At 45.2% G+C, this 72,089-nt stretch overlaps 2 protein-coding genes across 2 annotated transcripts; one reads left to right on the forward strand and one right to left on the reverse strand.

Annotated features, from left to right (window-relative positions):
* Positions 1-22,587: 22,587 nt before the first annotated feature.
* Positions 22,588-24,739, forward strand: LOC123429567 (transcriptional regulatory protein AlgP-like). Its single transcript, XM_045113593.1, has one exon. The coding sequence runs from the start codon at positions 23,157-23,159 to the stop codon at positions 24,078-24,080; it is 924 nt and encodes a 307-aa protein (XP_044969528.1). The 5' UTR covers positions 22,588-23,156; the 3' UTR covers positions 24,081-24,739.
* A 12,539-nt stretch (positions 24,740-37,278) lies between these two features.
* Positions 37,279-45,096, reverse strand: LOC123429568 (ankyrin repeat and protein kinase domain-containing protein 1-like). The gene is made up of 9 exons (XM_045113595.1): positions 45,022-45,096; positions 44,855-44,929; positions 44,587-44,760; positions 44,079-44,210; positions 43,465-43,607; positions 39,932-40,033; positions 38,475-38,645; positions 38,295-38,377; positions 37,279-37,708 (listed from the first exon to the last, which is right to left on the reverse strand). The coding sequence occupies exons 1-9, from the start codon at positions 45,065-45,067 to the stop codon at positions 37,657-37,659; spliced, it is 978 nt and encodes a 325-aa protein (XP_044969530.1). The 5' UTR covers positions 45,068-45,096; the 3' UTR covers positions 37,279-37,656.
* Positions 45,097-72,089: the final 26,993 nt, after the last annotated feature.

Consider the following 72,089-nt stretch of genomic DNA (forward strand, 5'->3'; position numbering starts at 1 on the left):
GGTTGCAAGGTTCACTGGATATCTCCATTCCCTATTTTTACTGTCAGTGTATGTCACCTCAGCCTCGTATGTCAATGGTCGAATGCATTTCATTCTTAGTCATCTTGCCTTGGCATGCAATGCCTTAATCAGAGATGGGAGCATAAGATGGCCAACATATTGTGTTTCTGCAATTCTTTTACGAAGAGCCATCTTTACCATGATCATCTGCCTGATCTTATCAAATGCTTGCCACAACAAAAGCCCTTTCACTGACATGAACTTTGCATTGAAACACTCAGCGAGGTTATTGGTCACATAGTCTACTTTGCAGATTTCATTGAATTTTCTTCTTGACCACAACTTTCCTTGATGTTCATCCATGTACTCCTTCACCAAAGGATTATGAGCATACAACACTATCAAATGGTGCTCATGCTTCCTCAAGCTGCATGTGTATGATGCTGGCCATAGATTCTCATCATAAACTTTGCCTTTGAATTTCTTTTTAAAATTATGCACTAGGTGTCGCATACTGATGACCCACAAGTATAGGGGATCAATTGTAGTCCTTTCGACAAGTAAGAGTGTCGAACCCAATGAGGAGCAGAAGGATTTGACAAGTGGTTTTCAGCAAGGTAAAATCTGCACGCACTGAAATTGTCGGTAACAAGTGATTGTGTGGTGAAATGATTCGTAGCAAGCAACAAGTAACAAAAGTAGCAACAGTGCAGTAAAGTGGCCCAATCCCTTTTGTAGCAAGGGACAAGCCTGGACAAAGTCTTATAGGAGGAAAAACGCTCCCGAGGACACACGGGAATTTCTGCCATGCTAGTTTTCATCATGTTCATATGATTCGCGTACGTTACTTTGATAGTTTGATATGTGGGTGGACCGGCGCTTGGGTACTGCCCTTACTTGGACAAGCATCCCACTTATGATTAAACCCTCTCGCAAGCATCCGCAACTACGAAAGAAGAATTAAGACAAAGTCTAACCATAGCATTAAAATAGTGGATCCAAATCAGCCCCTTACGAAGCAACGCATAAAGTAGGGTTTAAGCTTCTGTCACTCTAGCAACCCATCATCTACTTACTACTTCCCAATGCCTTCCTCTAGGCCCAAATAATGGTGAAGTATTATGTAGTCGATGTTCACATAACACCACTAGAGGAAAAACAACATACAACATATCAAATTACCGAACGAATACCAAATTCACATGACTACAATTTGTTGGAATTATGCCCTAGAGGCAATAATAAATATAGTTATTATTATAATTCCTGTATCAAGATAATCGTTCATTATCCATGCTATAATTGTATTGAATGAAGACTCATTTACATGTGTGGATACATAGACAAAACACTGTCCCTAGCAAGCCTCTAGTTGGCTAGCCAGTTGATCAACGATAGTCAGTGTCTTCTGATTATGAACAAGGTGTTGTTGTTTGATAATTGGATCACGTCATTAGGAGAATCACGTGATGGACTAGACCCAAACTAATAGACGTAGCATGTTGATCGTGTCATTTTATTGCTACTGTTTTCTGCGTGTCAAGTATTTATTCCTATGACCATGAGATCATATAACTTACTAACACCGGAGGAATACTTTGTGTGTATCAAACGTCGCAACGTAACTGGGTGACTATAAAGATGCTCTACAGGTATCTCCGAAGGTGTTCGTTAAGTTAGTATGGATCAAGACTGGGATTTGTCACTCCGTGTGACGGAGAGGTATCTCGGGGCCCACTCGGTAATACAACATCACACACAAGCCTTGTGTCACATCCCTAAACCTTAAGCTAGATAGCATTGTGCTCATGTCTTCTTTGCATTTGCATCCAAGAAGTTCCAACAAAAACAACAAAGTGGCAAAGGAAAAACTCTAAACCCTAGCCACCATTTCAATTAAAGGAAAATTCAACTAGTTCAAAATCAATGAACCCAAAATGGCCTCAAGAAATGTTCAAACTTTCTGATAAATCATGAAAGCAAATGAGCATTGGAGAAAACTATTTTCTTGACACTTTAAGCATTTTAAATAAATGCAAAAGCCACTGGTTTCAAATTTAAAAATTTGAAATCAGAAACTATAATTTTCCAAAAATATTGAAAGTCTTGGAAATGAGTGGGGATATTATAACAAATATTTCAGGAGGTCAAAATTAGTTTTTACTTTTTGTTTTGGAGCTAAAATAAATAGCAAAGCAATAAATAGCAAAACAGAAAAACAGAAAAGGAGAAAATAGAGAAAATCTTACCTGACGCCCAAGCCAGGCCCAGCCCATCTCGCCGCTCGTCCCCTTCCCCGCGCCAGTAGGCAGCAGGAGGTGGCCGCCGCCTCCTCCGGCGCGGCCACGCACCTGCGTGCCTGCCTGGCCGCCGGTTCGCGCTGGCGACGATGGGGATAAGCTCCCCAGAGCCTCCCCTATCCATTCCCCGCCTCGGTTCTTCCCCTCCGCCCGGATTCCCTCCTTCTCCCTGCTGCCGCCATTAGAGCCGAGCTCGAGCTCGAGCTGGCCGTGGCCCTGGCCATAGGAACCCCTCCCCGAGCACGCCATTAGCTCCGCCTCGTCGCCCTGGTCATCTCTGCAGAAGCCGAAGTCCCCTCGAGCCCTGCAACGCCCGCAACGCCGTCGTCTTCTTCCTCCGGCCGCCGGACATCTCCCGTCGATTCGTCGCCCCCAGGCCTTCCCTGAGCCGTCTGAGCTCTTCTCTGCACTCCCTGTGAGCATGCGGTGGTTTCCCCTAAGCTTTCCCCGTCGATCCCCTCCTCTAGCCCTAGTTTCACCGGAGCCCGACGAGCACCGCCGCTGCCGCTCGTTGCCGGTAGCCCTCCGATGTCGAGCTCGTCCTCCCGTGAGCACCAGAAGCTCCAGGACGACGCGTAGATGCCGTAGCAGCTAAGAACTAAGCGTGGATCCCCCTGATTCGAAGCCCCCGACGACGCCCGAGCTTCGGCCGCCGCTCCGGCTCGTCGCCGACGCCTCTTCCGGCGACCCTAGCCTCCCCAGTTGGTCCTGCCAGATCGGCCACTTCGCGAGCTTGCTATAGCTGCCAACCGCGTGCGATTTGGTGCTGTGCAGCGCCGTCTAGGTCGCCTCCGGCGAGCCCTCCGCCGCGGGTTTGGTCGCCGGCGACCACCCTCCGATGGCCGTCGACGTGGCCGGCCATTAGGGCCTAATCGCCCTCCTCTGAGTCGCTGACAAAGGGCCCCATGCCTGGTCAAACCCCAATTAGGGGCTGGTCAGCGCGGGATTAGTCCCAGAGAGGCTGACCAGTGGGGCCCCCCTGTCAGGTTTGACCTGCACAGGTCGGCTGACCTGCTGACGTCAGCCTGATGCAATAAATGGAATTTCCAGTATAAAAATAATTCAGGAAATTGCTAAAAAATGCAAAAATCATAGAAATTAATCTGTAACTCCAATGGAAATAATTTATATATGAAAAAGTATCAGAAAAATTCAAGGATTCTGATTATGCTATTTTCAACTATGTTTGAAAAAGTTACAGAACCCTAAATTGTGAAATAAGGAATAATTCAATTCTTTTAATCACTTTATAAATGGAATTTGCAAAAATATCCAAATCTCATTATAAATGCAATGATCACACACTGCCCTAGATGTAAATCAGTACCATAACATGACATTTCATGCATGTTAACATTAGGTTGATCTGAGCATCAGGTCGAATCAATTAAACCGGTATCCGGGAATACCCGTTTGAATTGCTATTTGAATGTGATTCAAATCAACTCTAAACCTAAAACATCTTGATTATAATAACTTATCACTTTGCATTCTCATGCCATGCTCATGCATCATTTTGATTGCATATGATTGTTATTGAATGTTGCCGTTCATTTCGGTAGGCTCCGCACCCCCGGATTCCACCGAATATCCGTCCGACGGATATCGTTCCTCCTCTGAGCAACAAGGAAAGCACCCCTTTTGATCATCCCGATAACACCTATGTTCTTGCTCCTGCACCTATTTAATGCATTAGGATCAAATGCTTCAACTGCTTTTGCCACGATAGTTGGACCCACTTCCTTTGCATGACTTAACCTTGTCACAGTAAATAGCCGAACCTTGCAACCTAGCATACCTGGTAGTTGCTTGAGCTATGATGTGCCTTATCCTGCTATGCATGCTATGCTTAGAGTTGTGTAGGGTCTGTCATCTGGGAGATGAACGGAAATGTGGAATGTGTTCGGTAAGCAAAGGTCGTGTGTTAAACTTGATTTGGTAAAGGTACCGGTGAAAGGCTGTGTAGGAGTACATGGCGGGTTGTTTCATTGGAACCGTCCTTAGGACCTGAGTTCCGTGTATGTAATCCAAGACTAGATACTACCACATGCTGGGCCCTGAAATATGACCCCGCTCGGCCTATTAATCGCGTAATACTCGGTCCAGGAGTTGCAAGTAGTTTCTGGTGTTTATAGTAATGCTGGAGGCCGTGCATGGTGCTGACCTGAGAGGTGGACCGTGATGTGGTAGGCAGTGGCACGGTGTACCAAGTGGCACCCGTATGGTGGGCTTGGGAACCCTGCGCACATCGTTTGAGGCCGTGGCGAAAACCTCGGCCGGACTTCCGTACGGGTTACTCTCAGATAGGCGATAAACCTGGACTAGGTACTAGCGTGGTTAACGGTCGTGGCCGACTCCCTCGCTGGGCTTCCGCTTGAAGGTTGCCGAGGTGCATGACGTGCACATGGCGATAAGTGGCGGGAGCGTGTGTGACGAAGTACACCCCTGCAGGGTTATGATCTATTCGAATAGCCGCGTCCGCGGATATGGACTACTTGGAGACATATGTTGTTCATAGATAACTTCAATGGCTACTCCTAAAATTGTCAAGATAAGCGTGAGTGTCGTGGACGGCATTTCCGTATGGAGACGGAATGATTCCACGATGGTGTATTGTTGTGGTGTTAGTGGACTCGTGTGCGAGAAATCAAGTTGTCAAAACTAATTTCAGAAGCAAGTTGTCTAGCCACGAGTCAAATGCTGGCTTTCCGCTTGAAACCCCACGATACCCTCTTGATACCTTGCATGAGTAGTTAGCCATCCTAAAGTCTTGCTGAGTACCTTCGTACTCATGTTTGCTTAATAATGTTGCAGAGGTTGCTAATGACCCTAATGGAGGGTTCTTCGTAGACATCGACGACGACGAGTAGCTGGTGTCCCAGCTACAATCTGGCCCTACGTCGGCTCTGTAGTATAGCCAGGCCATGTGCCTTCTAGTTGCTCTGTCTGTACCCAGACAGTTTATAACTCTTCCGCTGGCTTGTATTGTGTGACTGATATTATGGGTCGTGAGACCCTTAATGTGTAATAATATGTGTGTGGCTCTTCCGAGCCTCTTAAATAAAGCTTGTATGTTTATGGTCATGTTGTGATGCCATCGATGTATCTATACATATCGGTATGCCATGCGTACGTGTGTCTTACTTGATATGTATGGGGTTCGAATACCTAGTCGTGAACTTTAGTAGCACTCCTTACAAGGAAATACCCCTTTGTGATCCAACGAGCCTTGGTAGTTCGCTACTGCTCCGGACACATTGGTTGACCGGCATGTGTCCTTCTTAGCTGATGTGTCTGTCCCCTTTGGGGAAATGTCACGTGACGTAATGGAGTCCTTGTAGCTTGCTACGACTCGTCTACGTTCGTTGATGACCGGCACCTGCTTTGTTGGGTCATGTATGCCTGTCCTTGTGCGGAACTGCCACTTTGGTTTATGACTAGACATGTCGATCCGGGTTCTTTGACATTGGAATGCTAGCGACACTATCGCATACGTGAGTCAAAAGACGCAAACGGTCCCGGCTAAGGTAAGGCTGCAGCCGTGGAGTTAACCGTGCGTGAGACCACAAAGGGATGCAATGTGTTACAGGCTGGATTCCTATGGCTTAGGATCGGGGTCCCGACAGCGTTGGTATCAGAGCCTGACTGACTCTAGGATTACTAAGCCAAACTGGTCGAAGTTGAGTCTAGAATTTCTTAGTTATATATAAGGGAATTGTTTGTGGAAGGGAACGTAACACTCTTGTTCTCTTCTCAAGATATTCTATTCTGGTCATCCTCGTCTTTTCCGCGGGAATTAAGGACTAGGTTGCTCATCTTCTCCTAGGCTCGTGTTTCCGATCGGTAGCTTATAGGACTACGGGTCGAGAGATATTGGGTTTCTTTTATTCCTAGGAAGCAGGAAGTAAGTTTTGATGATCAGAGTGTTGAACTTGATAGTTGAGTGGTTACGCTATTCCATTTTTGGGTTATCTCAAAAATTTGTTTTTGAGCATTTACAGCTGTTATGCTGCCCAATTTTTCATTCAGAGCTCTAATGCTTTTTGCATTACTCTCTATTTACAGATGCCTGGTCGTCCTTCTCGTCAGGTGGTACGTCTGACCAGGTGCATTGATGTACCGGGTCATATGGCCATGCTGGTCAGGATGATGTCGGTGTGCGGTTACCGCTGGTACCCCGAGTACACAGTGGAGGAACAGTACCGAGACTTCAACCAGAGCCAGTACATCTGCACTGTTAGGGTATTTCCAGACTACCCTGGAGCGGAGAAGCCAATCCATTGGTCCTATGGGTTGGGAGTCACTGTTGACATGGCAGTACAAGATGCTGCCTATTCAATGCTGACTAATATGAGAGCGAGACATGCACTGCTGCAGAATTCAGAGTTCTGCTATGTTCCGGCCTCTCAGTCTGGTGAAGAGGGATACCTCAGTGGAGTCTATTTTGATTCTTCTATGGAGGATACACTTCTGCAGTCCACTGTTGAGATGCTAGAGAACAGAGATAGGGACGCTCGTGCTCTCCGCATGGAGCTTTACGCTACCCGTGCCCGCCTGTGGACAGCTTTGACGCAGCTGGCACCGGTAGTCCAGACAGGGTATGGAGAGATGGAGATGATGAACCCTGTTAGGAACCATCTTCCGGCCCACGTTGACTGGCCAGCTATAGGAGGAGTCACACCTCTTCGGGGACCCCTCTTACCACCAGTCAGGGGACCAAGGCCACATCCGTGTCCCTATGGATCCCAGGGATCTCAGGCTAGAGTGTTTCCTGATCCGCAGGTTGAGCTTCCAGGTCATGGAGGTAATCTCTATGAGATGTTCTATGCGGATGCCTGAGCTGTGAGCGGAAGGATAGTATGGTAGTAGCCGTACGTTCACAGTCCTGTGTGACTTGTGGAGTATGGTAGTAATGTGAAACGAATTCCGGAGGCCTAGATAAATAATGTATAGGAAGCTTGTAAGCCTCTGATGAGTAGTTCCACCATTTCAGTAGTTTGCTCTTCGAGTAAGTTTGTACTGAACTATGTAAGGGTGTGTATGAACCATGGTGTATATATAGCAGTTGCTTGTTACCATGTTGTTCGGATATTCATTTCCGCATTCCGTGTGTTCAGTACATTCTTAATCCATAGCTAGTAATGATATGATATTGGTCTAAGCTATGAGTTTGTTTGTTAGGATGGTGTTCACCAGGTTGAACCGTGCCCCAGCTCATGAGCAAGGTGAGGGTAGTCAAGCGTCGCAGGAAGACCTGCCTCACCCACCTTCTCTGGTAGAAGTGATGCTTGAGGCAGAAAGAAACAAAAGGGAGACCAACCGACTGCTAGAGCGTATTGAGCAGAATACGGCTCGACAGCCTAGGAATGCTGCAGTATCCCTCAATGACTTTGTGAAGCTGAATCCTCCAAAGTTTCATCATTCCGTCGATCCCCTCGACGCTGATGACTGGCTATGCAGCATTTCACACAAGATTCGCTCTGCGAATGTATCTGAAGCCGACAAGGCGACCTTCGCGACGTATTTCCTGGAGGGACCCGCCAATCTGTGGTGGGAGAATTTTGAAGCTATGCGTCCCGCTGAACCAGTGGCCACATGGGCAGACTTCAGTGCAGCTTTTCGTCTGCACCACATCCCAGTGGGTCTGATGGACAGAAAGAGAGAGGAGTTATGTGCCTTCACTCAGGGCAAGTTGTCTGTGGATGCCTATAGCCGCGAGTTCGGTAACCTCGCCCGCTATGCAACAGAGGAGGTGTCTACTGACGCCAAGAAGCAAGCAAGATTCCGTAAGGGTCTGAGCCCTGAGCTCCGTCGAGATCTGCGCCTCCATGAGTGTGCAAGCTTTCAAGCCCTGGTCAACAAAGCGATCAGTGCGGAGACTGGTCATACTGACTTCGAAGCCACAAGGAAGCACTCCCGTGACTTTGGCTCGTCTTCTGGTTCCGCGTTTCCAAAACGCAGGCTGTGGGTTCCAAACAGTTCTCTGCCGCCAAGATACACTCCGAGGCCATCCTACGTGGCGCCTCAGACAAATCAGGCCAACCCTCCAGCAAAAGCTTATGGTGGTCCAGCTGGCAATGCTGCACCACGTGCCAACCAGGTGATATGCTACAAGTGTGGAGAACCAGGGAATTATTCCCGTGAGTGTCCTCAGAATGTGGGTGCCAAGCAACCCGGAAAGTCTGTCGGGCAGGCCAAGTCGGGCAAAGCGTTTTATGTGAAGCCAACTCCTGCACGTGGCCGTGTGAACTATGTGTCAGCAGAAGAAGCTGCAGAGGATCCCGACGTCATGCTGGGTACGCTTCTTGTTAATCATCACCCAGCGTCCGTTCTCTTTGACACTGGGTCTTGTCATTCCTTCATTTCAGAAAGTTATGCACAGTTGCATAACATGTCATTTTGTGATATGCCAATCCCATTGGTTGTCCAAACCCCTGGTAGTAAATGGCAAACCTCTAGGATAACCTATGACAATGAAATTCTAGTAGACAGGCTAGTTTTTCTAGCCTCATTGATAGCATTGAAATCTTCGGATATTAATATCATCTTGGGCATGGACTGGATGTCAGCTCTCTATGCCAAGATTGATACCCACTCTAGAAATGTCCAGCTTACCCATCCCTCGGGTGAGATAGTAAATGTCTCTACTCGAGTTGCCAAATGCCAGCTCTATTCCCTAAATGCCAACCCTCTTCCGGAACTTGAAGACATTCCGGTAGTCCGTGACTTCCCGGATGTTTTTCCACAGGAACTGCCAGGAATTCCACCTGACAGAGATGTAGAGTTTGTGATAGATCTTGTTCCGGGAACTGTCCCAATAGCCAGAAGACCTTATAAGATGGCACCCCTGGAGCTAGCCGAACTTAAGAAGCAATTAGATGAGGCCTTGAGCAAAGGTTTCATTCGTCCTAGCTCTTCTCCTTGGGCTTGTCCCGTCCTCTTCGTCAAGAAGAAAGACGGAACGGATCGGATGGTTGTAGATTACCGACCAGTTAACCTGGTCACCATAAAGAACAAGTATCCGCTCCCCAGGATCAATGACCTGTACGATCAGCTCGCTGGATCCTCAGTCTTCTCCAAAATGGATTTGAGGTTGGGATACCATCAAATCAAGATTAAGAACGGGGACATTCCAAAAACAGCCTTTGTTACTCGTTATGGCCAATATGAGTACACCGTTATGTCCTTCGGTTTAACCAATGCCCCAGCCACCTTCTCTCGGCTGATGAATTCAATCTTCATGGAGTATTTGGATAAATTCGTCGTAGTATACCTCGATGATATTCTCATCTACTCCAAGAATGAACAAGAACATGCCGAGCATCTAAGGCTGGTATTGATGAAACTTCGAGAGCATCGCCTTTATGCCAAATTTTCAAAATGTGAATTCTGGTTACCAGAAGTGACCTATCTAGGCCACGTAATCTCTGGTAAGGGTATTGCTGTCAATCCCGAGAGAGTTCAAGCTTTCCTTGATTGGACTCAACCTGAATCGGTTAAGCAAGTTAGGAGTTTTCTTGGTCTAGCGAGCTATTGTCGCCGCTTCGTCGAGAATTTCTCCAAGGTTGCAAAGCCTCTGACTGAACTCCTCAAGATAGATAAAAAGTTCGAGTGGACACCAAAGTGTGAGCATAGTTTTCAGGAACTGAAAAGACGCCTGACTTCCGCACCTGTGTTGCTACCACCAGATTTCTCTAAGGACTTTGTTATCTATTGCGACGCCTCGCGACAGGGATTAGGTTGCATTCTCATGCAAGATCGTCATGTGATTGCATACGCATCTCGACAGTTGCGTCCGCATGAGGATAATTATCCCACACATGACCTTGAGCTTGCAGCTGTGGTCCATGCACTAAAAACCTGGCGACATTACCTTTTGGGTAATCGTTGTGAAATATTCACTGATCACCAAAGTCTGAAGTATATCTTCACCCAGCCGGATTTGAATCTCAGGCAAAGACGGTGGGTTGAGTTGATCTCGGATTACGACTTAGGGATAACTTACACCCCGAGGAAGGCCAATGTTATGGCCGATGCACTAAGTCGTAAATCTTATTGTAACAATTTGATGCTACAACAAGGTCAACCACTTCTCCATGAGGACTTTCGGAAGTTGAATCTTCATATCGTTCCTCAAGGATTCCTTTCTACCCTGGTGGCGAAGCCTACTCTTAAGGATCAAATTATAGCTGGCCAAAAGCGTGACAAGGGTATATCACGGATCAAGGAGAATATTTTTAGCGGAAACGCTAAAGAATTTTCCATAAATTATCAAGGTGTGGTATTCTTCCAGAATCGTTTAGTGGTTCCTAAGAACCCACATCTAAGGCAGTTAATCCTTAAGGAGGCTCATGATTCCCCTCTCACCATTCATCCCGGTAGTACTAAGATGTATCAGGACCTACGCCAGAGGTTCTGGTGGACTAGGATGAAGAGAGAAATTGCTGAGTTCGTTGCTAACTGCGACGTTTGTCGTCGAGTTAAGGCAGAACATCAAAGGCCTGCTGGCACCCTTCAACCTTTAGCTATTCCTGAATGGAAATGGGATAAAGTTAGCATGGATTTCATTACCGGATTTCCCAAGACCAAGAAAGGAAACAATGCTATCTTTGTGGTCATTGACCGTCTTTCCAAAGTGGCTCATTTTCTTCCTGTTCGTGAGAGTATAACAGCTAGCCAGCTAGCAGAGTTATATATCTCTCGAATAGTGTCTCTTCATGGCGTTCCCCTGGAAATTAACTCGGACCGTGGAAGTATCTTTACTTCTCGCTTCTGGGAAAGTTTTCAGAATGCCATGGGGACTCACTTATCTTTTAGCACTGCTTTCCATCCCCAGTCAAGTGGTCAAGTAGAAAGAGTGAATCAAATCCTAGAAGATATGCTCCGAGCTTGTGTTATTTCGTTCGGTATGAATTGGGAGAAGTGCCTTCCATTCGCCGAATTCTCTTATAACAATAGTTATCAATCAAGCTTGGGCAAAGCCCCTTTTGAAGTTCTCTATGGACGAAGATGTCGAACACCTCTTAATTGGTCAGAAACCGGAGAGAGGCAACTCTTTGGCCCGGACATGATCCAGGATGCAGAAGAGCAGGTTCGCATTATTCGTGAAAAGTTGAAAACAGCCCAGTCTCGTCAAAAGAGCCAATATGATCGTCATCATAAGGCTGTGACCTTTGAAGTTGACGAGAAGGCTTATCTTCGGGTTACACCTTTGAAGGGTACCCATCGTTCATTATCCATGCTATAATTGTATTGAATGAAGACTCATTTACATGTGTGGATACATAGACAAAACACTGTCCCTAGCAAGCCTCTAGTTGGCTAGCCAGTTGATCAACGATAGTCAGTGTCTTCTGATTATGAACAAGGTGTTGTTGTTTGATAATTGGATCACGTCATTAGGAGAATCACGTGATGGACTAGACCCAAACTAATAGACGTAGCATGTTGATCGTGTCATTTTATTGCTACTGTTTTCTGCGTGTCAAGTATTTATTCCTATGACCATGAGATCATATAACTTACTAACACCGGAGGAATACTTTGTGTGTATCAAACGTCGCAATGTAACTGGGTGACTATAAAGATGCTCTACAGGTATCTCCGAAGGTGTTCGTTAAGTTAGTATGGATCAAGACTGGGATTTGTCACTCCGTGTGACGGAGAGGTATCTCGGGGCCCACTCGGTAATACAACATCACACACAAGCCTTGTGTCACATCCCTAAACCTTAAGCTAGATAGCATTGTGCTCATGTCTTCTTTGCATTTGCATCCAAGAAGTTCCAACAAAAACAACAAAGTGGCAAAGGAAAAACTCTAAACCCTAGCCACCATTTCAATTAAAGGAAAATTCAACTAGTTCAAAATCAATGAACCCAAAATGGCCTCAAGAAATGTTCAAACTTTCTGATAAATCATGAAAGCAAATGAGCATTGGAGAAAACTATTTTCTTGACACTTTAAGCATTTTAAATAAATGCAAAAGCCACTGGTTTCAAATTTAAAAATTTGAAATCAGAAACTATAATTTTCCAAAAATATTGAAAGTCTTGGAAATGAGTGGGGATATTATAACAAATATTTCAGGAGGTCAAAATTAGTTTTTACTTTTTGTTTTGGAGCTGAAATAAATAGCAAAGCAATAAATAGCAAAACAGAAAAACAGAAAAGGAGAAAATAGAGAAAATCTTACCTGACGCCCAAGCCAGGCCCAGCCCATCTCGCCGCTCGTCCCCTTCCCCGCGCCAGTAGGCAGCAGGAGGTGGCCGCCGCCTCCTCCGGCGCGGCCACGCACCTGCGTGCCTGCCTGGCCGCCAGTTCGCGCTGGCGACGACGGGGATAAGCTCCCCAGAGCCTCCCCTATCCATTACCCGCCTCGGTTCTTCCCCTCCGCCCGGATTCCCTCCTTCTCCCTGCTGCCGCCATTAGAGCCGAGCTCGAGCTCGAGCTGGCCGTGGCCCTGGCCATAGGAACCCCTCCCCGAGCACGCCATTAGCTCCGCCTCGTCGCCCTGGTCATCTCTGCAGAAGCCGAAGTCCCCTCGAGCCCTGCAACGCCCGCAACACCGTCGTCTTCTTCCTCCGGCCGCCGGACATCTCCCGTCAATTCGTCGCCCCCAGGCCTTCCCCGAGCCGTCTGAGCTCTTCTCTGCACTCCCTGTGAGCATGCGGTGGTTTCCCCTAAGCTTTCCCCGTCGATCCCCTCCTCTAGCCCTAGTTTCACCGGAGCCCGACGAGCACCGCCGCTGCCGCTCGTTGCCGGTAGCCCTCCGATGTCGAGCTCGTCCTCCCGTGAGCACCAGAAGCTCCAGGACGACGCGTAGATGCCGTAGAAGCTAAGAACTAAGCGTGGATCCCCCTGATTCGAAGCCCCCGACGACGCCCGAGCTTCGGCCGCCGCTCCGGCTCGTCGCCGACGCCTCTTCCGGCGACCCTAGCCTCCCCAGTTGGTCCTGCCAGATCGGCCACTTCGCGAGCTTGCTATAGCTGCCAACCGCGTGCGATTTGGTGCTGTCAGCGCCGTCTAGGTCGCCTCCGGCGAGCCCTCCGCCGCGGGTTTGGTCGCCGGCGACCACCCTCCGATGGCCGTCGACGTGGCCGGCCATTAGGGCCTAATCGCCCTCCTCTGAGTCGCTGACAAAGGGCCCCATGCCTGGTCAAACCCCAATTAGGGGCTGGTCAGCGCGGGATTAGTCCCAGAGAGGCTGACCAGTGGGGCCCCCCTGTCAGGTTTGACCTGCACAGGTCGGCTGACCTGCTGACGTCAGCCTGATGCAATAAATGGAATTTCCAGTATAAAAATAATTCAGGAAATTGCTAAAAATTGCAAAAATCATAGAAATTAATCTGTAACTCCAATGAAAATAATTTATATATGAAAAAGTATCAGAAAAATTCAAGGATTCTGATTATGCTATTTTCAACTATGTTTGAAAAAGTTACAGAACCCTAAATTGTGAAATAAGGAATAATTCAATTCTTTTAATCACTTTATAAATGGAATTTGCAAAAATATCCAAATCTCATTATAAATGCAATGACCACACACTGCCCTAGATGTAAATCAGTACCATAACATGACATTTCATGCATGTTAACATTAGGTTGATCTGAGCATCAGGTCGAATCAATTAAACCGGTATCCGGGAATACCCGTTTGAATTGCTATTCGAATGTGATTCAAATCAACTCTAAACCTAAAACATCTTGATTATAATAACTTATCACTTTTCATTCTCATGCCATGCTCATGCATCATTTTGATTGCATATGCTTGTTATTGAATGTTGCCGTTCATTTCGGTAGGCTCCGCACCCCCGGATTCCACCGAATATCCGTCCGACGGATATCGTTCCTCCTCTGAGCAACAAGGCAAGCACCCCTTTTGATCATCCCGATAACACCTATGTTCTTGCTCCTGCACCTATTTAATGCATTAGGATCAAATGCTTCAACTGCTTTTGCCACGATAGTTGGACCCACTTCCTTTGCATGACTTAACCTTGTCACAGTAAATAGCCGAACCTTGCAACCTAGCATACCTGGTAGTTGCTTGAGCTATGATGTGCCTTATCCTGCCATGCATGCTATGCTTAGAGTTGTGTAGGGTCTGTCATCTGGGAGATGAACAGAAATGAGGAATGTGTTCGGTAAGCAAAGGTCGTGTGTTAAACTTGATTTGGTAAAGGTACCGGTGAAAGGCTGTGTAGGAGTACATGGCGGGTTGTTTCATTGGAACCGTCCTTAGGACCTGAGTTCCGTGTATGTAATACAAGACTAGATACTACCACATGCTGGGCCCTGAAATATGACCCCGCTCGGCCTATTAATCGCGTAGTACTCGGTCCAGGAGTTGCAAGTAGTTTCTGGTGTTTATAGTAATGCTGGAGGCCGTGCGTGGTGCTGACCTGAGAGGTGGACCGTGATGTGGTAGGCAGTGGCACGGTGTACCAAGTGGCACCCGGATGGTGGGCTTGGGAACCCTGCGCACATCGTTTGAGGCCGTGGAGAAAACCTCGGCCGGACTTCCGTACGGGTTACTCTCAGATAGGCGATAAACCTGGACTAGGTACTAGCGTGGTTAACGGTCGTGGCCGACTCCCTCGCTGGGATTCCGCTTGAAGGTTGCCGAGGTGCATGATGTGCACATGGCGATAAGTGGCGGGAGCGTGTGTGACGAAGTACACCCCTGCAGGGTTATGATCTATTCGAATAGCCGCGTCCGCGGATATGGACTACTTGGAGACATATGTTGTTCATAGATAACTTCAATGGCTACTCCTAAAATTATCAAGATAAGCGTGAGTGTCGTGGACGGCATTTTCGTATGGAGACGGAATGATTCCACAATGGTGTATTGTTGTGGTGTTAGTGGACTCGTGTGCGAGAAATCAAGTTGTCAAAACTAATTTCAAAAGCAAGTTGTCTAGCCACGAGTCAAATGCTGGCTTTCCGCTTGAAACCCCACGATACCTTCTTGATACCTTGCATGAGTAGTTAGCCATCCTAAAGTCTTGCTGAGTACCTTCGTACTCATGTTTGCTTAATACTGTTGCAGAGGTTGCTAATGACCCTAATGGAGGGTTCTTCGTAGACATCGACGACGACGAGTAGCTGGTGTCCCAGCTACGATCTGGCCCTACGTCGGCTCTGTAGTATAGCGAGGCCATGTGCCTTCTAGTTGCTCTGTCTGTACCCAGACAGTTTATAACTCTTCCGCTGGCTTGTATTGTGTGACTGATATTATGGGTCGTGAGACCCTTAATGTGTAATAATATGTGTGTGGCTCTTCCGAGCCTCTTAAATAAAGCTTGTATGTTTATGGTCATGTTGTGATGCCATTGATGTATCTATACATATCGGTATGCCATGCGTACGTGTGTCTTACTTGATATGTATGGGGTTCGAATACCTAGTCGTGAACTTTAGTAGCACTCCTTACAAGGAAATGCCCCTTTGTGATCCAACGAGCCTTGGTAGTTCGCTACTGCTCCGGACACATTGGTTGACCGGCATGTGTCCTTCTTAGCTGCTGTGTCTGTCCCCTTTGGGGAAATGTCACGCGACGTAATGGAGTCCTTGTAGCTTGCTACGACTCGTCTACGTTCGTTGATGACCGGCACCTGCTTTGTTGGGTCATGTATGCCTGTCCTTGTGCGGAACTGCCACTTTGGTTTATGACTAGACATGTCGATCCGGGTTCTTTGACATTGGAATGCTAGCGACACTATCGCATACGTGAGTCAAAAGACGCAAACGGTCCCGGCTAAGGTAAGGCTGCAGCCATGGAGTTAACCGTGCGTGAGACCACAAAGGGATGCAATGTGTTACAGGCTGGATTCCTATGGCTTAGGATCGGGGTCCCGACACCTTGCAAGCAATGTGACTTAATGTAAGTTGCGGGATCTTGTATTACGGAACGAGTAAAGAGACTTGCCGGTAAACGAGATTGAAATAGGTATACGGATACTGACGATCGAATCTCGGGCAAGTAACATACCGAAGGACAAAGGGAATGACATACGGGATTATATGAATCCTTGGCACTGAGGTTCAAACGATAAGATCTTCGTAGAATATGTAGGATCCAATATGGGCATCCAGGTCCCGCTATTGGATGACCGAGGAGTCTCTCGGGTCATGTCTACATAGTTCTCGAACCCGCAGGGTCTGCACACTTAAGATTCGACATTGTTTTATGCGTATTTGAGTTATATGGTTGGTTACCGAATGTTGTTCGGAGTCCCGGATGAGATCACGGACGTCGCGAGGGTTTCCGGAATGGTCCGGAAACGAAGATTGATATATAGGATGACCTCATTTGATTACCGGAAGGTTTTCGGAGTTACCGGGAATGTACCGGGAATGACGAATGGGTTCCGAGAGTTCACCGGGGGGGCCCACCCACCCCGGGGAAGCCCATGGGTGTTTGGGGTGCCGCACCAGCCCTTAGTGGGCTGGTGAGACAGCCCAATAGTGGCCTATGCGCATAGGAAAGAAAATCAAAGAGGAAAGGAAAAAAAAAGAAGGAGGTGGGAAAGGGAAGAAGGACTCCACCTTCCAAACCAAATAGATTTCGGTTTGGGAGGGGGAGGCCTTCCCCCTTGGCTCGGCCGACTCCCTTGGGAGTCCTTGGACCCCAAGGCAAGTCTCCCCCCTCCTCCTCCTATATATAGTGGGGTTTTAGGGCTGATTTGAGACAACTTTGCCACGGCAGCCCGACCACATATCTCCACGGTTTCACCTCTAGATCGCGTTTCTGCGGAGCTCGGGCGGAGCCCTGCTGAGACAAGATCATCACCAACCTCCGGAGCGCTGTCACGCTGCCGGAGAACTCTTCTACCTCTCCGTCTCTCTTGCTGGATCAAGAAGACCGAGATCATCGTCGAGCTGTACGTGTGCTGAACGCGGAGGTGCCGTCCGTTCGGCACTAGATCGTGGGACTGTTCGCGGGGCGGATCGAGGGACGTGAAGACGTTCCACTAATCAACCGCGTTCACTAACGATTCTGCTGTATGGTCTACAAGGGTACGTAGATCACACATCCCCTCTCGTAGATGGACATCACCATGATAGGTCTTCGTGCGCGTAGTGCGACGTTCGCCAACACTATTAGCGTGACTTATCCCATGTCCTCAGGAACAAAAGTAACTACTCACAAAGCATAATCATAATCATGATCAGAGAGGCAATGAGTAGCATCTAGGATCTGAACATAAACTCTTCCACCAAATAATCCAACTAGCATCAACTACAAAGAGTAATCAACACTACTAGCAACCTTACAAGTACCAATCGGAGTCGCGAGATGGAGATTGGTTACAAGAGATGAACTAGGGTTTGGATATGAGATGGTGCTGATGAAGATGTTGATGGTGACAAGTCCCCTCCGGTGAGAGGAGTGTTGGTGATAATGATGGCGATGGTTTCCCCCTCCGGGAGGGAAGTTTCCCCGGCAGGATAGTCCTGCCGGAGCTCTAGATTGGTTCTGCTCAAGTTCCGCCTCGTGGCGGCGGCGAAACCACGAAAAAGCTCATCCTTGATTTTTTTTCCTGGACGAAACCCTCCATATAGCAAAAGAGGGGAGAAAGTGGGCCAGTGGGCTGCCCACAAGCCCTCACGGCGCGGCCTGGGGGGTGGCCGCGCCGTGCAGGCTTGTGGGCACCCCCTGGTGCCCCTCCGACACTTCTTCGGCCCATTATTTTTGATAAATCGGAAAAAAATCCTCGTTGATTTTTACGGCGTTTGGAGTTGCGCAGAATAGGTATCTCAACTTTGCTCCACTTTTAGGCTAGAATTCTAGTTGCCGGCATTCTCCCTCTTCATGTAAACCTTGCAAAATAAGAGAGAAAAGGCATAAGAATTGTATCGTGAAGTGAAATAACAGCCCAAGAAGCGATAAATATCAACATGAAAACATGATGCAAAATGGACGTATCAACTCCCCCAAGCTTAGACCTCGCTTGTCCTTAAGCGAAAGCCTAGCTCAATAAATATGTCCACGTGTTTAAGGAGAGAGTGTTGGGGAACGTCGCATGGGAAACAAAAAAAAATCTACGCGCACGAAGACCTATCATGGTGATGTCCATCTACGAGAGGGGATGTGTGATCTACGTACCCTTGTAGACCGTACAGTAGAAGCTTTAGTGAATGCGGTTGATGTAGTGGAACGTCCTCACGTCCCTCGATCCGCCCCGCGAACCGTCCCGCGATCAGTCCCCACGATCTAGTGCCGAACGGACGGCACCTCCGCGTTCAGCACACGTACAGCTCGACGATGATCTCGGCCTTCTTGATCCAGCAAGAGAGAAGGAGAGGTAGAAGAGTTCTCCGGCAGCGTGACAGCACTCCGGAGGTTGGTGATGATCTTGTCTCAGAAGGGCTCCGCCCGAGCTCCGCAGAAACGCGATCTAGAGGTAAAACCGTGGAGATATGTGGTCGGGCTGCCGTGGCAAAGTTGTCTCAAATCATCCCTAATACCTCAGTATATATAGGAGGGAGGGAGGGGAGGAGGCAGCCTCAAACCCTCAAGGTTTGGCCGAAATTTGAGGTGGAGGAGTCCTACTCCAATCCTACTTGGAGTAGGATTCTACCTTCCCACTTGGAAACTCTTTCCACCTTGTGTTTTTCCTTCTCAAACCTTATGGGCCTTAGTGGTAACTTATTCCAGCCCACTAGGGGCTGGTTTATCTCTTCCCATAGCCCATGAGACCCCTTGGGGCGTGACACCCCTCCTGGTGGTCCCCGTCACCCCTCCCGGCACTCCCGGTACACTACCGATGTGCCCGAAACTTTTCCGGTAATGCCCGAAAACTTTCCGGTAACCAAATGAGGTCATCCTATATATCAATCTTCGTTTCCGGACCATTCCAGAAACCCTCGTGACGTCCGTGATCTCATCCAGGACTCCGAACAACATTCGTTAACCAACCATATAACTCAAATACGCATAAAACAACGTCGAACCTTAAGTGTGCAGACCCTGCGGGTTCGAGAACTATGTAGACATGACCCGAGAGACTCCTCAGTCAATATCCAATAGCGGGACCTGGATGCCCATATTGGATCCTACATATTCTACGAAGATCTTATCGTTTGAACCTTAGTGCCAAGGATTCAGATAATCCCGTATGTCATTCCCTTTGTCCTTCCGTATGTTACTTGCCCGAGATTCGATCGTCAGTATCCGCATACCTATTTCAATCTCGTTTACCGGCAAGTCTATTTACTCGTTCCGTAATACAAGATCCCACAACTTACACTAAGTCACATTGCTTGCAAGGCTTGTGTGTGATGTTGTATTACCGAGTGGGCCCCGAGATACCTCTCCGTCACACGGAGTGACAAATCCCAGTCTCGATCCATACTAACTCAACGAACACCTTCGGAGATACCTGTAGAGCATCTTTATAGTCACCCAGTTACGTTGCGATGTTTGATACACACAAAGCATTCCTCCGGTGTCCGTGAGTTATATGATCTCATGGTCATAGGAACAAATACTTGACACGCAGAAAACAGTAGCAACAAAATGACACGATCAACATGCTACGTCTATTAGTTTGGGTCTAGTCCATCACATGATTCTCCTAATGATGTGATCCCGTTATCAAGTGAAAACACTTGCCTATGGCCAGGAAACCTTGACCATCTTTGATCAACGAGCTAGTCAACTAGAGGCTTACTAGGGACAGTGTTTTGTCTATATATCCACACAAGTATTGTGTTTCCAATCAATACAATTATAGCATGGATAATAAACGATTATCATGAACTAAGAAATATAATAATAACTAATTTATTATTGCCTCTAGGGCATATTTCCAACAAAGAGGTGTCGACAAAACAAGATACGAACATGCATGCATCATGATCAAGCTCAGAACAGCAATACCAACATATAATCTCTCATGCTAAAGTGATAATTCCTTCACAAAGTAAAGCATGGATCAAGAACCTTACCGAGAAGTAACAACCGATAGCCTTTAGTCATTGAAGCAATTGCAATTTATCACAACATCAGAAAGAGTCAAGTAAGAGCTTGTAAAGCAAATCCACATACTCAATCATTCTTTCGTTCTCTACAATTGCTACAACTCACATGGTACTCATGAGATCAAAGTTTCAGCTGGACACAGAGAAAGATAGGGGCTTATAGTTTTGCCTCCCAACTGCTTACCTCAAGGGTAATGTCAACAATAATAAATCATGAATGCCTACATCCAAGTTGACATATGAATATAGATCTTTCCCAAGCATATAACGTTAGCCAAGATAAAGGCGAGAGAAGGAATTGGTGAAGATCACCATGACTCTTTCAAGGGCAAAAAGTAAAGGTACAAGATAGGCCCTTTGCAGAGGGAAGCAGAGGTTGTCATGCGCTTTTGAGGTTTGGATGCGTGTCCTCTTAGTGCGGAGGAACGTCACTTTATATTGCCCCCTGTGATAAAGGACTTTATTATGCAGTCTGTCGCTTTTATGTCTTCCTCATCGCAGGTTCGTAGAAAGCTTATTTTCCACACACTAATAGATCATACATATTAGAGAGAAATTTTTATTGCTTGCACCGATGACAACTTACTTGAGGGATCTTATTCAATCCATAGGTAGGTATGGTGGAAACTCATGGCAAAACTGGTTTGACGGTTTATGGATGCACAAGTAGTATCTCTACTTAGTGCGGGAGGTTTGGCTATTGTGAGGTGGAAGCAATCGTCACATGCTAAGGGATCTCTAATCATATAAAATTGTTCGGAGCCAAGCAAACACAATTCATTATGATGTCTTCCTTGTCCAACATCTACTTCTAGGCATGCAATAGTTTAGTGAGTGTTCACAATCATAGATGGTGTCAGAGATGATATATTTATATGTGAACCTCTCCTTCTTTATCACTTCCTGTTAATTGCAACCATGACCAAGGTCTACGTTTGTCTACCCTCAACAAGTTTCAATCCTCATTCTTTTTATATGTGAAGTCATCACTTCCCATAAGATCATTACATGATCTTTCATGCTTTTGTTCTATTCTCACTCTTTTGATCATGGCAAGAGGCAAAGCCCTTCAACTAAGACACTCTTTATTATATGGCTCACGAGCTTGAATACATCAGGGGTGACACAAAGCAAAACTCAAGACTAAAACACTAAGAATTTTACTCTACTAGAAAAAGAGAAAACTGAAAAGGAAAAGTAAAACAAAAGGTAAAGGCAAAAGATGTGATGGTGATACGATACCGGTGCAACTCCTCCAAGCTTGGCACAAGCCGATTGCCCATACCCATGTTTAGTTGTCTTCCTTTGGCGGTGATGGTGGAGGAGTTGTTGAAGCAGTCTTGAGCTTGTTTAATTTCCACTTGAGCATAAAATTATGCTCCCTCAGATCATCATTTTTCTCTTCAAGCTTCAACACCCTTTGGCATAATTCCTGCTTACTCTCCTACAAGAAACGTGAAGGGATAAACAAGGTCTTAGGCTTCTTCCTTGAGTCAGGGAGGCTCGACTTCTTGAACTCCACATGCATGCGTCCAGGTTGAGGTAGAGGAGCCTCCTGTTCATCGGAACTCGTTTGTTCATTCCCCTTGGGATCATAATCTTCTTCCTCATCAGTGGTCCAGCCATATGGATCAAAGTCCCCATAGACCTTGGGGTTAGCAAGGTAATCAGCCACATAGCTCTCCCCCTCTGAATCCCGAGAAGACATCTTGACCTAGATCTGCGGCAGAAAACAAGCTCGAAACGAAAAACAGAAGAAATCTGTGTGATGCAGGGGTCAGACCAAACGGGAGTATATATAATGATTTTTTCCAGACCAGAAGGAGTACCCTGCATGAAAACGGAGTCCGGGAGGCGCATGAGGTGGCCACAAGCCCTCACGGCGTGGCCAGGGGGTGGTCTCACGCCATGCATGCTTATCGCCTCCTCGCGCACTTTCCGGACTACTTCCAATTTTTTTATTTTTTCAAATATTCTAAAACGGAGAAAATTTCCTACTGGAAAAGTTTTGGACTCTGTTTTCTTACCGAATCACATACCTCTTCGTTTTCGGAGTCTAAAACAGGCTGATAAACATCCCTTAGGTATTCCTCCGGAGTTATGGTATTGATGATATCGCTTTCAACATTTATGGGAGTACCTGAGATATAATGCTTGATTCTCTGTCCATTTACAACTCTCGGACAATTACCTTCCGTGTTGTTGATCTTGATAGCACCGGAATGATATACTTCCCCCACAACATATGGACCTTCCCATTTAGAGAGAAGATTGCGTGCAAAGAATCTTAAACGAGAGTTATATAGCAAGACATAATCACCTACATTGAACTCAAGCTTTTGTATCATCTTATCATGCCACCTCTGTGTACCAGCGAATTTCGCTAAATTCAAACTGGGAATGACTCTTCCATCTGTCTTTGGACATCCATAGGATGCACAGGCGTCTAGGTTTTTAACTGAAGAAATCCTATTTTGTGGACTGACAAACTGAAGACGTTCTACTTCTTTTCTTCTTCAGTTAAAAATGCCTCCCAACTAAAACAGCTGGATTTACGATTAGGAGCGCGTGAGATCGCCGCAGCCGAGCTCAAATCCGTTTCCAGCTCCAATCCGAGTTCGGCAAGAATTAGGAGCTCTCCCTGAAGAATAAGCAGCTGGATCAAGGAATGAGCGCGTGAGATTGCCGCTGGCGAGCTTGAGTTCGATCCCATTTCCAGTTCAGCCGGCGGAAGTTCCAATCCGAGCTCCGCAAGAATTAGGAGCTCTCCCCTGAATAAATGGGCGGCGCCGGTGGGAGCAGCAGCTCCAATTCGATCTGTTCGCCCACCTTCCCGATCTCCAGACCTAGACACACCATCGATGGCGGCGAAGATGCTCCAGCTCCGCAGCGCCGACGGCAAGGTGCTTGTCGCCCCGGCGTGGGACTATCGCCCGGCCGCCTCCCAAGCCCTCCCGCTGCAGATGCGGGTCCCGTCGCGCGCCCTGGAGAGGGTGCTCCAGTACTGGACCAAGCACAGCCTGGCCAAGGCCACCGGTGAGTCCCGGGAGTCCCTCGCCCGCTGGGACGCCGACTTCCAGCGCCGTCTCGAGGAAGACGGCCTCGCCAAGGAAGCCGCCGAAGCAGCCCAAGAACTCCGCCGCCACGGCGTCCACCGTGGAGGGCGTCCACGTCGCCACGCCGCCACGGCCGCATCTGATGTCGCGGCTCCTGCTAAGGCCGCCCGTGCTGATCCCGTCCGCGCCTGGTGTGGACTCGTTCAGCACCTCAGGGGTGTCAACCCCGGAGAACGCAGCCCCGCCCCGACGGCGTCCAGCGCCTTCGGTGCCTCCGATATCGCCGCCGCCGCGCGCCCTGCGCCTGTCACCACCTTGCCAGCCGCTGCTGGTACTGAAGCTGAACCTGTTGGTGTCCGTTGCGCAACTGCATCTCGTGCCCGTGGACGCCAGATGGCTGAAGACGAGGACTCTGCTTGCCACCACCGCAAGCGCCCGGCTTCCAAGAACTGCTCTTCGATGCCTGCCAATGCCAATGCTGCTGCACCCGGTGTGAAGAAGGTCTCTCGTCCCGTCGCTTCCAAGGCTTGCTCCTTCCTCGGCTCTACACCACTTCCTGCCCCTGCCACTACTGTGAAGATGATGACTCCAGCAGCTTCAACTCTGCGCGCTAGAAGGGGCATGGGGGAGCTCAGCTGCAAGATTCCACAGCAACACCGTGTCACTGCTGCAGCACCAAGGAAGCAACCAATTCCTTGCTTGAGTCCAGTGGTATTACGCCCTCGCTAGTCTTTTAGATACCCAAATCATTCATACATGAGTTTCATTTAATCTTTGCATCTCTAGGTTCTGCACTTACTTACCAAGATTCCTAGTGTCCTTTGAATCCCGTTCAGTCATTAGTAATTTTACAAGAGTGTCAGTAGAGTCTCCATCTAGCTAGGCAGCAAAAACCATGTTCAGATGCCTACGACATAGTTACACTACATCCACACCTGGTCCTAAGTTAAGGGTTTAAGTGAATAAAGGGCATTTTCAGTAAATCAAAGTTAAGCAGATGAGCCAAAAATGGAAACTCATGTACTGCAATTCCGCACGAGACAGCGTAAAACGCACTCGCTGCAAAATGAAAAACGCCCGTTTGCTACCCGGCTTGTAGCAGGAAAAAGGAGTAGAATTGAACTTGTCGATGCACACATAATCATGTGAGCTGCCTAGTGTCTGGAGACTATGTTGACTCTCCTGTAAGATTAATGTTGGCTGACTTGGATTCTTAGGCATTGGCGTCTTGGTGAGTTAAAGTTGCAGTTTCCGACGAGTAACATTGGTTATTGAGCTCTTGTGTGTCTGTGTGGGTGAAGCTTTGAGCTAGGCAAGTCATCAGTGTATCGACTATCAAGTCGTATTGTAATGAATATCAGATATTAATGAAATGTTGTTGGCCTGAATTTGTGCAAATCATTTGAATAACTTTCTGTATATATATTTGTTGTATGCATCTATGCCTTCTTAAAACATTCTGCTGCTGTTCTAGTCGGAAACGTGTACTGAGTTTGAGCGGTGAACTTACCTCTGATTTCACAATGCTTCGTTTGAGTGGTGAACCACATAACCATGTTTGGGATAGTTATTGGTTAGAAGATTTTTTTGGTTTAAGATACTTATATTATGGGATGGAGGGAGCAGTTGTCCAGAATGTGAAAAAGGTTGCATCATATTGCAGCTATTTGACAAATATGTTTGGCTTTTCTCAGATCATGTGAGCTTTCCATTCAAATTATGTTCAATAGCCGTCTTGCATATCCAGAACCCCTAAGAAATTTTCATGTCCATTTGAATATTACAAATTCCACTATGTTAAAGTTACCCAGTAGGCAGTAACCCAAGGGACCTGGAGTGGATTTTTTATGTGGATCTAAGAACTAAGATCTCAAGCGACTACAACTTCTGTTTTTATCTGTCAAACTCTAAGTATGCAGTTTTCATCAACTTTTGTGGATATTGTTTTCATTAAAGTTTGTCGTATGTAAACTCTGAATCTCTAGTGGTCACTACGCGTCTACGCCCATGGGAGACTGCAAAATAACTCGTCTCTTATTTCTTTTCTAGCTGGTTACAGTTTGATGATTTTGTTGTGCTCAAATGGCAAATCATACCTTGTTAGATATGTTTCTCTCTACAAGCAAGGATGATGCAAAGAACTGTGCATCCTGAACTATTTCTCTGAATCCATGTGCAATCCCTTATTTTCCACCACGAATACATTTTCTCCTCAGTTATTTCGGTGATTGCAGTGTCTTCAGAAACTTCTAAAACAGAGTAACGTTCTTGTTATTTTATTTCAGAGAAATTAGCAGGAATGCTGCCAATTCGTTAGGCTGAAAATAAATTATATGTACAAAGATAATGTTGCACCATGCCTGCGTGGGGAATGCATGCATTGAAGCTTCTCCATCGCTAGCTCCACTGCATTTTTCTGCCTTGGTGTTTTATGATGAAACAGTATCCAGAATTTTCTGAACTTCTTTTTCCTAAATCTGAACACCAGCCTAGCCTTGTTTGTCCGAATAACAAGATGAAAATGTTACTCGTAGAATAATAACACCAGCCTAGCCTAGGTTTGGCTTCTCTCAGAGACTCAGATCATGCTAGCTTTTCAATCGAACTATGTGCAACAGCAGTCTTAAATATTCAGACTAATCTTGGCATTGCTTGGAATCGTTGGATCTGATTGGTCATTTTTATGGTTGCTCAAAATTCTCCCTTTACTTGTGAAAATATGACGAGGGAGACCTGTTGCAAAAACCCATTGGGTAATCATCGCGTGCCTTAGTTAGCATGGAACATACACGTTGAATCAGCAACATGGCAAACCAATTTAAACTGTCAATTCCCCCCCCCCCCCCCCCCCCAGTGTATCCTATAATCAGCAAGATCCTCTGTAAAGTTTGTCCAGTAGTCCATTGTTTATCTACATTTCAGAGAACAAGGTGGTTTATTATGTTGTTGATCTCATTGTAAAATGCAACCTGCTACTGTTGCATGGGTAATGTATATGGTGAAGCTGCATTTTTTGGCACCCTGGAGTATAGCCACACCTTTCCGATGATGAAACATAACATCGTGATCTCCAACATCTTTCTGATGACTACACCCGCTTTGTGTTGCATTTTCACTAAGTCGAGAGAAACTTTCATAAAGCACGCTAATTTAAATGTAGGGTCGCTGAAACTACTACATACTCCCTCCGTTCCAAAATATAAGACCTTTAGGGATTTCATAAGGAGACTACATACGGAACAGAATGAGTGAATCTATACTCTAAAATATGTCTATGTATATCCGTATGTAGTTTATAGTACAATATCTAAAAGGTCTTATATTTAGGAACGGAGGGAGTATATATCATAGTCCTAAACTCCTAATACAGTGTAAAACACTCGAAGAAACAAGTACAAAATTAAGATACTGTTGTGCGAAATGGTGGTCTAGACATCATCAAATCCAGAACGCACCGGGCAAAGACGGAGAACAGTTAGGCACGAGGTAGGAGCGGCCAGGTCAGCACGGCGTGACGACGAGGTCGCCGTTTTCGCAATGCTTAGCGTGGAACATGGTCACATGGAGCAGGCACTTTCCACGCCTAGCTTGTGCTCCCTTGGCGACCGTCGCCGGCACGACCTCGACGAGGCAGAACCGCCCATGCCCGACGTGGACGGGTGTGCGGCACCCGAGGCTCACCGGTGTCTTGAGGAACGTGAGCTCCTGATCGCAGATCTTCCACGCCGGCGCCGGCACCGGCCCCTCGACGTCAGCGTCAGTGATGCCCGGGACGTCGCAGGAGCAAAGGTAGGGTTTTCCTCGATCCCGTCATCGGTGCCGTCGGCCTCTCGGATCCCGATCCACTTGCCCAACCCGCCGTCGTAGTACCCCCGGCCATGGAACGGCAGGCACCAGTCGCCGCGGCGCGCCAACCGGCAGCCCGTCACGCCCGTGGTGTCGAGCGAGAAGGTGAAGGAGGAGGACGAGGCGAAGACGGTGAGGCCATCCGGGTGCACCGCGTGCGACTTGACACGGGCGTGGTCGCCGGTGGCGTCGAGCGCGAGCGACCTCCGAAACATCTTCCAGACCCATTCCTCGTCCTGCTCCTCGTATACCAGGTAGCCCGGCGTGTCCTCGGCATGTAGCACCCACATCTTGTCGCCGACGGCCGCGGATTGGTGGTGACGAGAGGGAAACCATTCCCTGGCCTCTATCACGTCGCCATCGGGCTCGTCGTCGAAGGGGCCGGGGGGGAATTCATGCGGAGGCCGCCCGCCGTCCAGCATCCCCGTCTTGGTGTCGTAGAGCAAGGTGAGGAAGTAGTCACTGCGGCAGAAGAGTACAGAGAGGGTGCCAGAGTGAGCCGTCATGACGATGCTGCTGCCGACGGCGTCGAAGTGCGTGTCGTATGTGCCCGTCAATGAGACGCCGAAGCGGAGGACTCGTCCGGGGAGGCGGCGCGGCGCCGCGTCTGCGACGCTCGCGTGCTCGTCGAGGAGGTCATCAACGTCGAGCTTGTAGATACTGTGGCTCGCCGGGCGGCTCTCCTTGAGCACCACGTACAGATGGCGGTGGTGTAGATTGGACTCCGCCGCTGCCGCCGTCTTCCTGCCGTCAGCTCCGTTGGGCCGGGCCGTGTCGTCGGCGGTGGCGTGTCAGGGTCGAGCTTCCCTGTTTCCCTGTGCCGGATGTACCGTTGGTGGCCGATGGAGCATCTAACGGTGGAGAAGCAAGGATACCGTTTCGGATTATGAAGACTGCGAGCCGTTGATCTGAAATCAAACGCCAACGCGAGCTGCCCGCGTCGTTGTTACCTTTCTGACAACACCACTACGTCAGTTTCTTTTACTTTACTCCCTTTTAGGCTCGAGGGCTTATTTAAGCCCCGATCTCCAGCCCTATGAGGCATGTAATAGATTACTATCTTCGAACCCTAGCCGCCGGTGGCGTGCTGAACCCATTTTTCCCGAAACCCAAGCAATACATCCACCCTTCGGCCTACGATTTGCTTGTGAATTCGCTTGTTGATGCATGTTCGGCTGTTCGTCAGTAACCAGTTCCTGACAATTGGTATCAAAGACCAGTCGACTCTCAGCTGGTGTGGTTGAGGGAAGAAGAGGAGGAGAAAGAGACGAGATCCAGATCGGGAAGAGCTTGGATCCGAGGTTGAAGGTACGGAAATCGACACCCACCACCCTCCTTTGTTTCTGTAGCGCCATGACAGAGCAAGTAGCTTCTCTGGTAACGGCTGATCTGCAGCTAGCCTTTTTAGAATTAAATATTAAGGCCATCCAGATCAATAGAGAGGAAGATAGGAAGGAGTTTCAGGATTTCCGCACCATGGTGAACAAGAACTTTGCTACTATGCAAAATAATTTTGATAAGATACAGGAAAACTTCAGAAGGCTGTTGGTAGAGCCTGGATCTGATGAGGGCCAAGTGGAGCGCTCTGAGCAGGGCAGTGCTCAGATGAAGGGTCATGAGGCACTACATCCTGTGATCCCAGCAAGTATGCCCAAGCAGTTGGTTCATAGTACTCCACCATCTGTGCAGGGACAGGACAAAGAGGCACATGTGGTTGTAGGCTCAGCTGTGTTAAGAGATCACACTTGAAAAGAGGCCAATTTAGATGGTACAAGCAAGCTGCCTTACAGACACCCCAATTTCACAAGTAACAGGCGGGAAGGGACTAATCCAATGGGTCATCAGCAACAAGTGAACATTCCTACAATGGAGATGGGAACCATGGAAGAGTGGCCTGATGGTCAAAGGCAGAGACTTTATTCTCCTATGGAGGGTAGAAGGCCTGTGCTTACAGTGAAGCCTGCTAAGTTAAATATTTCTGAATTTGATGGACAGGATCCCGAGGCTTGGATTCAAAACCTAGATCAGTATTTTGCTGCTTCTAGAACTCCTATTGAGCACAAAACTGAATTGGCACTATCTTATTTGCATGGACCAGCTGTTCAATGGTGGAGGGGTACTGGGTATGCTCCTGCTAATGTGCCTTGGCACAAATTCTGTTCTTATCTATCAGAAAGATTTGCTATGGATTCTTCTTGTGATATTGTGAGCTCCTTTCATGTTGTCCATCAGACTACTACATTATCAGCTTATGTGGAACACTTTGAGTAGTTAATGAATGTTACGAGGAGAGAAAATCCTGGTATTCCTAACAGTTACTATGTAACTAGTTTTGTTGCTGGACTCAACACTTATATCAAGAGCCATGTGGAATGCTTTAAGCCTAAAGATATGCAAACTGCAATATGGTATGCAAGAAGAATGGAGAAAGCACAACCACCAGTAGTTGTGGGACACTCTAAGAATTATGTGCCACAACCTAGGAGGCAGGTGACTTTTGATCAACCTAAGCTGGAGGGCAACAGTTTAGTGCAGAACAGAAATACTGTAATTCAGCAAGCCAAGCAAAACCAAGTTTGCTATAAATGCAGAGAACCTTGGGTTCCTGGTCATAGACAGGTTTGTAAAATGAGTCAAAAAGCTCAGATTCAGGCCTTGCAAGCAGTTGAAGAAGGACTGACTAAAACCATTTTTGTTACTGATTTTGCTGACCCTGATCTGGAAAACAAAGAACAGCTCCCTGAGGATGCCATTCTCCAAGTTTCTATGCATGTTGCTATGGGAATTGGAGCAGTGAAGAACACCTTTATCTTGACAGTGAAGGTGGGCGACATTTCTGCAACAGCTTTGGTGGATAGTGGCAGTACCTCTACCTTTGTGTCCCTTGAGATGGCAGCCAAAATGAAAGTTCAACTCAGACCAACTACCAGAGTAAGAGTGGCTGTAGCAAGTGGAGAAGTGTTGTGGAGTGAGTTCATAGTGCCAAACTGTCCTTATGAGATACAGAACCAGAAATTCAGTGATAGTTTCAGAGTTCTCCATCTCAAGGGATATGACATGATACTAGGGGTGGACTGGCTCAAGAAATACAGCCCTATACACATGGATTTCATCAAAATGGAAATGAAGGTGTCAGTGGGACAGGATCAAATAATCACCTTTCAAGATGAAACAGTCCCAAGGGCTCAGCCTGAAGAAACTAAGGATAAAGCTAATACATTGATGGAACAAGCAGTGTGTGGATTTGTTTTATTTACCACTTGTGTTGTGGACACAACAGCTGTTGCTAAGGAATTACCAGTGGAATTACAGGATTTTCTGCAAGACTATGAACTACTGTTTCAAGAACCTACTGATCTGCCTCCTAGTAGGCCTTGTGATCATAGGATTCCACTTGTGGATGGAGCTAAAGTAGTAAACCACAGGCCTTACAGAATGCCCCATCACCAGAAGGACACATTGGAAAAAATCATTAAGGAACTTTTGAAGTCTGGGGTGATCAGGCCTAGCACTAGCCCGTTTTCATCCCCTGTGTTACTCGTGAAAAAGAAAGATGGCTCTTGGAGGCTATGTACTGACTACGGGAAATTGAATGCAATCACTATTAAGAACAAATACCCCATCCCAATAATTGAGGATTCGTTGGATCAGTTAAAAGGAGCTAAGTTCTTTTCCAAGATAGATCTCAGAAATGGATATCACCAGATAAGAATAGCAGAGGAGGACATCCACAAAACTGCTTTTGTTACTCACATGGGCTTATTTGAATATCTAGTGATGTCATTTGGTTTAACTAATGGACCTCCCAGTTTTCAAGCATTGATGAACTTACCTTTTGGAACGTTGAAGTTTGTAGTGAAATTCTTTGATGACATTTTGATGTTTAGCTCCTCATTGAAAGAACACAGAGAGCATCTCAGGCAAGTGTTCAACATTTTGCAAGAAAACAAGTTATATGCTAGACTGGAGAAGTGCGCTTTTGGAAAAACTGAAGTGGAATACTTGGGCCACATAATTAACCAGGAAGGAGTAGCTACTGACCGAGCTAAAATCAAGGCCATAAGGGATTGGCCAGCACCTAGCAACATCACTGAATTAAGAAGCTTTCTGGGCCTGAGTGGATACTACCGAAGATTCATCCAAGGTTATGGGATTATTTGTAGACCATTGTTTGACTGCTTGAAGAAAGATGCTTTTCAGTGGGGTCCTGCTCAACATGAAGCTTTTGTTGTGGTCAAGGACAAGCTTACTCACTCTCCAGTCTTAATATTGCCTGATTTTTCCAAACCATTTATTCTGGAAGTTGATGCTTCTGGGTATGGATTGGGAGCTGTCCTGATGCAAGAGGGCAGGCCCATCTCTTATTTTAGTAAGACCATTGGTCCTAGAGCAGCTGCACTATCTACATATGACAAGGAGGCCATGGCAATTATTGAAGCTGTTAAGAAATGGAAACCTTACTTTTTGGCTACTGCTCTTGTTATCAGAACTGATCAAGAGAGTTTGAAGTACATCCAAGATCAGAAGCTCACTCAGGGAGTGCAACACAAGCTGCCTCTTAAGCTGCTGGGGTACAATTTTACTATAGAATAAGAATACAAGAAGGGAAAAGAAAACAGAGCAACTGATGCACTGTCCAGGGTTAAACATTTGGTATCTATGTTAGTCGCCAGCAGTACTACTCCTACTTGGGTAGCAGAAGTGATCAAGAGTTACAGTCAGGATCCCAGTGATCTGTTACTAAAGATTCAGCAAGTTCTTATTATTTTAAGAATGGAATTCTCAGGTTCAAAAACAAAGTAGTGGTGGGCAAAGCAAATGTGCTGAGACAAGAATTATTACAAACATTTCATAGCTCTGGACTAGGTGGTCACTCTGGAGAAAGAGCTACATACCAGAGAATAAAGCTGGTGTTTCATTGGCCAGGGCTTAAGCAGGATGTAATTGCATTTGTCAAAGCTTGCCCAGTGTGCCAAATTAACAAGGCTGAGCATTGTCCTTATCCTGGTCTGTTGGAGCCACTCCCTGTTCCAGATTTTTCTTGGGCTCATGTGAGCATGGATTTTGTGGAAGGTTTACCTGCGTCAGAGGACAAGGACCTCATCCTGGTAGTTGTGGACAGGTTCACCAAGTATTCTCATTTCATTGGGATGAAGCACCATATTACAGTGGAATCTGTGGCTAGAGCTTTTTCTGAAAATGTGTTCAAATTACATGGAATGCCAGTGGTGATTGTGACTGATAGAGACAGGATCTTTACTAGCAATCTGTGGCAGCAACTCTTTAAGACTTTGAAGATCAAGTTACATATGAGCACTAGCTACCATCCTTAGTCTGATGGCCAAACTGAGAGGGTCAATCAGTGCTTAGAGAATTATTTAAGATGCATGTGCTTTCAGCAACCCAAGAAGTGGCATGGCTGGTTGGCCTTAGCTGAATGGTGGTATAATACCAGTTTCCACACTGCATTACACATGACTCCCTTCCAAGCATTGTATGGTTTCCCTCCCCCTCTCGTAGCTGAATCAACCCTACCTGATTCCATCTCTGTGGATTCAAATGACTTATTGCAGAACAGAGAGTTAGCCTTGGAAGTGATCAAGCAGAACTTACTTAAGGCACAAGCTAGAATGAAGTGGTTTGCTGACAAGAAGAGAAAAGAAAGGGAGTTTGCTGCAGGAGACATGGTGTACTTAAAGCTACAGCCCTAGAGACACACATCACTAAGCCTCCACAGGCATCTCAAACTCCATTCCAAGTTTTATGGGCCTTTCAGAATTCTGCAGAAGATTGGTGCTCATGCTTACAAGCTGTTATTGCCTGAGGGATGCAAATTGCATCCTACCTTTCATGTGAGCCAGTTGAAGAAACACATTGGGCCTACTGTTGTTCCCTCCAAAGATTTGCCCTTAGTGGGTCCAGATGTAGTAATTAAGATGGAACCAGAAGCTGTGTTGGAGAGGAAGTTGGTTCCCAGGGTTCAGGGTGATATAAGCATCCCTGTGGTGAGGTGGCTTATCAAGTGAGTGAACATGCCGGTAGAACAAGCAACATGGGAGGACTCGGCATTTATCTAGAAGATTTTTCCTTCTTTTACAGCTTGAGGACAAGCTGCAGCTCAACAGGGGGGAATTGTCAAGGTCGAGCTCCCCTGTTTCCCTGTGCCGGATGTATTGTTGGTGGCCGATGGAGCATCTAACGGTGGAGAAGCAAGGATACCGTTTCGGGTTATGAAGACTGGCGAGTCGTCAATCTGGAATCCAACGCCAACGCGAGCTGTCCGCGTCGCTGTTACCTTTCCGACAACTCCACTACGCTAGTTCTTTTACTTTACTCCCTTTTAGGCTCGAGGGCTTATTTAAGCCCCGATCTCCAGCCCTATGAGGCATGTAATAGATGACTATGTTCGAACCCTAGCCGCCGGTGGCGTGCTGAACCCATTTTTCCTGAAACCCAAGCAATACATCCACCCTTCGGCCTACGATTTGCTTGTGAATTCGCTTGCTGATGCATGTTCGGCTGTTCGTCCGTAACTAGTTCCTGGCATGGCGTACGCGCGCGATGGAAGGATCATCCTTGACTTGGCAGCGCCCGAAGTGGCAGCTGCTCGCCACCGGAGGTGGGAGAGAAGGGGCTGAGATCGGGCCATGAACGATCGCAACATCGTGGGAGGAAACTCAAATTGTGATAGTCCGCCAGAAAGGAAAACAAATGATGCGATCGTGATTCGTCTTGGGTTATCGCATGCTTTAAGGGCAGTACTGGTCGTCGGCGCGCCGGAGAACACTCGCGCCGGTCGCAGCGCGGCGGTCAGATCTGCGGGGCACACCGTTAGATATATCCATACAGTGCATTTTTTTCTCGATGCAGCAAATTTCGGTCACGACGCAGCAACTTTTGTCAACGGTTGCAACAAAAATATAGTTATAGCAAAAAATATCTACGTGACCGTAGCGAAAAACGAAGCTGATGATGCGTGCTAGCAAAACAAAATAAGGGTTGTAGCAAAACAATACGGTGAACTTGGGTTGCAACTCTGACGAACGTGTATGCAACTTTTTTAGTGAACGGTTGCAGCAAAAATGGATACCAGTTGTAGAAAAAAATAACACAATTTTAGCAAAAATTAAACGTCGGTTGTAACAAAAAATCCAACAAACTCAAGTTGCAACTAACCATGGATGCAGCTTTTTTAATCGACAAAATATAGCAAAATGGAAAACATTTGAAGCAAATTTAGACGTGGTTGCAGCAAATCTGAATAAAAAAATGTTGCATGCCTAGCCAGTCTGCGCGCGACCGGCCGAACGATTCGACCAGCGCACCACGTGGAAGCGTTTCCCGTGCTTTAATTGGTTGGGATTGTACAAGTCTTCCTATATACAGTACGTAGTAGGCACTAGAGCCGGCTGATTTCGTTACTTTCCCTATTATTATTATCACATATTAGGAAAGGCAATATTGTAAGTTTGCAACGGGTTTGCTAAAGCTCAATCGACTCCGACTTAACCATTGGATCTTGAAAAACGTTCTAAATCAACCTATTGATTTCTCTCACCCATAAACCGCCTCCTCTTCGCGCCACGTGTCCTAGTAAAGCCCACACACCGCACCCTCTTCAAGTTTATCTCCTACGCAATCTCCCTCCTCCACCTGTTTCTCCCCTTTTCCCCTTCTTCTCGACGCAAGCACAGCAGCGCTGCGATCCAGGATCTCGCCGCCGACGAGAGAAAGTTGCAATGTGAGTCCGGCATGGCGACAGATCTGCAGTGTAGCAAGCTGCACGCGACCCGTGGAGCCGAAGCCCATCGATGTTGTGTTGGAGCTCCCCAGGGCTGCGATGGAACTCGGTTGGAGTTGCCATGGAGCTTCGTCGGAGCCGTTGGTGTTGCGTTGGAGCTCCGTCTGGGCTGCAATGGAGCTCGGTCGGAGTTTCCATGGAGATTCGTCGGAGCCATCAATGTTGCGTTGGAGCTCCGTCGGGTCTTCAATGAAACTCAGTCGGAGTTGCGATGGAGCTTCGTAGGACATGTCGGTGCTGCATTGGAGCTCCGTCGAGGCTGCAATGGAGCTTGGCTGGAGAGTCGATGTTGCGTTGGAGCTCCATCGGAGCTGAAATGGAGCTCGTCGGACGCCCTCGGTGCTGCGTCGGAACTCCGCCAAGGCTTCAATGGAGCTATGTTGGAGCTGACTTGCTCGCTGCTGTAGTGGAGCTGTTGTGATCCAACGGCCACCAGCACGCTAATCCAAAGACTGAACAGGCGAATGATTTCTTAGAGAAATGCTGATTCATAGCAGCCCCCTTGGATCTTTACGCGGAGATTGATGCCGGACTGAGCAATGTCCAATGGCCCTCGCCACACTCCTTCCCACCGCTTGCAGCACTTTGTCTCATCGGTTGCAGCATCCTTAGTTTGGTACCGGTTGCAGCATATCATCTCACCGGTTGCTATGTTTGCCCTCATCGCCTGAAGCACATAAACCCATCACTCACAAGTTTTGCCATCGTTGTATGGAGCTTTAAGTCTCATCCAGCTTTAAGTCTCATCAACGGTAGCATCCTTCGTCGCTGCTCAACATCTATCATGATGTCTAGCATTCTTGTTTGCAGCATGTTGCACCACCAGTTGCAACATCTAGTTAAATCGTTCATGGCATCACAACTACGTTGATATCACTTAACTAAGACTTAGTCAAGTCTTAGACGACTGAGCTCTAGTCAGACCGACTGGAGATAAAATCCATGTAAACGGAATGTCATAGGAAAGAGAAAATTGAAAGAAACAAAAAAGGAAAGACAAAATTGTAATTTCTATTTCTTTCTAGGTCATTTATTCAGTGTTGTAATAATTTTGATACTCCCTTCGTCATAGTTTAAAAGACGCGGTTCCATTTACATGCATTTTCAAAATAAAAAAGGGTTAAGGCACGTGACATTTACTACTTAGTTAATTAAGAGTGCTAATAGCCTACATGCATAGTGAGAATGCGAAACGAAAATGCTCCATGCATGAGGACTTCTCATTTAGTGGTTGTGTGAGTTACTGTATACTTCACCATTCGTAAATACATAAGACATTTTAGAGATTGCACTATAAACTACATACTCAGGCTGTAAGTGGGACCGTCTGCGGGAGGCCCGCACCCGCCCCACTTTTGCCGCATAATCTATGTGGGATGTCCGCATATGCCCACATAATATTCCGCGGTACAAATGGGTTTAGTGGACATCCCACATAGCATTACACGTAAATGTTAGACTCAGTCATGTTATGATAGAATACCGGTGTTGTGCATGTAGAGTCTAAGCGTGCAAGCTAGAGGAGAGTGCAGCCGGCGAGGTCGAGGTTTGAAGGGACATGCATCAGATGGTCTTTATTCTGTCCATAGACTAAACGAAGTCAAAATCAAGGTATGTGTTCGAGTCAGCGTTGTCTGAACGGAGGCCTCGTTGCTCCGATCATCATCCGCATATCCTCCTGTGTCATGCCGTTGGCATGAACGGCGTTGGAGGATGAGCAGGGGTAGAGGATGGCCTGGAGCACGTTGGCGAGCTGCTCATGGTGTCGCACGTCGGCCAAGGAGCCGAGGCGTCGGTGTTCAGATGAGTGTTGCGGCGAGTGCATGCAGCGTTCGAGGTCATCAGCCGCACTCTGAACGGTGCAGCAGCTCCTCCAGCCAGAGCTGAACAGTGGCAAGGGCTAGCATCTTGCCGGGGCAAACACTAGCATCTTGCATCTGTTGCGATTGTTGCTTACCTCGGTTGCTGATGTGGGCATAAGTGGGGTTTTGTGGAATGACCCGCAAGTCCCGCATAATTTTGATGCTTGCCCACGGTTGTCCACGAATGCGACTTTTGCGGGCTTGGCCGCGGGCGCCGCAGGTAACCCTTGTCCACCTGCAGCCTGACTACATACGGATGTACATAGACATATTTTATAATATAGATTCACTCATTTTGCTTCGTATATAGTCTTGTAGTGTAATCTCTAAAAGGTCTTATATTTAGGTACGGAGGGAGTATTATCTTTTCAAATAATTAGACGTCGTGCGGTTATTATATGAGCACTTGCAAAGAAAATTAAAACCAATCATGATTCACCTTGGTCCTAGAGATTGATTGTTCATACACACCTTCTAAACTGTGATGAAGGGAGTATAAAATGTCAGCTTCTAATACCGTCACCGGGATCCATACCTCCGTATATACATGCATAGATGATAGCGTATAAGAGCAAGCCAAAATTCAAGTCATTTGCTACCAACATGACCTGTCTCGGTAAAGATAACAAACTGCACTTCCATCTAAGGGTGTTATTACTCAAACATCTCGAGGGCGCGGCTCCACACTAGTGCACGAAAGAAACTTTGCGGGCGGGGAAGGACTTGAAAAGAGGATGGCTTTTTTCACGAGAGGTGTTTTCATGCATCTATCTCCAGCACAAGTGCAAGCTCAAGCTCATGTTGCCTTGGTGTCGCCTTTCGATATCTTCAAAGATTCCATAGCTTCCCTGCATATCACAGCCACAATCAGTGTTTGATACTAGCATTAGTAAAGTTTTTAGTAATAAGCGACCATGAAGTAAGCACATAAGAGCAGTCAAAATAGTTCCAGTATATAAGAGAAAGGTGTAACAGCACCCGGGTGCCTAGGCACCCCCTATAAACAGTAAAATAAAAAAATAGAAAAAAAGTTCAAAAAAATCTAAAACTTTGTAACATATAAGATGGTCAAACTTTGTAGGTTCTTACAAGTTTTCATGCCAAAATATCATGTAGAGAAAGGTGTACGAACAAGTTTCAGATTTCAGTGCTAAAAGAGCTCAAAATTTGAAGTACTAAAAAGTTTTTCCTCCATAGAGCTCCTCAAATCTTTTTTTGGCACGAAAACTTGCAAGCACCTAGAAAGTTTGATCATCTTTGATCTTGCAAAGTTTCAGATTTTTTTGATTTTTTTGATTTTTTTTCTATTTGTTTTGATGTTACTGTTTATAGAGGGTGCCTAGGCACCCGGGTGCTGAAAATCCACTCTCAGTGTATAACTAAAAGGTGCTGAACACAAACATGCATGCGGCAACAAAAGGGGTATATGGATACCGTAATGCACATCCCATCTCCTCGGCATTCTCCGGGTCCAACTTGAGTCCATCAAGAAGGGCCTGGCACGCGTTCTTGTAGTCCTGGTGATGAATGATGGCCTTGTGAACGAATTATTCAAATACAAAAACAATCTGCATTGGTAAAATATGAAGTTGCCAGCAGGGTCTTCAACCCCACCTTCAGTGACATCAAAGCTGCACCCTGCCGGTAGCAGGCCTTTGGCCAGTCAGGCCGCATTCCTCTGCAGTCAAGAGCGTCCAGCAAGGCCCTCTGTCCGTCACCCATGCGGAGCAAGCAGAGGCTCCTGTTTGAGAACAAGGTTGCATCATTAGGGTCATGCTCTATGACCTGCATCCAACAAGTTAAAGACGATTTTCTGAGTATCGAAACAGATACGAACTTGTGAATAGGAAATCTGCAAATGGTGCTCATTGACTAGTATTAGTGCAAGATATTAATGAACCATGCAAATACCCTGATGTTCTTGAAAAGAAGCCAATCTCAGAAGCTTTTTCATATATAATTCATTAAATATAGGACAATACTGAAGTAAAAGTCAATTGTGGACCAGTTTTAGGTCCACACAAGACCAGTTGTCTTGTACTGGTGGCTTGCTTACCAGTATTCGAGTTGGCAGGGATGGAGGAATGGGAGATAAGTTACTTTTGGAGTACAAGATTCACCTTTTTAGCATCATTCTATGGAAGCAGGATGGCACAACAGAATAGATAAGAAATGACCAAGGCAGCAAAAAGAAAGACACAGCACAGCTAGTATTTGGATCCTTTGCAGCTGCAAGACACAGTAAGACAGCCCGACCCCCCTAAGTTGTTGACAGTGGCCTTGACGCACAGTTACCGAGAACAGAGCAGTGAGCCAACCAATCGAGCAGTAGGTTCACTGATTTCTCCATCAGTCCAACTGGTAGTTCTAACAATTGGCGAGCTTTTAGAAAATTGTACTTGGTGGTAAATGTATCTGCAGTAATGTTAAGATCCAAAATAGCTTATTGGCCCTGAAAAACAAGATTATCTAAAAATAGGTTCATTTGCACCTCCCACATGCAATGCAGCATGTAAGGATAAGGCAGCAGGTCAGAAAATTCAATTATGTCCTCTCCAAAGAACAATCAGGAAAGAATGCGTTCTAGTTTTTCGCAGCTGAACTGTTGAGGCTGGGAAATGACAAATTCCTGCCAGAATACCAGGAGCCAAATCGGACAAGGAGCCAAGGCATGAATGCATGATGGGGCTGGCACACAAGGACCATCAGCTGGCCAGGAGGATAGGTCACTTACCATGAGTTAAGAAAGTTGATGGGGCTAGCGCACAAGCACCTGGGGGGGGGGGGGGGGGGGGGGGGGGGGGGAAGATAAATGATTGTGTTCGTTTGGAACAGGCAGAGACAAAGAAAGAGTTCTAGTTTTAGGTTTCAAGTCTTGATACAACTATACAAGAGAAGACTATTGAAATCTGCAAGCAATGACCAAGTTTCCTTTTCAATAAGTAGGCCTTCCCATTTGGCGACTGAAACATAGCTAGAAGCCTGTTTAAAAATCTCCAGGTTCACGTGTTTTTTTTTCTGCCAAAGAATTAGAAGCATGAAAGAATATAAAATATAACATTGTAACATACCTTGGTGTACCACATTGTCGCAGAAAAATAATCTTTATTCTCAATTGCTTTAATCGGAGATGACTTTAGCTTTGCTATTTTCCCCATAGTCGCATCTTCATCCTGAAATATCAAATAAGATGGAGACATGAGTAATGAATAGAAAAATGCTTTAATAGTAAAGAAAATACATAGGGCTGTTCTGTAAATATTTGGGAAAACATGGTTTTGATTTGGCAAAAATATAACTATCGACATTCCATATTGTATAAGCATAATGTTTAGACTTCCAATCATACAACATCCTCATCCATGCTCAGTTCTGTAATGAATATTATCGGGTCATTAGGCTCCTATACCAATCAAAACTTTAAGAGCATCTCCAACAGCCGCACTATGCACCACGCCCAAAAAAGGCGTTTGCCGCGCGCGCTTCGGCAGGTTTAGCGCGGGGATAGGCGCTGGCTCCAACAGCCGCGCTATAATGCAGCGCGCGCGCGCCGCTCCAGCAGTGCCCAAATATGCAGCGCGCGCACAACATTTTTTTACAGTAGATTGCATAAAATAAAAACGATATAAAGTTATTTTACATATATTGCAACTAGATAGGTAGTTCGAAAACATAGATAGATAGTTCGGTGCTAGATAGTTCCAAAACAAAAAACTAATCCTAGTCGCTCCAGTCATCTGCACCATCATCATCGGTCGTTGGTGTCGTCAGATGTTGACAGCCAGATGTCAAACCAACGCTCATCTTCTTCAGTGAAGAAGGACCTCCCGCCTGCATTGACGAGGTCGGCCTGCGCACACGCCAAAGCCTTCCGACGACGCCTGTCCAACCGCTCCTCGCGGCGCCGGCGCGTGTCCTCCTCGCGGCGCCGTTCCCAATATTCCTGCTCGTAGGCGACGTCCTCCGGGTGGTGCCGGCGCCACTCCGCCATGACCCGCTCGTCCTCCTGGGCGACGAGGAGGCGGCGCTGCAGTGCAGTGTGCTCCGCACGGTCTTGTGCGGAATTTAGACGAGGCGGCGGGGCGAGGTCTAACGCCTGCTGGAGCGTGTGGACGTCCGGGAAATTCATTTGGAGGTGCGGCCTGCCTAGGCGCCACGCCGCCGCGTCGAACGCGCGGGCGGCCTCGTGGCCGTGTCGTAGGTTCCGAGGCTCAGCCGGAGATCGCCGGAGCATATCTCGGCGTAGAACCGGCCGTTCAGGCACTGGCGGACGCCGCGGTAACTCGACGCAGAACGGCGGCGCGGCGGCATGGTGGCGCGTCGGCGGCAGCGTCGGCGCGAGAGGCAGAGGAAGAGAGAGAGCGATGGGGCGGCGGCGCGAGAGGCAGAGGGAGAGAGAACGCGCGCGACGATGGCGCGAGGAAGCGGCAGCGCGCTGGGCGCGCGGGACGCGGCGCCGCAAAAATGGGGCGCAAGCTGCCACCTTTTCGCGCGCGCGCGCAAGCGGTTCCCGCGCGCGCGGTTTTCCCGCCGCCGCTGGAGCGCGCCAATCTGTCCCGCGCGCGGTAAAATGCAGGTTTAGCGCGCGCGCGCCTTTTTGCGCCGCCGTTGGAGATGCTCTAACAAGCAGTAATATACTATACTACCTCCGTCACGGTTTAGAGGGCACAGTTAAATTTACGTGTATTTCCATAATAGACAAGGTTTAAGGCGCATTGCATTTACTCCTAGCAACTAATTAGTACTCCGTTGTACTACTTCTATATGCATGCGTAGTGTGAATGCTATTTTTTAACCCATCTTAAAGCCAATCAATAACCACCTAGGTTCCAGAGAATTTCCAATCACGCCTTCTAAACCGTGACGGAGGGAGTAACAAATATTATTGGGTAATAGGCCCTAATACCAATTGAAACTTTAACAACCAGAAATGTAGTCTCTCATAAATTTGAAAAGTTCCCCTTACACATATTTTTCTAGTGTAAGTGTGCAACCCCTTTCATCTCCTATTTTCTATATAATTTTAAGATTTAAGATAATGTCACAATTAATAACTCCCTCTTGTGCACATTGATAGTAGATGATAGTTTCGAGCAAGATAAAAAAAAATTGCCATCATTTCCCTTAGTATGCCTAGTATGGAATGCTGGAATCTCATGACTTGATTTTCACATGAATAGGTGTAATTCCTGCAAAAAAAATACCATATGTATCCATTTCAAACAGGACCTAAATATGTGAAATCAAATTGGTCAGCATAAGAAAAATATAGCTAAATTTGAACTGTTTCAGTTTGACATGTTTTTTTTTTCAAGAAAGCGCAAAGGACCTTTGCGTTTCATTATATTGGAAAGATAGAGTTTGTTACAGTCCTCCTAGGAGGCAGGATACAAGCATTCTAATGCTACTTAGTGTACATCCCATGTCTGCGGTAGGATAACCCGAAGCCCTTTGGCTCCAGCCCTTGCCCATAAGGTAGCCTCCTCCTTGATTTTTGACATTAGTGCAGCAATGGAGGGTTGTGCCCTGTCAAAAACGCAATCGTTGCGGTGCTTCCATACCATCCAGGGTAGGAGCAGGGTGATGGATGCCAGCCCTTTTCTCTGTGGCTGGGGGGTGTTGTGTTGCGCGCGGTTCCACCAGTCCAGCAGCGAGTTCTCCTGGTTGGGGCATTCTACTGGCAATCGAAACCATGCGAGGACCTCGTGCCAAATCTGTTGGGTGAATGGGCATTCGATGATGATGTGGTGGATAGTCTCAAAGGCCTGGTCGCATAGAAGGCATCGTGGATGGTGCTGCAGGCCGCGACGGGCGAGTCGGTCTGCAGTCCAGCATCTGTCCTGCTGCGCAAGCCAGAGGAAGAACCTAACCTTTGGCGGCGTCCATGCCTTCCATATCATCTTCCAAGCAGGCAGGTTACTGATCCATGGAACGTGGCGAGGTAGGCAGACCGTGCTGAGTATGTGCCCGTGGTAGTCCATTTCCATATCAGGCGGTCGGGCTCCTCGGTGAGGATGGTGTCCGCGATCATCTGCCAGAGCTGGAGAAACTGCCCCATCTCGTGTATGCCAATGCACCCAGAAGAAATTGATCAACACATGCAATTCACACTTTGAAAACTATAGATGCATGAAAGCACGTATAGTAGCTTCCACAGAAAACAATAGTGGAGATTCCAAACGAACATTAAACATTACTCTTGCATAAAAATGGAGATTATAAGCTACGGTCCAGACTATAGGTTTGAGAACACAATGTCACGGACTTCAATAAAAGTAAAATGAAGCATTAGTGATTCTTGTAACAGTTGCTCCCTAGGAGATCTTGAACAATAACAAATAACTAGAAAATTAGACAACTAGAAGCAGCGAGGAAGAAAGAAGTAACAAGCATTTGAAGATTTAATTGTGCTGCAAAGAACAATGATCACGCATACTAGCAAAAGAACAAAACAGCTTCGAGAGTACCAAACAATAACTAGAATGGAGCATGAGAACAATACAGTTAACAAACAAATTGAGAAAAGGCAAACAATTCAAACTCTATTTTTTGTTTACATTTGAACATGTAACTTAAGGAAGAAGTAGCATGAAGTTAAGCTTACATATGCATTATGCTTCAATAAAGTCTTCATAGCACCGACTTGTTGTTCCTTAGTAGCAAGATGCAGCGGTGTCCCAATCTCCTCAGCTATTGGGTCAACATAAGCTCCCTTTGCAAGCAAAAGTTCTATAATTTCACAATCTCCTGCATAAAAGAAGCAATATGAAGGAACTTATTACATAATAAGATGACAAGTTTTTCTCTGACAATCTTCTTTATTTATTTAGCTGGCTCCTGGCAGACCTCAGTTTCCCCTGCATATAGCCATATAGGCTACCAAGATCATGCTAAAGGGGTAATGTTCCACAGGAACAAGAACTAAACCTACTCGTCTAGCCAGATAAGTCGACTAGACCAATTACTGTTGAAATCAAGCAAAGGGAACTAACTATTTCACTTTTAAGGGTGTTGTAACTGTCAGCTGAATAGAATTTAACCATCGAATTTGGAGATAACCTCCTTGCATACTAACCTAAGGGAAAGAAAACATAAGTTGCCCTGGAAGTTTGGTCGAACAAACCATAGTAAGAACATAATACAGCCACAAAATATATAAGAAACAAAAAGAAATAAACTGTGGTGCACGAAACATAGATGCATATGAATAGAGAGGACCTATTCCAGCAGCAGAATGTAGAGGGGTTAGCCCGGCCTCATCAGCTTTGTCGGGATCAGCACCATGATCAAGAAGACACTTGACAATAGCAATCTTTTCACTCATCACAGCATAAACAAGAGGTGTTCTACCTGTCAAGCACACAGAGGCCGAGGCTTATTTGACGCAAGTCAATTCAGGATCAGCAAAGAAATGTACATCTGAAAATTTCTCACCAAACATGACATCTAGAAATATGACAGCAAGATTACAAAGTAGGGAACGAAAGATGCATGAAATTCAGGTATCACAGAAGCTAGAATGTGGAGGTCGCTGAGGCACTGTTTGGAAAACAGGACTAACTATACTTCACTTTTAAAAGTTTTAAGAGACCCATAAATATGCAGAATCAACTGTGGAGCTTTAGTTTCGGTCTCTGTGAGATCAAATTGAAGTTCTAATGGCACCAGTAATTCCTTCGGGGCATTTTCATAAGTGCAACTAAGCAACGTTTGGAAAGGAACAGACCCTTGTCATCGGCAGCATCGACATCGACCCGCAGCACCCCGGCCAGGTACCTGCAGACCTCGAGCTGCTCGTTGGCCGCGGCGAGCTGCAGCGCCGAAAAGCCGCCGTCGGTCCTCGCCGCCTCCACCGCCTCCCTGGGGCAGCCCATGCCGTTATCCAGCACCCACACCACCCCTGCAACCGCCCCCCAAAACAAAAAAATCAGAGCTCGGAGGAACGCCAAACAGCCGGGGGCCGAAATCGGGAGGCGGGTGAGGGAGAAACTCACTCTTGAGGAGGGGGAGGTCGCCTTTGAAGGCCGCGTCGAGGAGCGTGTCCTGCATCGAAGAGATGGCTCTCGCGACTGCGGAGACGGGGAGGGGAAGTGAGTGAGCGGATTTAGCTAGGGCTCCGTGCACGGTCGAGGCGCGGGTTCGTACTCGGGGAGGCGCTTACCACCGGCAGCGGAGGGGAAGGTAGGTGGCTGCGGCGGCGCCGCCATGGCGGATCGGTCGGGGAGCGAGAGGAGGGGAGCGGTAGGGTTTTGGGGATTAGGGAAGAGGGAAGAGGGGTGAGAGCGAGCGAGGAGGGGGAGGGTGTGAAATTTCGATTTGAAATCCCGACCCAGGGACAAGTCTCCCCAGGGCAATCCAAAGGATTTACGTGGTTTGCCACTGTGAACTATAAAAACAGAATAATTTGTGAAGATCTCAATGAACAGCATAACTCTTCGACTCTAAAAAATCTGAAAAATTAGAAAAACATAGATAATTTGCATGAAAATGCTTTGGAAAAAATTTAGATTTTTTTAACTCTCGAGTAAAATCACATAATTCAAAATTGAACGCAAATTTTTTGTTTTTGCACAGAATCAAACAAACAAGTATACATACTATCCCGAAGGCTTTACTTGGTACATTATTAAAATAAAACACAAAACATAATTACTACAGTATCTTAATCATGTGAACACAAAAAACATAAAGAATAAGTATTGGGTAGTCTTTCAACAAGTGTTTTTCTTTAATGCCTTTAGCTAGGTATGATGATTTCAATGATGTTCATATAAGAATAATAATTAAAACATGCAAGAGAGCATCATGAATCACATGGCAAGCACATTTAAGTCTAACCCACCTCATATGCACAGGGATTTTGCAAGCAAATAATTTATTGTAGCAAGAATCAACTTGCATAGGAAGACAAAGCAAGCATAACTTTAACACTTAGAACACATAGAGAGGAAAATTGATATTGTTGCAATGCTTACAAGCATATGTTCCTCCCTCATAATAATTTCCAGTAACATCATAAATAAATTCCACAATATAAATATCACATAAAGCATTCTTTTCATGATGCACAAGCATAGAATTTTTATTAATACCCACACAAGGAAAATTCTTCTCATTCAAAGTAGTGGTAGCAAACTCAACAAAATAATTATCATGAGATACTTGATTGATATAATCCAAATGAAAATTAAAATCATGATGACAAGTTTCATGATTATCATTATTGTTTATAGCATACATGCCATCGCAATAATCATCATAGATAACAACTTTATTGTCATAGTCAATTGAAACCTCTTCCAAAATAGTGGATTCATCACTAAATAAAGTCATGACATCTACAAATCCACTTTTATCATTACGAAAAGATTCAGCGCCCTCCAAAATGGTGGGATCATTAGCACCTAGAGTTAACACTCTTCCAAACCTACATTCATCAATATAATCATCATAAATAGGAGGCATGCTATCATCATAATAAATTTTCTCATCAAAACTTGGGGAACTAAAAATATCATCTTCATCAAGTATAGCATCACCAAGCTTGTGGCTTTGCATATCATTAGCATCACGGATATTCATAGAATTCACAATAACAATATTCTATCATGATCATCATTCAAGAAATTCACATTAAGCATTTTTATAAATTATTCCTCTAACAATTGAGCACAATTTTTTGAACCATCGTTTTCACGAAACACATTATAAAGGCGAAGGAAATGAGGAAACCTAAATTCTATTTTTTATAGTTTTATTTTATAAACCCAAACTAGTGAAAAACAAGAAACTAAAATATCTAATTAAAATATCTAAAGATATACCTTCAAGAACTCACCTCCCCGGCAACGGCGCGAGAAAAGAGCTTGATGTCTACTATGCAACTTTATTGTTGACGTTGTTGGGCCTCCAAGTGTAGAGTTTTGTAGTACAATGGCAAATTTCTCTCAAGTAAATGACCTAAGCTTTATCAATCTATGGGAGGTGTAGGATGAAGATGATCTATCTCAAACAACCCTACAATCAAATACAAGAAATCTCTTGTGTCCCCAACACACCCAATACAATGGCAAATTGTATAGGTGCACTTGTTCGGCGAAGAGATGGTGATAAAAGTGTAGTATGTATAGTAGATATAGTAGATATATGTTTTTGTAATATAAAAACATCAAGGTAGAAAATGGAAAACAACGAGCAAAACGTTATATAAAGGCTTGGAAATAAGGCATATGGTTCATACTTTCACTAGTGCAATCTTTCAACAATGCTAACTTAGTAGAATCATATGATCATCCCTCAACATGCAACAAAGAATCACTCCAAAGTTCATAAGTAGAGGAGAACATAAGATAAAATTGGTGTAGGTAGTAGAAGTACCTCAAAGTTATTCTTTCCTATCAATCTTTTGAGTTATTCCTATAATTGTAACAAATAGCCCTAGAGTTCGTACTAGAATAACACCCATGATACATATCAATCAACCCTAATGTCACTTAGATACTCCAATGTCACCTCAAGTATCCGTGGGTAAATTACGTGACATGCACCAAAAAGTTTCAGATCTATCATATTCAATCCAACACAAATAACTCCAAGGATCACCCCAAGATTTCTATCGGAGAAAGTAGGATGAAAACGTGCAATCAACCCATATGCATAGATCCCCAAGGTCACCGGAATCCGCAAGTTGATGCCATAACATATATCAAGTGAATCAGTAGAATACCTGATGTCAATTGTGCTTCCCCGGCAACGGCGACAGGAATAGTCGTGTCGACGGCACCAGGAATCCTTCTGCTACGACTATGGAGCCTTGCGTTGGTGTTCCCTCAAAGCGGAAAGGGTGATGTAGCACAGCGGTGGTAAGTATTTCCCTCAGTTTGAGAACCAAGGTATCAATTCAGTGGAGGAGTATCACAAGATCCTGCACAAACACAAAAGCTTGCTCCCAACGCTATGAAGGGGTTGTCAATCCCTTATAGATTGTTCGCCAAGTGAGAACTGAAAGCAACAAAGTAACAAAGCAAAGTAAAAGCGGAGGCGTAAACGATGGATGTGAATAGACCCGGGGGCCGTAGTGTTTACTAGTGGCTTCTCTCATGAAAGCAAGTAGACGGTGGGTGAACAAATTACTGCCGAGCAATTGATAGAACCACGCAAAGTCGTGACGATATCTATGGCAATGAATATATCTATAGGCATCACGTCCAAAACAAGTAGACCGATACTTTCTGCATCTACTACTATTACTCCACACGTCGACCGCTATCCACCATGCATCTAGTGTATTAAGTCCAAAAGAACAGAGTAATGCCTTAAGCAAGATGACATGATGTAGATGGACAATCTCATATCAACGACAGAGCCCATCTTGTTACCCTTGATGGCAACTACTTAATGTGTGCCTTGCTGCCCCTACTGTCACTGGGAAAGGTCACCACATGGTAGAACCCAAAACCAAGCACTTCTCCCATTGCAAGAATCATAGATCTAGTTGGCCAAACAAAACCCAAGACTCGGAGAGACTTACAAGGATATCAAATCATGCATATAAGAAATCAGCAAAGACTCAAATATATATCATAGATAATGTGATCACAATCCACAATTCATCGGATCTCGACAAACACACCGCCAAAGAAGATTACATCGGATAGATCTCCATGAAGATAATGGAGAACTTTGTATTGAAGATCCAAGAGAGAGAAGAAGCCATCTAGCTACTAACTACGGACCCGTAGGTCTGAAGTGAACTACTCACGAGTCATTGGAGGGGCGATGATGATGATGAAGAAGCCCTCCAACTCCAAAGTCCCCTCCGGCAGGGTGCCGGGAAGGGTCTCCAGATGAGATCTCGCGGAAATGGAAGCTTGCGGCGGCGGAAAAGTATTTTCGAGGCTCCCCTAATTTTTGGGTGTATTTTAGGGAATATATAGGCCAAAGATCTAGGTCAGGAGGCGCCCAGGGAGGCCACAAGCCCTGCCACCACCGCCTCCCCCTGGTGGCGGAGTGGGGGCTTGTGGGCTCCCAGGAGCCCTCCTGGCTTGGCCCACAGGCCCCCTGATCTTCTTCCATTCGGGAAAAAATCATTTCAGGGATTTTATTCCGTTTGGACTCCGTTCCAAAATGAGATCTGAAAAGAGCCAAAAACACAGAAAAAACAGGAATTGACACTTGTTACTGAATTAATAAGTTAGTCCCAAAAAAGATATAAAAGGTACATAAAACATCCAAAGATGACAAGATAACAGCGTGAAACCATCAAAAATTATAGATACATTTGAGACGTATCAATACCCCATTGTCACCACGAGTATCCACATGCAAGACATACATCAAGTGTTATCAAACCCCAAATATTCAATCCAACATAACGAGGTCTCAAAGGGAAAGATTCAACTCATCACAACAAGATAGCAAGGGAAGAACACAATATGATCCAACTATATTAACAAAGCCCGTGATACATCAAGATTGGAACATCTCAAGAACACGAGAGAGAGGGAGATAGAGAGAGAGATTGAACATATAGCTACTGGTACATGCCCTCAGCCCCGAGGGTGAACTACTCCCTCCTCATCATGGCCTCCGCTGGGATGATGAAGTTGGCCACCACATATGATTTCCCCCTCCGACATGGTATCGGAAAGGCTCCAGATGGGGTTTTCATCGATACAGAGAGTTGTTGCAGTGGAGCAGAGGTTCTTTGTTTATTTCTGATAGTTTCTATATATATATATATATATATATATATATATATATATAGGATTTTTTGGCATTGGAATCATGCTAAACGGAGCCACGTTGGCCCCACTAGCGATCAGGGCGTGCCCATGGGGGTGGGTGCATCCTTTTGGCCTGTGGCCCACAGGTAGCTCCCCTCATGTGGTTCTTCACTTCGGTATTTCTTATTTCCTCCAGAAAATATAACAAAAAAGTTTTGGCCGATTCCAAGAACTTTTATTTTCTACACAAAAACAACACCACGGTAATCCTGATGAAAACATCATCAGTCCGGGTTAGTTCTAAGTAAATCATATAAAGTGCATCAAAACCATATAAAGGTATTGTAAACATAGGCAAATATGGCATGAATACTTCATAAATTTGTTGGGCAACGTCGCATGGGAAACAAAAAATTTCCTGCGCGCACGAAGACCTATCATGGTGATGTCCATCTACGAGAGGAGATTTGGATCTACGTACCCTTGTAGATCGCACAGCAGGAAGCATTAAGAAACGCGGTTGATGTAGTTGAATGTACTCACGTCCCTCAATCCTCCCCGCGAACCGTCCCACCAACCGTCCCGCGATCCGTCCCACGATCCGCTCCGATCTAGTGCCGAACGGACGGCACCTCCGCGTTCAGCACACGTACAACTCGACGATGATCTCAACCTTCTTGATCCAGCAAGCAAGACGGAGAAGTAGATGAGTTCTCCGGCAGCATGACAGTGCTCCGGTAGTGGTGAAGGATCTACTCCTGCATGGCTCCGCCCGAGCTCCGCAGAAATACGATCTAGGGGAAAAACCGTGGTGTTTGTGGTCGGGCTGCCGTGGCAAAAGTTGTCTCAAATCAGCCCTAGAACCCCACTATATATAGGAGAAGGGGAGGGGAGGCTTGCCTTGGGGTCGAAGACCCCAAGGGTCCGCCGTCAAAGGAGGTGGAGGAGTCCACCTCCAATCCTAGTCCAACTAGGATTGGAAGGTGGAGTCCTTCCCTTCCTTCCCACCTTTTTTTCTTTTCTCTTTGATTTTCTATATCCTACGCATAGGGCCCTTTTCGGCTGTCCCAACAACCCACTAAGGGCTGGTGCGGCACCCCTAAGGCCTATGGGCTTCCCCGGGTGGGCTGGCCCTTCACGGTGAACATCCGGAACCCATTCGTCACTCCCGGTACATTCCCGGTAATGCCTGAAAACTTTCCGGTAACCAAATGAGGTCATCATATATATCAATCTTCGTCTCCGGACCATTCCGGAAACCCTCGTGATGTTCGTGATCTCATCCGGGACTCCAAACAACATTCGGTAACCACACATATAACTCAACTATACTAAAACATCGCCGAACCTTAAGTGTGCAGACCCTGCGGGTTCGAGAACTATGCAGACATGCCCCGAGGTACTCCTCGGTCAATATCCAATAGCGGGACCTGGATGCCCATATTGGATCCTACATATTCTTCGAATAACTTATCGGTTGAACCTCAGTGTCAAGGATTCATATAATCCTGTATGTCATTCCCTTTGTCCTTCGGTATGTTACTTGCCTGAGATTCGATCGTTGGTATCCGCATACCGATTTTAATCTCGTTACCGGCAAGTCTCTTTACTCGTTCCGTAATATAAGATCCCGTGACTTACACTTAGTCACATTGCTTGCACGGCTTGTGTGTGATGTTGTATTACCGAGTGGGCCCCGAGATACCTCTCCATCACACGGAGTGACAAATCCCAGTCTTGATCCATACTAACTCAACAGACACCTTCGGAGATACCTATAGAGCACCTTTATAGTCACCCAGTTACGTTGTGACATTTGATACACACAAGGCATTCCTCCGGTGCCAGTGAGTTATATGATCTCATGGTCATAGGAACAAATACATGACACGCAGAAAACAATAGCAATAAAATGACACGATCAATATGCTACGTATATAATTTGGGTCTTGTCCATCACATGATTCTCCTAATGATGTGATCCCGTTATCAAGTGACAACACTTGACTATGGTCAGGAAACCTTGACCATCTTTGATCAACGAACTAGTCAACTAGAGGCTTACTAGGGACAGTGTGTTGTCTATGTATCCACACATGTATTTGAGTTTCCAATCAATACAATTCTAGCATGGATAATAAACGATTATTATGAACAAGGAAATATAATAATAACAAATTTATTATTGCCTCTAGGGCATATTTCCAACAGTCTCCCACTTGCACTAGAGTCAATAATCTAGTTCACATCACCATGTGATTTCAATGAATCCAACACCCATATAGTTGTGGGGTCTGATCTCGTCTTGCTTGTGAGAGAGGTTTTAGTCAACGGTTCTGAAACTTTCAGATCCGTGTGTACTTTACAAATCTTTATGTCATCTAACAGATGCTGCTACTACGTGCTATTCGGAAATACTCCAAATATCTACTCTACTATACAAATCTGTTTTACTACTCATAGTCATTCGGATTAGTGTCAAAGCTTGCATCAACGTATCCCTTTACGACGAACTCTTTAACCACCTCCATAATCGAGAAAAATTCCTTAGTCCATTACTTACTAAGGATAACTTTGACCGTTGTTCAGTGATTCAATTCTGGATCACTCTCTGTACCTCTTAACAGACTTGTGTCAAGGCACGCATTAGGTGCGGTACACAACATGGCATACTGTAGAGTCTATGGCTAAGGCATAGGGGACGACCTTCCTCCTTTCTCTTTCTTTTGACGTGGTCGGTCTTTTGAGTCTTACTCATATTCACAACTTACAACACAACCAAGAACACTTTATTTGCTGATCTATTTCGAACTCCTTCAAAAACTTGTCAAGGCATGCATTTCATTTGAAAGTTATGTTTAGCATTTTGATCTATTTTCATAGATCTTCATGCTCAATATTCAAGTAGCTCTATCCAGGTCTTCCTTTGAAAACCCCCTTTCAAACAACCTTTATGCTTTACAGAAATTCTACATTACTTTCGATCAACAATATGTCAACCACATATACTTATCAGAAATTCTATAGTGCTCCCACTCACTTCTTTGGAAATACAAGTTTCTCATAAACCTTGTACAAACCCAAAAGCTTTGATCATCTCATCAAAGCGTACATTCCAACTTCGAGATGCTTGCATCAGTCCATAAAAGGATCGCTGGTGCTTGCATACTTGTTAGTATCTTTAGGATCGACAAAACCTTCTGATTGTATCACATACAATCTTTCCTCAAGGAAACCGTCGAGGAAACAATGTTTTGTCTTCCTATGTGCAATATTTCACAAATAATGCAGCAACTACTAACATAATTCCAACAGACTTTTAGCATCACTACGAGTGAGAAAGTCACATCATAGTCAACTCTTTGATCTTGTCGAAAACATCTTTGCGACAAGTCGAGCTTTTCTTAATAGTGACTTATCACCATCATCGTCTGTCTTCCCTTTTAAAGATCCATCTTTACTTAATAGTCCTACGACCATCAAGTAGTTCTTCCAAAGTCTACACTTTGTTTTATACATGGATCCTCTCTCGGATTTCATGGCCTCCAGCCATTTGTCGGAATCCGGGCCCACCATTGCTTCTCCATAGCTCGTAGGTTCATTGTTGTTCAACAACATGACCTCCAAGACAGGGTTACTGTACCATTCTGTAGTAGTAAGTGACATTTGTCGACCTATGAGGTTTGTAGTAACTTGATCCGAAGCTCTAATGATCACCATCATCAGCTTCCACTTCAATTGGTGTAGGCGCCACAGGAACATCTTCTTGCGCCCTGCTGCACACTGGTTGAAGTGATGGTTCACTAAGCTCATCAAGTTCCACCACCCTCCCACTCAATTCTTTCGAGAGAAACCTTTCCTCGAGAAAGGACCCGTTTCTAGAAACAAATACTTTGCTTCCGGATCTGAGATAGGAGATGTATCCAACTGTTTTGGATATCCTATGAAGATGCATTTATCCGCTTTGGGTTCGAGCTTATCAGACTGAAACTTTTTCACATAAGCATCGCAGCCCCAAACTTTCAAGAAACGACAGCTTAGGCTTCTTCAAACCATAGTCTATATTGTGTCATCTCAACGGAAATACGTTGTGCCCTATTTAAAGTGAATGCGGTTGTCTCTAATGTATAACCCATAAACGATAGTGGTAATTCGATAAGAGACATCATAGTATGCACCATATCAAATAGGGCGTGGCTATGACGTTCAGACACATCATCACACTATGGTGTTCCAGGTGGCATGAATTGCAAAACAATTTTCACTTTGCCTTAATTGCGTACCAGAAACTCGTAACTCAGATATTCATCTCTATGATCATATCGTAGACAGTTTATCTTCTTGTCACGACGATCTTCACTCTGAAATTGCTTTGAACTTTTCAATATTTGAGACTTGTGATTTATCAAGTAAATACTCCTGTATCTACTCAAATCGTCAGTGAAGTAAGAACATAACGATATCCACTGCGTGCCTTAGCACTCATTGGACTGCACACATCAAAAATGCATTACTCCCAACAAGTTACTCTCTTGTTTCATGTGGCATGTTTTGCATGTCTCAAGTGATTCAAAATCAAGTGAGTCCAAATGATCCATCTCTATGGAGTTTCTTCATGCATTTTATACCAACATGTATGGTTTGCATGTCCTAAACGTTTCAAAAATGAGTGAGTACAAAGATCCATCGGCATGGAGCTTCTTCATGCATTTTGTACCAACATGACTCAAGTGGCAGTGCCACAACTAAGTGGTACTATCATTATTACTTTGTATCTTTTGGCACCAATATTATGAACATCTGTAACACTACGATCGAGATTCGATAAACCATTGAGGGTAATTATTCAAGCAAATAAAATAACTATTATTCTCTTTAAATGAATAACCGTATTGCAATAAACATGATCCAATCATGTTCATGCTCAACGCAAACACCAAATAACAATTATTTAGGTTTTACCGCCAATCCCGATGATAGAGGGAGCGTGCGATGTTTGATCACATCAACCTTGGAAACACTTCCAACACGTATCGTCACCTCGCCTTTAGCTAGTCTCCGTTTATACCGTAGCTTTCATATCGAGTTACTAATCACTTAGCAACCGAACCGGTATCCAATACACTCGTGCTACTAGGAGTACTAGTAAAGTACACATCAATATCCTGTATATCGAATACACTTCTGTCGACTTTGCCAGCCTTCTTATCTACCAAGTATCTAGGGTAGCTCCGCCTCAGTGACCGTTCCCCTCATAACAGAAGCACTTAGTCTCGGGTTTGGGTTCAATTTTGGGTTTCTTCATTAGAGAAGCAACTGGTTTGCCGTTTCGTGAAGTATCCCTTCTAGCCCCTACCCTTCTTGAAACTAGTGGTTTTACTAACCATCAACAATTGATGCTCCTTCTTGATTTCTACTTTCGCAGTGTCAAACATTGCGAATCACTCAAGGATCATCATATCTATCCTTCATTTGCTTATAGTTCATCACGAAGCTCTAGCAGCTTAGTGGCAGTGACTTTGGAGAACCATCACTATCTCATCTGGAAGATTAACTCCCACTTGATTCAAACGATTGTTGTACTCAGACAATCTGAGAACATGCTCAAAGATTTGAGCTTTTCTCCTTTACTTTGTAGGCAAAGAATCTTGTCGGAGGTCATATACCTCTCAACAAGGGCACGAGCATGAAATATCAATTTCATCGCTTTGAACATCTCCTATGTTCTGTGACGTTTTCAAAACGTCTTCGGCGCCTTGCTTCTAAGCCATTAAGTATTGCGCACTGAACTATCATGTAGTCATCAAAGACGTGTATGTTAGATGTTCGCAACATCCACACACGACGCCCGAGGTGTAGCACACCGAGTGGTGCATTAAGGACATAAGCCTTGTGCGCAGCAATGAGGACAATCCTCGGTTTTACGGACTCAGTCCGCAAAGTTGCTACTATCAACTTTCAACTCAATTTTCTCTAGGAACATATAAAAACAATAGAGCTATAACGCAAGTTACATCATAATTCGCAAAGACCTTTAGACTATGTTCATGATAATTAGTTCAATTAATCATATTACTTAAGAACTCCCACTCAAAAATTACATCTCTTTAGTCATTTGAGTGGTACATTATCCAAATCCACTATCCCAAGTCCGATCATCACGTGAGTCGAGAATAGTTTCAGTGGCAAGCATCTCTATGCTAATCATATCAACTATATGATTCATGCTCGACCTTTCGGTCTCATGTGTTCCGAGGCCATGCCTGCACATGCTAGGCTCGTCAAGTTTAACCCGAGTGTTCCGCGTGTGCAACTGTTTTGCACCCATTGTATGTGAACGTCGAGTCTATCACACCCGATCATCAGGTGGTGTCTCGGAACGACAAACTGTAGAAACGGTGCACAGTCGGGGAGAACACAATTTTGTCTTGAAATTTTAGTGAGAGATCACCTCATAATGCTACCGTCGTGCTAAGAAAAATAAGGTGCATAAAGGATTAACATCACATGCAATTCATAAGTGAGATGATATGGCCATCATCATGTGCTTCTTGATCTCCATCACGAAAGCATCAACACGATCTTCTTGTCACCGACGCCACACCATGATCTCCATCAACGTGTCGCCATCGGGGTGGTCATGCTACTCATGCTATTACTACTAAAGCTACGTCCTAGCAATATAGTAAACGCATCTGCAAGCACAAATGTTAGTTTAAAGACAACCCTATGGCTCCTGCCGGTTGTCGTACCATCGACGTGCAAGTCGATATTAACTATTACAACATGATCATCTCATACATCCAATATATCATATCACGTCATTGGCCATATCATATCACAAGCATACCCTGCAAAAACAAGTTAGACGTCCTCTAATTGTTGTTGCATGTTTTACGTGGTTGCAATGGGTATCTAGTAGATCGCATCTTACTTACGCAAAAACCACAACGGAGATGTGCAAATTGCTATTTAACCTCTCCAAGGACTGCCTCGGTCAAAACCAATTCAACTAAAGTTGAAGAAACAGACACCCGCCAGTCATCTTTATGCAACGAGGTTGCATGTCAAGCGATGAAACCAGTCATTCGTAAGCGTACGACTAATGTCGGTTCGGGCCGCTTCAATCCAACAATACCGCCGAATCGAGAAAAGACTAAGGAGGGCATCAAATCGAACATCACCGTCCAAAAACCCCTTTGTGTTCTACTCGAGATAACATCTACGCATGAACCTAGCTCATGATGCCACTGTTGGGGAACGTCGCATGGGAAACAAAAAATTTCCTACGCGCACGAAGACCTATCATGGTGATGTCCATCTACGAGAGGGGATTTGGATCTACGTACCCTTGTAGATCGCACAACAGGAAGCGTTAAGAAACGCGGTTGATGTAGTGGAACGTCCTCACGTCCCTCGATCCGCTCCGCAAACCGTCCCACGAACCGTCCCGCGATCCGTCCCACGATCCGCTCTGATCTAGTGCTGAACGGACGGCACCTCTCGTTCAGCACACATACAACTCGACGATGATCTCGGCCTTCTTGATCCAGCAAGAAAGACGAAGAAGTAGATGAGTTCTCCGGCAGCGTGACGGCGCTCCGGTAGTGGTGAAGGATCTACTCCTACAAGGCTCTGCCCGAGCTCCGCAGAAATACGATCTAGAGGAAAAACCATGATGTTTGTGGTCGGGCTGTCGTGGCAAAAGTTGTCTCAAATCAGCCCTAGAACCCCACTATATATAGGAGGAGGGGAGGGCAGGCTTGCCTTGGTGTCCAATACCCCAAGGGTCCGCCAGTCAAGGAGGTGGAGGAGTCCACCTCCAATCCTAGCCCAACTAGGATTGGAAGGTGGAGTCCTTCCCTTCCTTCCGAGCTTTTTTTTATTTTCTCTTTGATTTTCTATCTCCTGCGCATAGGGCCCTTTTGGGCTGTCCCACCAGACCACTAAGGGATGGTGTGGCACCCCTAAGGCCTATGGGCTTCCCCGGGTGGGCTGGCCCTTCCCGGTGAACATCCGGAACCCATTCGTCACTCCCGGTACATTCCCGGTAATGCCCGAAAACTTTCGGGTAACCAAATGAGGTCATCCTATATATCAATATTCGTCTCCGGACCCTTCCGGAAACCCTCGTGACGTCCGTGATCTCATCCAGGACGCCGAACAACATTCGGTAAGCACACATATAACTCAACTATACTAAAACATCGCCGAACCTTAAGTGTGCAGACCCCGCGGGTTCGAGAACTATGCAGACATGCCCCAAGGTACTCCTCGGTCAATATCCAATAGAGGGACCTGGATGCCCATATTGGATCCTACATATTCTCCGAATAACTTATCGGTTGAACCTCAGTGTCAAGGATTCATATAATCCTGTATGTCATTCCCTTTGTCCTTCGGTATGTTACTTGCCCGAGATTCGATTGTCGGTATCCGCATACCTATTTTAATCTCATTACCGGCAAGTCTATTTACTCGTTCTGTAATACAAGATCGAGTGACTTACACTTAGTCACATTGCTTGCAAGGCTTGTGTGTGATGTTGTATTACCGAGTGGGCCCCGAGATACCTCTCCGTCACATGGAGTGACAAATCCCATCTTGATCCATACTAACTCAACGAACACCTTTGGAGATACCTGTAGAGCACCTTTATAGTCACCCAGTTACGTTATGACGTTTGATACACACAATGCATTCCTCCGGTGCCAATGAGTTATATGATCTCATGGTCATAGGAACAAATACTTGACACCCAGAAAACAATAGCAATAAAATGACACGATCAATATGCTACGTATATAATTTGGGTCTTGTCCATCACATGATTCTCCTAATGATGTGATCCCGTTATCAAGTGACAACACTTGACTATGGTCAGGAAACCTTGACCATCTTTGATCAACGAACTAGTCAACTAGAGGCTTACTAGGGACAGTGTGTTGTCTATGTATCCACACATGTATTTGAGTTTCCAATCAATACAATTCTAGCATGGATAATAAACGATTAATATGAACAAGGAAATATAATAATAACAAATTTATTATTGCCTCTAGGGCATATTTCCAACAAAATTATCGATAAGATGGAGACGTATCAGTGCTTTTCTCAATGGTGAAATTGAGGAGGAATTCTATGTTAAACAACCTCGAGACTTTGTGAACCCTAAGAAACCTAATCATGTCTGTAAACTTCACAAAGCTCTCTCTGGTCTTAGACAAGCCTCTCGATCTTGGTACAAATGCTTAACGAAGTTTCTCGTAGAAAATGGTTTTAAAATTGGTTTAATTGGTGCAACCTTGTTCAGTAAAAGAGTTAATGGTGAATTATTTGTGTGCCAAATCTATGTGGATGATATTATCTTTGGATCCACCAAACCACATTTTAGTGAGAAATTTGGAAGGTTGATCCCCGAGAAATATGAGATGTCTATGATGTGTGAGCTGAAATTCTTCCTTGTCTTGCAAATCAAGTGGACAACTCTTCCTTGGCTTACACCAAGGTCTTGTTCAAAAATTTCAACATGCAAGAGTGCAAAGGTATGAGAACCCCCATGCCTAAAAGTGGTGATGTCGACCTCACTAATGAGGAAAAACCCGGTTGCTCAAGAAGTTTATCGATCAATGATTGGTTCATTGGCATATCTTTGTGCCTCCCGTCCCTTATCATGCTAAGTGTGTGCATGTGTGCCTAATATCAAGCGGCACCTAAAGAGTCTCGTATTAAGGTTGTGAAAAGAATTGTGAGATACTTGATACATACACCAAACTTTGGCATTTGGTATCCTAATGATCTTCTTTTAACCTTATGGGCTATTCCAACTCGGACTATGCCAGAGATAAGGTTGATAGAAAATTCACCTAGGGTACTTGTCAATTTCTTGGTATATCTATTGTGTCTTGGTCATCCAAGAAACAAAACGGGTATCTCTATCTATCGTCGAAGTGGAATACATTGTCGTGGGATCATGTTGTGCACAATTGCTATGGATAACTCGAATTATTAAGGACTATGGAATACATGTGAGACATGTTCCATTGTTTTGTGACAATGAGAGTGCCATTAATATTTCTCACAATCTCGTGCAACATTCTCGAACTAAGCATATTCAAGTTTGTCATCATTTCATTCATGATCATGTTGCCCAAGGAGATAATAATCTCAAACATGTTCGTACCGACAAGCAATTGGCGGATCTTTGCAAATCCACTTGATGAGAAAGTGTTTTGTAACTTGAGGAGTGACTTGAATATCATATATGCTTCAAACTTGTGCTAGATACACCTCAGATGCTTGCTAGGGCATGATCTTACATAACTATTCCTTGATACTATTGACACGATACTATTTCATATCATGGAAAACTATGCTCCCTTGTATTGCATCTAACCTTTTGTAGGTTCTTGGATGGACTACACTACACAAAATTTTCATCAACTCATACTACAAGCAATCTTGTCATGGCCGAGTATCAACAATCCTACTTCGAGATGAAGGAAGAAGACAACAAAAACCATATTGTTGACAATCATTTGATGAAAACTTCATACATGTCATTTGGATATAATCATGTTCTTCCTTGCTTGACTAACTCATGTAGGAGGGCCTATTTCCAAGAAAGAAGGATTGCTTCAAACTCCAACAATCGGTAAAACTAGTCCACCCACATGCTACGTCATCTACATCTTTCAAAGTTATGTAATCATATCCTTGAAGAAGCTTCACTCCAAGATATGATATGAAACAATTATATGTGATATTAAAACATCAAAATGCTTACATGAAAAGTGGTAACCCCATTTTGACATTAACGATGAGTATGACCTATGATCGAGCATTCTTGCTTGGATCCTTAGGTCAATATACTCTAATATAGGTGACTTGGTCGCCAACGAACATCTAGATGAAGGAAAAATGAATGGATGATTTTTTGTTGCATGTTTTTGTTGCTACCATTGAATCCTCACCTGGTTGTAAATTCCTTGTGAATCTTGCTGCAAATACTTGCAAAACAGTTTTGAAAATTTTCTTTGACAAAAGTGGCCAATAATGTCTTTGCCATTTTCCTTTTGCAACTCGGACACTCCGACTGAGAGGGGACAACGTCATGGGTGCAGCAGATAAACTGCTGAAGTTTGTTCGGTTCAACCAACATGAAACTCTTTGGCGTCACCGATATTACCCAGAACCCCAAAATCCTTTTTGGTTCCACCGACCACAATTGCCTCAGAGTCTGTGACTTTATCTTTTGCTTGAGTTCTTTGCCAGTTCTTGAAATTTTCACAGAAAACTTTCCATGACCCTCATTCTCTCGGATCCCTTATTCTCTGACCCTTCTTGGAAATTGATGCCAAAGGGTGAGAAATGTTCAAAGCTTAACTTCAAAGCTTCAGGGGGGGTCAGCAAATGCTCAAAGCTAACCATTAAGGGGGAGAGACCAATGATCAAATATCATAGCAATACCATTAAAAGGAGAGAGAAAGCCTAAGAGACTCGGGTTTGACTTATACCTACTTGATCTTGTCTTTTCTTGTTAGAATAGTCTCATCCTACCTACTCCCAATATCTACATGTTGAAGATTCATGGGGAGAGGAAAATTTGAAAAATCATATTGAGGGGTGAAAGTTCTACAAATGTTCTTGGAGACATGTCTATCTTGGAATAATGCTATTTACAACATGTCAACCAAATCTTGTTACACTTGAAATCTTTTGCATTTGTATGAAAGAAACATTCTGCGTTACCTAACCTTATTTTCTCAAGCGTTTTTCTCTAGTTAAAATGCTCCAGAGTTTGAAGGTAAGTATATGCATCATACCCATGCTCTGGATGATCTCTTGTTTCTTGCACATATTGTTTGCAAGAGAGAATCTTGAACATGGAGAAACTTCATTCACATAAGTTTGATGCATATGACCAAGGTGCAAATTACTTGTCATGCCCTCTTTATTGTGTGTGTGCTCATGCATTCCAAAATGGTCATTACTTAAAGGAATTGAGATCTGTAGGCGGAGCTTGCCTTAGTCATATGTTTCTCAAAGCTATCATATACTACTGCATATTTTTAAATTGAAGTAGTGATTGTATGTTGTCATCAATTACCAAAAAAGGGGGGATTAAAAGCACATATGCTCCCTTGGGGGTTTTGATAATTCATGAAAACATACATTATCTCTTGGACTAACAGTTCTACCTAGTTTGTTTCAGATTAAGTCCAAAGATAGTAAAGGCTGGGAATTGTGAGGAGGATCCCCAAGAAGGTAAGGAACACTATTGTCATAAGCTTCAAGCTTCGAGACTCTACATTTTACTTTATGTGAGGAATCACAATTGAGTCCATATATAGGAAAGCCAATACAATTAAAATGGGATGATGTATTGACAATGATATGGTTGCTCAAAGTGCTTAGAGATTAGCCACCAAAAACCTCAGTCACTCTCCCACAAAAAATTCTGTCCAAAACCCAAATGATCAAATTCGATGGCACCTATATTTACTAGTTCGGCCCCACCAAGTTTTCCTTAGACAGTGCCTAAGCCAAACCCTAGCAATTTGGTACAGCCGAGACTCGCTTCGGTACAGCCAAAAAGCAGTGACCACCTTGTTGTTGCCCAATTGCTAAAATTCAGAATTTACGAGTTTTACATTTCGATACCACCGAGTCACTTTAAATTCCTAGGCCAACCAAATTGGTCTCACTGAGATGTTATCTTTCGGTCTCACCGAAACGCCAAAAGTTATGTCATTTTGCACTAGTCGGTGCAACCGTGTTTTATTTAGGTTCCATCGAGTTGAGAAATAATGTTGTAACAGTTGGATTTTTGGAGATCACTCTGTATACCCCTCCACCTCCCTCTCATTCATAGAGAGAGCACTCAGAACAAGCAAACACTTTCATCTTTCATTTTCTAAGAGAGAACCACCTACTCATGTGTTGAGATCAAGATCTTCCACTCCAACCATATGAATCTTGTTTCCTAGCCTTCCCAAGTTGCTTTCCTCCCAATCAATCTCTTCTACCCAGCCAAATGTGTGAGAGAGTGATTGAGTGTTGAGGCGACTATCTTTTGAAGCATTGGAGCATGTAGTTCATCATCCATACCAGATCTATTACCTTTTGGAGAGTGGTGTCTCCTAGATTGGTTAGGTTTCGCTTGGTGATACTCGTGATCTGCGTTGGGTTTTCCATGAAGAGGAATGGGTGATCGCAACACAAAGTGGTTAAGTATTTCCCTCAGTTATGAAATCAAGGCTTATCGAACCAATTGGAATACCAATACTCAGCCATCTTCAGCGACTGCACACAAAGAAACAAACAACTTGCACCCAACGCGGGCAAGAGGGTTGTCAATCCCCTTGATCTCGTTATTTGCAAGCCAATGAGGTGTGTAGATAATTGTGAATTGCAAAATAAAATAAAAAGTAAATAAGAACAGCAAGGTAATGATAGCGTTTGTAAATATATGAGTGAATAGACCCGGGGGATGTAGGGTTCTCTAATGGCATCTCCCATGAAAGTAGCATATGGTGGGTACACAAATTACTCTTAGGCAATTGATAGAAAAGAGGATAGTTATGCGATTGTTCACGGCAATGATCATGTGTATATAGGCATCACGTCCATAAGCAAGTAGACCGGCTCCTGCCTGCACCTACTACTATTACTCCACCCATCGACCGCTATCCAACATGCATCTAGAGTATTAAGTAAAACAGAGTAATGCTTGGAGAACAATGACATGATGTAGACAAAGTAAACTCAACGTATGAAATAAACCCCGTCATTTTATCCTTAGTAGCAGCAACATAAATACGCATCTTGTCCCCTTCTATCACTAAGATATAGAAACATGCCGGGTTGACTACCATGTAGGTGTGCGGAAGACTACTCACACGTCATTGAGAGGGCAGCAAGGTTGATGAAGAGCCCACGCGTGATCGATACCCCCTCCGACAGGTTACTGGAACGGAGCTTTAGATGGCCTCTCATCGGAACAGAGACTAGCGGTGCCACAAAAAGATTTTCGGGAGGCCTTCTGATGTTTTTAGGGTATATGTGAACTTATAGGCCACAGAGGGGCATTGGGACACGACCGAGGGAGACACAAGCGAACAACCCACCTAGGGGCACGCCCTGTTGGCTTATAGGCCCCTCATGGCTCTTCCGGTCATCCTCCAAAGCTCGTAGGTATTGTATTGGTCGAGAAGAAAATCACAAAAAGTTTCGTGGCAACTGGACTTCATTTGGTATAGTAACTCTGAAAAGCCAAAAACGCGCAGAAAACATCAACTTGCACTGGGCATTAGGTCAATAGGTTAGTGCTCAAAAATATTATAAATTGGTAAACAAATGCCCAAAAAGTATCCTAGAATGATAACATATCAACATGGAACAATAAAAAATTATAGATACGTCGAAGATGTATCAGCATCCCCAAGCTTAATTCATGCTCGTCCTCGAGTAGGTAAATAATAAAAAGATAAATTTTGATTTTGACATGCTACCCATGAAGTAATCTTTAGTATGTATGCTCACTCAGAAACAATTTATTAATAACAACAACATAGCAATATTTTAAACAAAAATCATTGATTTTCAAAGCATATGATCCTCAAAGAATGTTTACCCCTATCCATCTTATTATGTTAGGAAGGCATGGCTCCATCTTCACCACATTAATACAAATGTTAAGCACCACAATGCCCAAGTCAGGCAATTGGATCATACTTTTTCAGTATGCATCAACATTTTATTATTCAAGCAATACATGAGCATGAACCATTGGACATAGCATATAGGTGGAATAGAATATGGTGGTAGGTATCAAAGGGGTAAAAGATGGAGAAGATAGTCTCACATCAGCTAGGCATACCAACGAGCTATGGATATGCTCATCGATAGATGCCAATGCAAGGAGTAGGGATTGCCATGCAAATGATGGACTAGAGCTAAAGTGTATGAAAGCTCAACTGAAGCTAAGTGGGTGTGCATCCAACTTGCTTGCTCATGAAGACCTCGGGCATTTGAGTAAGCCCGTCATCAGAATATACAAGCCAAGTTTATTATATGAAAAGGTAATTCCCACTAGCAAATGGAAGTGACAACATAGGAGACTCTCTATATGAAGAACATGGTGCCACTTTGAGGCACAACTGTGGTAAAGGATAGTAGAAAAGTCCCTTCTCTCTTTTTCTCTCATTTTTTTATGGTGGGCTCTTTTTTTCTTTTTGCCTCCCCCATTATTTTTTATATGGTGGGATCATTTGGCCTCCCCCATTTTTATTTCCTCACTGGGACAATGCTCCAAAAATGATGATCAACACACTTTTATTTACTTACAACACAACATGAAGAACTGATAAGAAGATATGACTCTATATGAATGCCTCTCACAGTGTACCAGGATGTGAAATGATCTAGCATGCCATGTATATAAAACATGATAAACGGTGGCTTTTCCACAAATACTATATGATCATGCAAAGCAATATGATGATGAACGAACTAGTCATGAGAAGTGACGATGGAATTTGCATGGTAATATATCTCGGAATGGCTATGAAAATGCCAGAATAGGTAGGTATGGTGACTGTTTTGGGGAAGATATAATGAGGTTTATGTGCAACAGAGCGTATCATGTCATGGGGTTTGGATGCACAGGCGAAAGTTGCACCGATCCTTGAGGTGAGAATGGGCTATGCACGGTACCAAAGAAGCTAGCAAATATGGAAAGGTGAAGATGCGTATGTCGATGGTGTCACATTAGTCATAAAGAACTCATATACTTATTGCAAAGTTTTATTAGTTTTATCACACATCAAAGCACTCCTCGCATGCCCCGAGTGAGGAGGTTGGTAGGAGTTAACCATCGCGCGGCCGTGACTCGGAACAACACTAGGATTTTAACGAAGAATAGAAATGCTCAAACATCATTGATACGTCCATTTTGCATCATGCTTTTATGTTGATATTTATCGCTTTATGGTCTGTTATTACACTTCACGGTACAATACTTATGCCTTTCATCTCTTATTTTGCAAGGTTTACTTGAAGAGAGAGAATGCCGAGAGCTGGAATTCTGGCCTTAAAAAGGAGCAAGTTTGAGATACCTATACTGCGCAACTCCAAAAGCCGTGAAAATCAATGAGGAATTATTTTGGAATTTATAAAAAATACTGGGTGGAAGAAGTACCGGAGGGGAGCCACCAGGAGGCCACAAGCCTGCTAGGCGCGGCTTACCCCTCTGGCCGTGCCTAGGGGGCTTGTGGCGTCCCTATTTATCGGGAACGTCGCATGGGAAACAAAAAAATTCCTACGCGCACGAAGACCTATCATGGTGATGTCCATCTACGAGAGGGTATTTCCGATCTATGTATCCTTGTAGATCGCACATCAGAAGCGTTAGTGAACGCGATTGATGTAGTGGAACGTCCTCACGTCTCTTGATCCGCCCCGCGAACCGTCCCACAAACCGTCCCGCGATCCGTCCCACGATCTAGTGCCGAACGGACGGCACCTCCGCGTTCAGCACACGTACAGCTCGACGATGATCTCGGCCTTCTTGATCCAGCAAGAGAGACGGAGAGGTAGATGAGTTATCCGGCAGCGTGACGGCGCTCCGGAGGTTGGTGGTGATCTAATCTCAGCAGGGCTCCGCCCGAGCGCCGCAGAAACGCGATCTAGAGGTAAAACCGTGGAGGTATGTGGTAGGGCTGCCTTGGAAAAATTGTCTCAAATCAGCCCTAATAGCTTCATATATTTAGGAGGAGGGAGGGGAGGCTTGCCTTGAGGCTCAAGGAGCCCCAAGGGCTACGCACCAAGGGGAGGAGGAGTCCTCCTCCAATCCTAGTCCAACTAGGATTGGAAGGTGGAGTCCTTCGCTCCCTTCCCACCTCTTTTTTTTCTTTTCTCTTTGATTTTCTATCTATGGCGCATAGGGCCTTCTTGGGCTGTCCCACCAGCCCACCAAGGGCTGGTGCGCTACCCCCAAGGCCTATGGGCTTCCCCGGGGTGGGCTGCCCCCCCCCAGTGAACACTCGGAACCCATTCGTCATTCCCGGTACATTCCCGGTAACTCTGAAAACCTTCCGGTAATCAAATGAGGTCATCCTATATATCAATCTTCGTATCCGGACCATTCCGGAAACCCTCGTGACATCCGTGATCTCATCCGGGACTCCGAAAAACATTCGGTAACCAACCATATAACTCAAATACGCATAAAACAACGTCGAACCTTAAGTGTGCAGACCCTGCGGGTTCGAGAACTATGTAGACATGACCCGAGTGACTCCTCGGTCAATATCCAATAGCGGGACCTGGATGCCCATATTGAATCCCACATATTCTACGAAGATCTTATCGTTTGAACCTCAGTGCCAGGGATTCATATAATCCTGATGTCATTCCCTTTGTCATTCGGTATGTTACTTGCCCGAGATTCGATCGGCAGTATCCGCATACCTATTTCAATCTCGTTTACCGACAAGTCTCTTTACTCATTCCGTAATACAAGATCCCGCAACTTACAATAAGTTAAATTGCTTGCAAGGCTTGTGTGTGATGTTGTATTACCGAGTGGGCCCCAAGATACCTCTCCGTCACACTAGTGACAAATCCCAGTCTCGATCCATACTAACTCAACGAACACCTTCGGAGATACCTGTAGAGCATCTTTATAGTCACCCAGTTATGTTGCGACATTTGATACACACAAAGCATTCCTCCGTTGTCAGTGAGTTATATGATCTCATGGTCATAGGAACAAATGCTTGACACGTAGAAAACAGTAGCAACAAAATGACACGATCAACATGCTACGTCTATTAGTTTGGGTCTAGTCCATCACGTGATTCTCCTAATGACGTGATCCAGTTATCAAGCAACAACACCTTGTACATAGTTAGAAGACCCTGACTATCTTTGATCAACTGGCTAGCCAACTAGAGGCTTGCTAGGGACAGTGTTTTGTCTATGTATCCACACATGTATATAAGTCTTTATTCAATACAATTATAGCATGGATAATAAACGATTATCTTGATACATGAATTATAATAATAACTATATTTATTATTGCCTCTAGGGCATAATTCCGACACTATTGGCCCTCTGGCACCCCTCTTTTGCTATAAGGAGGGTTTCGTTCCAGAAAAAATCAAGAGGAGGCTTGATACGTCTCCATCGTATCTACTTTTCCAAACTTTTTGCCCTTGTTTTGGACTCTAATTTGCATGATTTGAATGGAACTAACCTGGACTGACGCTGTTTTCAGCAGAATTGCCTTGGTGTTATTTTTGTGCAGAAATAAAAGTTCTCCAAACGTCCTGAAAATCTATGGGGAGCAGTTTTGGAAAATATAAAAAATATCTGCGCCAAGTTCCACCTGAGGGGGTGGGCCAGTGGGCCACAAGCCCTCGCTCCGCCATCACCCCCCTGGTGGCGGTGGGCGGGCTTTTGGGGCCCACACGGCTCTGCCGCCCCCAACCTCAGGTCTATAAGTCCCCTTTCATCCCAGAAAAAATAAAAAGAGAAGTTTTCGCCACGTTTATGATACGGAGGCGCCGCCACCACCTGTTCTTCATCTGGAGGGCAGATTTGGAGTCCGACTTGGGCTCCGGAGAGGGGAAATCGTCACCATCGTCATCATCAACCTTCTTCCCTCTCCAATTCCATGAAGCTCTTCGTCGTTCGTGAGTAATCTATTCGTAGGCTCGCTGGGCGGTGATGAGTAGGATGAGATCTATCATGTAATCGAGTTAGTTTTGATGGGGATTGATCCCTAGTATCCACTATGTTCTGAGATTGATGTTGCTACTACTTTGCCATGTTTAATGCTTGTCACTAGGGCCGAGTTCCATGATTTCAGATCTGAAATTATTATGTTGTCACCAATATATGTGTGTTTTAGATCCGATCTTGCAAGTTGTAGTTACCTACTATGTGTTATGATCCGGCAACCCCGGAGTGACAATAACCGGAACCACTCCCGGTGATGACCATAGTTTGAGGAGTTCATGTGTTCACCAAGTGCTAATGCGTTGGTCTGGTTCTTTATTAAAAGGAGAACCTTAATATCTTGTAGTTTCCTTTTGGACCCCGCTACCATGGGAGGGATGGACAATAGATGTCATGCAAGTTCTTTTCCCTAAGCACTTATGACGAATGGGAGCTAGCCACATATCTCTCCGTGTTATAACTGTTGCATGATGAATATCATCCAAACAAATCACCGACCCATTGCCTACGAGTTTGTCCTACTGCTCCTGTTACTACTGTTGCTACTACTGTTACTTGTCTTGCTCTGCTGCTGTTACTACTGTTGCTACTGCTGTTACTTGTCTTGCTCTGCTGTTGCTACTACTGTTGCTACTGTTGTTACTTGTCTTGCTCTGCTGCTACTGTTGCTACTACTGTCGCTTGCTACTGTTGCTACTTGCTACTGCTGTCACTACTGCTGTTCCTTGCCACTGCTATTGTTCGTTACACTGCTGCTACCTGCTACAATTTTGGTTCGCTTGTCGTTGACGGGAACTGACAATTTCCGTCAACGAGGCAACTTGGCGCCATTGATACAATCGTTAGAAATAGCATGTCATGTCAACAGATCATTTCTGACACCATTGTTATCATACTACTTTTCTACTAATACTTTGCTTGCAGATACTAATCTTTCAGGTGTGGTTGAATCTGACATATTCAGCTTCTAATACTTGAGATGTTGGGGAACGTCGCATGGGAAACAAAAAATTTCCTACGCGCACGAAGACCTATCATGGTGATGTCCATCTACGAGAGGGGATGTGTGATCTACGTACCCTTGTAGACCGTACCGCAGAAGCGTTAGTGAACACGGTTGATGTAGTGGAACGTCCTCACGTCCCTCGATCCGCCCCGCGAACTATCCCGCGATCAGTCCCACGATCTAGTGCCGAACGGACGACACCTCCGCGTTCAGCACACGTACAGCTCGACGATGATCTCGGCCTTCTTGATCCAGCAAGAGATACGGAGAGGTAGAAGAGTTCTCCGGCAGCGTGACGGCGCTTCGGAGGTTGGTGATGATCTCGTCTTAGCAGGGCTCCGCCCGAGCTCCGCGGAAACGCGATCTAGAGGTAAAACCGTGGAGATATGTGGTCGGGCTGCCGTGGCAAAAGTTGTCTCAAATCAGCCCTAAAACCCCACTATATATAGGAGGGAGAGGGGGAGCCTTGCCTTGGGGTCCAAGAACCCCCAAGGGGTCGGCCGAGCCAAGGGTGGAAGGTCTCCCCCCCAAACCGAGTCCTACTTGGTTTGGAAGGTGGAGTCCTTCTTCCCTTTCCCACCTCCTCCTTTTTTTTCTCTTTGATTTTCTTCCCAATGCGCATAGGCCCCTTTTGGGCTGTCCCACCAGCCCACTAAGGGCTGGTGCGGCACCCCCAATACCAATGGGCTTCCCCGGGGTGGATGGCCCCCCCGGTGAACTCCCGGAACCCATTCGTCATTCCCGGTACATTCCCGGTAACTCTGAAAACCTTCCGGTAATCAAATGAGGTCATCCTATATATCAATCTTCATATCCGGACCATTCCGGAAACCCTCGTGACGTTCGTGATCTCATCCGGGACTCCGAACAACATTCGGTAACCAACCATATAACTCAAATACGCATAAAACAACGTCGAACCTTAAGTGTGCAGACCCTGCGGGTTCGAGAACTATGTAGACATGACCCGAGAGACTCCTCGGTCAATATCCAATAGCGGGACCTGGATGCCCATATTGGATCCTACATATTCTACGAAGATCTTATCGTTTGAACCTCAGTGCCAAGGATTCATATAATCCCGTATGTCATTCCCTTTGTCCTTCGGTATGTTACTTGCCCGAGATTTGATCGTCAGTATCCGTATACCTATTTCAATCTCGTTTACCGGCAAGTCTCTTTACTCGTTCCGTAATACAAGATCCCGCAACTTACACTAAGTCACGTTGCTTGCAAGGCTTGTGTGTGATGTTGTATTACGGAGTGGGCCCCGAGATACCTCTCCGTCACACGGAGTGACAAATCCCAGTCTCGATCCATACTAACTTAACGAACACCTTCGGAGATACCTCTAGAGCATCTTTATAGTCACCCAGTTACGTTGCGACGTTTGATACACACAAATTATTCCTCCGGTGTTAGTAAGTTATACGATCTCATGGTCATAGGAATAAATACTTGACACGCAGAAAACAGTAGCAATAAAATGACACGATCAACATGCTACGTCTATTAGTTTGGGTCTAGTCCATCACGTGATTCTCCTAATGACGTGATCCAGTTATCAAGCAACAACACCTTGTTCATAATCAGAAGACACTGACTATCGTTGATCAATTGGCTAGCCAACTAGAGGCTTGCTAGGGACAGTGTTTTGTCTATGTATCCACACATGTATATAAGTCTTTATTCAATACAATTATAGCATGGATAATAAACGGTTATCTTGATACATGAATTATAATAATAACTATATTTATTATTGCCTCTAGGGCATAATTCCAACAGTCTCCCACTTGCACTAGAGTCAATAATCTAGCCCTCACATCATCATGCGAATTACATTGTAATAAATCTAAGACCCATACAGTTCTGGTGTTGATCATGTTTTGCCCGTGGAAGAGGTTTAGTCAGCGGGTCTGCTACATTCAGATCCGTGTGCACTTTGCATATATTTACATCCTCTCCTTCGACGTAGTCGCGGATGAGGTTGAAATGTCGGTTGATGTGTCTGGTCTTCTTGTGAAACCGTGGTTCCTTTGCTAGGGCAATGGCACCCGTGTTGTCACAGAACAAGGTTATTGGATTCAGTGCGCTTGGCACCACTCCAAGATCCGTCATGAACTGCTTCATCCAGACACCCTCCTTAGCCGCTTCCGAGGCAGCCATGTACTCCGCTTCACATGTAGAATCTGCTACGACGCTCTGCTTGGAACTGCACCAGCTTACCGCACCCCCATTAAGAATAAATACGTATCTGGTTTGCGACTTAGAGTCGTCCGGATCTTTGTCAAAGCTTGCATCGACGTAACCTTTTACGGCAAGCTCTTCATCTCCTCCATACACGAGAAACATCTCCTTAGTCCTTTTCAGGTACTTCGGGATATTCTTGACCGCCGTCCAGTGATCCACTCCTGGATTACTCTGGAACCTACCTGCCATACTTATGGCCAGGCTAACGTCCGGTCTAGTGCACAACATTGCATACATGATAGAACCTATGGCTGAAGCATAGGGGACGGAGCGCATATGCTCTCTATCTTCATCAGTTGCTGGGCACTGAGTCTTACTCAATCTCGTACCTTGTAAAACTGGCAAGAACCCTTTCTTGGACTGTTCCATTTTGAACCTCTTCAAAACTTTATCAAGGTATGTGCTTTGTGAAAGTCCTATCAGGCGTTTTGATCTATCCCTGTAGATCTTAATGCCTAGAATGTAAGCAGCTTCTCCTAGGTCCTTCATAGAGAAACT

This window comes from Hordeum vulgare, chromosome 2H, assembly GCF_904849725.1.
Source record: "Hordeum vulgare subsp. vulgare chromosome 2H, MorexV3_pseudomolecules_assembly, whole genome shotgun sequence".
Lineage (NCBI taxonomy): Eukaryota > Viridiplantae > Streptophyta > Magnoliopsida > Poales > Poaceae > Hordeum > Hordeum vulgare.

Bases quoted from the DNA above. Each gene is read 5' to 3' on its own strand.
- LOC123429567 (XM_045113593.1), top strand. From the start codon at position 23,157: ATGGCGGCGAAGATGCTCCAGCTCCGCAGCGCCGACGGCAAGGTGCTT.
- LOC123429568 (XM_045113595.1), bottom strand. From the start codon at position 45,067: ATGGCGGCGCCGCCGCAGCCACCTACCTTCCCCTCCGCTGCCGGTG. The intron at 44,211-44,586 runs GTCTGTTCCTTT...TGTGCTTGACAG, and splicing joins CGATGCTGCCGATGACAAGG to GTAGAACACCTCTTGTTTAT. The intron at 40,034-43,464 runs GTAAGCTTAACT...TTGATATTTCAG, and splicing joins TATTGAAGCATAATGCATAT to GATGAAGATGCGACTATGGG.